The 60948-nt window shown below is 34.6% G+C and overlaps 2 protein-coding genes across 9 annotated transcripts; both read right to left on the minus strand.

The window, feature by feature from the left end:
- Nucleotides 1-16509: 16509 nt before the first annotated feature.
- On the minus strand, nucleotides 16510-26552 carry LOC106078790 (forkhead box protein O-like). Its single transcript, XM_013239801.2, has 2 exons — nucleotides 25334-26552; nucleotides 16510-21938 (listed from the first exon to the last, which is right to left on the minus strand). Exons 1-2 carry the CDS (start codon nucleotides 25700-25702, stop codon nucleotides 20472-20474), a joined length of 1836 nt encoding a protein of 611 aa, XP_013095255.2. The 5' UTR covers nucleotides 25703-26552; the 3' UTR covers nucleotides 16510-20471.
- Nucleotides 26553-30807: 4255 nt separating this feature from the next.
- LOC106078792 (protein-methionine sulfoxide oxidase mical3b-like) lies at nucleotides 30808-59104 on the minus strand. Of its 8 annotated transcripts, XM_056032892.1 has the most exons (28): nucleotides 58500-58641; nucleotides 57079-57251; nucleotides 55447-55727; nucleotides 53927-54134; nucleotides 53344-53457; nucleotides 52932-53027; nucleotides 52591-52847; nucleotides 51943-52200; nucleotides 51587-51789; nucleotides 51128-51261; nucleotides 49756-49912; nucleotides 49580-49628; nucleotides 49288-49435; nucleotides 48578-48702; nucleotides 48427-48495; nucleotides 48090-48305; nucleotides 47667-47856; nucleotides 46836-46915; nucleotides 44544-44622; nucleotides 43422-43620; nucleotides 41520-41719; nucleotides 39296-41434; nucleotides 37727-37791; nucleotides 36931-37123; nucleotides 36498-36600; nucleotides 36265-36338; nucleotides 34701-34809; nucleotides 30808-34546 (listed from the first exon to the last, which is right to left on the minus strand). In XM_056032892.1, exons 3-28 carry the CDS (start codon nucleotides 55714-55716, stop codon nucleotides 34432-34434), a joined length of 5850 nt encoding a protein of 1949 aa, XP_055888867.1. In that variant the 5' UTR covers nucleotides 55717-55727; nucleotides 57079-57251; nucleotides 58500-58641; the 3' UTR covers nucleotides 30808-34431. The 8 variants fall into 8 exon arrangements, with proteins under 8 accessions (XP_055888867.1, XP_055888869.1, XP_055888868.1 ...); XM_056032894.1 differs by lacking the exons at nucleotides 57079-57251; nucleotides 58500-58641 and adding an exon at nucleotides 58729-59104; XM_056032893.1 differs by lacking the exons at nucleotides 57079-57251; nucleotides 58500-58641 and adding an exon at nucleotides 58707-59104.
- Nucleotides 59105-60948: the final 1844 nt, after the last annotated feature.

Below are 60948 nucleotides of genomic sequence, written 5' to 3' on the forward strand. Positions count from 1 at the left end.
GTCCATAAATTATAGTCGCTTTGAAAAATTGATCTCACACATGCCATGAACCTTGTCATAATAGTCGAATTTTAACTATAGATATACTTCTAGAATATATATATATATATAGGTTATAAATATAGTAGAAATAGAATCTAAGATAATCAGAATTTACTCTAGACTGTAACTCTAGGCAGTCTAGATCTAGAGTCTTAGACTTAGTCTTGATTTTAGACTAGATTTAAGTCTAGTACATTATATAAACCTATATATACGTTGCCTCCGTGGACCTCACCAAGGCTTTCGACACGGTCAATGGTTTATGGCCAGGCTCGGATGCCCAACTACGCTCCTATCCATTCTCAAGCAGTTTCATGTGGGACAGATTAGACACAATGGTGACCTGTCGATCATTTCCCCCCCCCCCCCCAAAAAAAAAAAGGCGTGTCTGTAGTACCTTTTTTTTTATCTTCTTTTCATTGGTTCGTCTTATATCTAATAATAGATTTCCTCGCCCCAACACGATATCAAAAGGAATGAATAGCTACATTATGCTGTCATGAATTTGACGTATGATAACATAATCCAACGTTTCTCAACCTTCTTAAACTTCACATGTAGGGCCTACCCAAGGATTAGGTTTTTATTTCCAAAACACCATTTTTACATCATCCTTTCAACATACCCCCTTTTTTTTTTTTTACAAATAGCATTATATCGTCATTCTCGACATTTCGATGAATTCCCAAAAATCGTGCGTTATGCCTACTTGTACCCCTAAAAGTACGTGCACTTCAGATTGAGAAACGCTTTGACCTACTTGTTGATAGCGATTTTTTTAAAAATGCATTTTAAGTTGAACATGTTAGACCTGGCTACATTTCTTTAGAAATCTGGTATGAATACAGATCTCTAATATTACTGCTATAGTTGGCCAGATTTCAATGCCTGTATGGTTCAACTTATTATAAGTGGGTTTATGAACGTATGCAAGCATTTCCTAAAGATAATGAAAGAGGGAGGAGCTGAATTGTAAAGATGATTTGCATATTTACGTCACGTAATGTTAACCGTATATATGTGAATTTTTTGTTTGCAGCAGTGTGTTAATAAATGTGTATGTAAGGGTGCGCATGTGAAATGGTTGATAAAAAAAAAAGGGAGGTGGCAGAAAAAAAGAGAGAATGTCTCAGTTATGACAAAGTGGCAGGTAACTTGTAGATTTAGTGTATGGAGTCAACTTGTTACCACTGTGCATAAAAGTACATGACCGACTTTTTTTTTTATATTCTTAACTGCTAGCTACAGATTAGATCATTTTTATATCAGAATTTTTTCAAAAGGTAGGGCCCAAAGACAGCTACGTGGTGACTTAATGTATGTCAGTATGATGTGACCACGCATATAATTAACATAGCAGTGGAGACGTCCATACACACAAACAGCGTTACATGTAGATGTAATACACATTTACACAAAGTAAACGCGCACACTCAAATGCATTATACACACATACAGAGCAGACATACAAAAACTCCCAAACGTAACAAAAACGTCTAACCCTATATGGTCAAATCACAAATATGTAAAACAAAACAAAATATGAGTTGAAAAAAAAAATATATATAGTTGCTGGCTTCATGGGCAAGTTGATCTCCGGTGACCCATGATAGCATAATTGTAAAAAAAAAAAAAAAAGACTAAAATAAAGATAAGCGTTAAGACCTAGCGATCTTTGGGGACAGTTGATAAAGGCTAATCTGTTTCTTTAACAGACTGTTAACGAAGATACCTATAGAGGCACATTTCTTATTCCATACGCTAGAACAAATTCTTACAAGTGCCCCTTCTTCTCTAGGGACATTAGAGAATGGAATCTTGCCTGAATCAGCCAGGAAAACCAACGACTTTAAGTCATTGATTAACAGTGATATATGAAATATGTAGGATGTAATTAGCTTCTTTTTTATTTTAAAGAGTAGCATAAATTGCTTGTTTGAAGATTAAAATCTCATCTCAAGTTCAGTCAAAATTACATTTTAGGTCAACTTACGGGTAGACAATTTAAAATAAAAACGTTCACTTGGTGTGTTTCCAGCCATAGCAGAAAACATTCGAATCAATAATCATTTGTAAGATTCCCACGTATAAATTATCTGGCATTTTTATTTCAATCATTTTAGAGTCATTTCACTTATACACGAATAAGTTAATGTTGGAATAGACAGTAATGGTGTCTGCAGGGCATCTTTAAATGGATATTCATTTTCAATATTTAATGTATTTAGTTATTTAGTCTGTATTTGGCAATAGAAGACAGTGGCTCAGACCATCTAAAGTTCTTCTTTCTTCTGCAACAAACAATGAAAACAAAATTTTGTCTCAAGTAAAACAAAATGTGTAACAAATATTTTGGTGAACACATAACACAAGTGATTACCATATTCTAAGTATTTTTTAATACATAAGTCTACAGTCATTTGTATGTTGTCACTTCACCTGTAAGGCTGTTCATTGTTGTGATTTACCCAGTTCTGCTGGTAAAGTACAGTATTTGTTTCACTTTCTGCAAATGGAAACTCCCTGCTCTCCCGTGGACAGTAAATATTATGCCTAAAAGAAAAGAAACCATTAATTAAAAAAAAACAAAAACAAAACAACGAGTGCAAACAAAACTTTTGACAACGATGACATCTTGAAGGTTTTTCACATGTAGGCTTGGACTAGATTTCTTGTTAGCCAACAAAGTTTTCAGGGGTTTTTTTTTTTAGTCGTTATTACTTGTAACTGTTTCTTTCCTTTCTTTTTCGTTTTGTTCAACTTGTTATTTCATGAGTTTGTTTCATGTTGTCACGTTCATACTTACAACTACATATAGTGACAGAAGTGGGATACTTACAACTACATATAGTGACAGAAGTGGGATACTTACAACTACATATAGTGACAGAAGTGGGATACTTACAACTACATATAGTGACAGAAGTGGGATACTTACAACTACATATAGTGACAGAAGTGGGATACTTACAACTACATATAGTGACAGAAGTGGGATACTTACAACTACATATAGTGACAGAAGTGGGATACTTACAACTACATATAGTGACAGAAGTGGGATACTTACAACTACATATAGTGACAGAAGTGGGATACTTACAACTACATATAGTGACAGAAGTGGGATACTTACAACTACATATAGTGACAGAAGTGGGATACTTACAACTACATATAGTGACAGAAGTGGGATACTTACAACTACATATAGTGACAGAAGTGGGATACTTACAACTACATATAGTGACAGAAGTGGGATACTTACAACTACATATAGTGACAGAAGTGGGATACTTACAACTACATATAGTGACAGAAGTGGGATACTTACAACTACATATAGTGACAGAAGTGGGATACTTACAACTACATATAGTGACAGAAGTGGGATACTTACAACTACATATAGTGACAGAAGTGGGATACTTACAACTACATATAGTGACAGAAGTGGGATACTTACAACTACATATAGTGACAGAAGTGGGATACTTACAACTACATATAGTGACAGAAGTGGGATACTTACAACTACATATAGTGACAGAAGTGGGATACTTACAACTACATATAGTGACAGAAGTGGGATACTTACAACTACATATAGTGACAGAAGTGGGATACTTACAACTACATATAGTGACAGAAGTGGGATACTTACAACTACATATAGTGACAGAAGTGGGATACTTACAACTACATATAGTGACAGAAGTGGGATACTTACAACTACATATAGTGACAGAAGTGGGATACTTACAACTACATATAGTGACAGAAGTGGGATACTTACAACTACATATAGTGACAGAAGTGGGATACTTACAACTACATATAGTGACAGAAGTGGGATACTTACAACTACATATAGTGACAGAAGTGGGATACTTACAACTACATATAGTGACAGAGTGACAGAAGTGGGATACTTACAACTACATATAGTGACAGAAGTGGGATATCAAATATTTTAAAAGTGAACAAATCTTACAACAGTGGGGAACGCACCACCATAATTCTCGAATCCGGCCCCACTGGTATCTTGCCACAGCTCTGGGGTTATGAGAAATCATTGCACATTGGTAGCATTACAAGTACAATGCAATGCTAGAAAACTGACGGATAGAGTGAAATGTATTGCCGGAGTCAAGTTGAGCAGAGGTCAATGAAACAGAGGTCTAAATGAAAACACATGAAAATGAAAACAGAGAAAATAAAACTGATGTAAATGAAAGAGAGGTAAATAAAACAGAGATAATTAATGAAGAATTCAGCTTACTATGAGAAATAATGAATGCGCTGTAAACGCCATAAGAAAAAATGAGTGAATCCCAGAAGAGAGGAATAAGCTTAGAGCTGAAGCACTTCCCTAACCCTTCTGAAGGAGCGCTTTTCCTTCCAGACTCCCTAGCTAGCTAACTAAACAAACAAAAGCTTTTTTAGTCGGAAGGGAGTCATTCAGGGGCGGACTAGGTATCAAAATCGGCCCGGGCATTACCTTATAAACCGGCCCACAAATGTCATATATTTTCGGTGTGTGTGTGTGTGTGTGGGGGGGGGTTTAAACCTCTCCGCAATTTTATATATATATATATATATATATATATATATATATATATATATATATATATATATATATATATATATATATATATATATATATATATATACATATTAGTGTGTGTCTATATGTAATTAATCTTCATTACATTCTTATCTTTCATTTTTTCAAACGTTTTTTCTACCCTAGAATACTCTCTTCCTATAATTAGTGAAAGGCAGTATACACCGCCAAGGGACAGTTAGGGAGTCTGGGGGAGCACTGCAACGTCTGCAAGCTCCCCCAGTGGTTCGCCCCGGACCCAAGCATTATTTTCGTTATTTTAAGCTTTAAAAATGCATATTTTGAGGTATCTACAGTGCAATTAGCCTGCTCCTCTTCCGCTAAAAAAATCAAAAACTATATCTTCTATTCAGTGGAGTCCAACGACTGGTAGAAAAAGGTAAAATGCTTTAGTTTTTGTATTGGAGGTGGGGGGGGGGGGAGGGTTAGGGATTCGCTCATGAAATTTGGTGACTGTAGTTTGCTTAAGTTGGCTGCACTGGGGAAGTAAGTAAAGTTTCCCTTTCAGACAATGAGATCTGAGGCCGGTGATGGTTTGAACTCCTCCCCTCTCGGCTACGCCCATGTGTTTTATCATAGGTGTAAGCCTAATTCTATTCAAAATATATAAAGTTTGATAACGCATCGAAAACAGGATGTATGCTTTCGTAGGCTTACATAATGTATTCTATTTATACATGTATGTAGTTTGAAAACTATAAACACTATAATAGCAGCCTTAATGAGTTTCAAACTTTTTTGGTATTACTTATAGATTACAGACGTTTCTTAAAAAAAAAAAATTAAAATAATTAGATCCTACGCATTTCACGTGTCAATCTAGTCATGCATGTTGATCTGTGACTTAAAATATGCTAAGTCATTGGTTTTCCTGACTGACTCAGGCAACCCATTCCTTTAAAGTGGTATCACCACAAATACAAAATTAGGGGTCTATCGAGCCGTCGTCCTCCCTACATTGCTCTATGACTCAGAAACATGGATAGTGTACAGTTAACATGCAAAGAAATTGAATCACTACCACGACATGTCTGAGAAAAATACTAAATGTCAAATGGCAAGACAAAATACCAGATACTGAAGTCCTTCAAAGAGCGGGTCTGCAAAGCATCCACACAATCCTGATGCAGTCCCAGCTGGGATTGGCAGGACACGTATGCAGAATGGAAGACCACCGCATCCCTAACCGACTCTTGTATGGCCAACTAAGCGAAGGAAAGCGCTCACAAGGTGGTCAAAGAAAGCGCTTCAGGGACACCCTTAAAGCTTATCTGAAGACGTTCAGCATAGATCCAGCCACCTGGGAGACAGAGGCACATGACAGAGCATCATGGCGTCGCGCTGTGAAAACTGGCGCACAGGTTGCTGTGGAAAAGAGAACAGTGCTGGCAGAAGAAAAACGCCAGAGAATAAAAGCAAGGCCAATGACACTAGCTCCAGCTGGAATAACCTGCCTAGTGTGCGGCCGAACATTCCGGGCTCACATAGGTATCACCAGCCACACGAGGAGACATAAAGCCCCAGTGCAAAGCCCTCAGCCCCTTGGATGACAAAGTGATCATAATCGAACTACGATGGACGAACTATATATATATATATATATATATATATATATATATATATATATTGTTATGACTTTGCCATGCGCACCGCCATCCAAGATAGTGCAGAAAGAAGGTTCGCACTATCAGTGACCAGACAAGTCGGATGTTGACATGAGAGACTAACGATTTCCGCCCAAGTAGAGAGCCAATATGGAGATGCTGTGCTCAAGGCAGATGTCCTTTGTGTTTGTCATGTCTCCGTGTAAATAAACGTCTATGTCCTCGTTGAGTTGCCTCACTTAAGTTATTACAATTGGTTGTCAGAAGTGGGATTATAGGCAACTCAACGAGAGGAGGTAGGATTTACAATGGCAGCTTTGAAACGATTAGACCAACTCTCAGTTAGAGAGCTTAGGAAGGAACTTCGTAACCGATATGAGATAATTGGTGGTACCAAGGAGGTGCTTACAGCTCGTCTCCGGCAAGCCTTGATAGATGAAGACGAAGATCCAGATACCTACTTATTTGAAATTGAACCGGAGATTTATGAGCTTATTGGCAAGATAAATGAAGCAATGTGTGAACAAATTAACAGTATGGGGAACAAGGTAGATAAAATGGTGTCTCGAATGAAAGAATGGGTAGACTCGTTGGTAAAGGAGCAGTTGCCTGTAGACTCGTTGGTCAAGAAGTTGCGTGGTCAAGACTGTGGTTGCACAAACAGTGGTGACGGAGACGCTGGGGATTTGAGCGCCGTCTGTGTCTGTGTTGTGGGCAAGTCTTGTGGTTGTGACTTTCAAGACGAGAAACGTGATGGCGATTGCTGTGATGATCTCAACGGGATGTACCGAGTCGAACGGAAGGAGACAAATAAAGAAACTGAAGTCTGTTATGTGCCTGAAGCGTTTGTTCCTGTTGTACCTGTTACCAGTACCTCAATGAGCCGGACAGATCAAGACAACGTTGGGTCTGCGTTCAAGCCTGTTGCTGTGGACTTTAAAGACCTCTGCCTATCTTCAGGTGCTCACGAGGGAAATTCGAAGCTTGACAACAGCATCCAGAAGTTTAGCATGAACTGTACGTGCGGCGCTTCACACATAGAATTTAGATGCCAAGAAAACCACCAACAGCGCATATGTACTTCTACCATCATCATCGACATTGGCATAGATGAATGTCAATCAAATCACTCTAAATCTGAGCTGTCAAGAGAAAGACATTTTTTACTTGAACCTGAAGAGACCTATCTTCTGGACGTAAGACTGTTGTCTGAGGATGACTTCGGTGCATTGGACTTTGCTTGCAACGTGGCTGCAAGCGAACCTGAAGCTCCCTTGAGAGGCGTCTGTCGGGAAGGTCTGCTGAGACAGCGTGTCCGATCAACGGCTGTGCTGAAGAAAACAGTGCTCGACCCTATCTCTTTGTGTGGCAAACGGCCACGTCATTATCGCAACAACAGCCTGGTCAACTGGAGAAAGAGAAAGCGGCACTGGAAGAAAACAATGCGGATGGCCTCGTGGGGAACACGCTCCCTGCCGCCTGTGGCTCCCACTGATCGACCTCCACCTGAACTGTCAAACCTCAGCTGCAGTGTTTCTTTTCGGGACGAAAAGTGCTAAGACGGGGGCAATGTTATGACTTTGCCATGCGCACCGCCATCCAAGATAGTGCAGAAAGAAGGTGCGCACTATCAGTGACCAGACAAGTCGGATGTTGACATGAGAGACTAACGATTTCCGCCCAAGTCTAGAGCCAATATGGAGATGCTGTGCTCAAGGCAGATGCCCTTTGTGTTTGTCATGTCTCCATGTAAATAAACGTCTATGTCCTCGTTGAGTTGCCTCACTTAAGTTATTACAATATATATATATATATATATATATATATATATATAATATATATATATATATATATATATATATATATATATATATATATATATATATATATATTCCTTTACCAGATAAGAGAAAGCAGAACGGTTAGAGAGTTACTTTTAAATGTGAAAAGCTTGCTTCGTCCTAGTACATTCTCAAAAACGCGATTTGTATATGAATATATTATTTAAAATATAAATGATTCTAAATCTCCTTTCATTAAATATCGGATGTGACAGCGCTATATAAATTATTGTAATTATTGTAATAATTTTCATTATTAATGACTTCATACTAAGCATTAGTTTGCAATTAATCATAACGGTACAAATATTGATTTCGTACTAGATTATGTTTTAATTAAATAATTTTTTATTTTTTTTTGTAAGCCTTAAGTGTAGTATTTTTAGATCTATGTTATTACAAATAAACAACAAGAAACTTACTTTTTTCTTTTCAACTCGCAGAAACTAGAACTTAATACGGTTATACCCATATTGGGCTATGAATAAGTTGGTTTGCAATATCGCGGCTGTGTGTATGTGTCTAAGTTAACTTCAATTAAGTTTTGTTAAAGAGCTAATTGTCTCCCCTTTTGCCGCGTTATATCAATGTTTTCTAACTTAACCTCTCCCATCCCTCTTTTTCGTTAACTTTCAATGGAACCATCAAAAGACGGGTGAGGGAAGGAGCTAAACAAAAATAGGAGTGCCATCAAAGGCCCATGCCGACCAGCAAAATGATCAGGCCAAACACAGTCTTGAAGACATCAAAGTAGTGTTGAAGGCCAAGCCGCTCATGCATAGCAGAAAGTACGGTCTAACGTTTTACAAATGATAACACGTACAGTGTATAGTGTAATTCTTAAATTTTGTTCTTGTTGAATTTCAAACAAAATTAATTGTAATAATAATGTAAAAAAAAAAAAAAAAAGAAGAAAACGTGTTCAGGCCTTTGTGTCTTGCTGCTGTCACCTTTTTTTTAAAGTCTGCATTTAATTTTTTTTTTCTTTGTTCGCAACCAGACCGGCCCATTTTTACCGGCCCACCGGGCATTTGCCCGTTTGCCCATATAGCCAGTCCGCCCATGGAGTCATTAGTAGTAAAATTTGAGAAATACTGTAAGAGAAAGATGGAAGAAATGTAAGTTTGGAAATATTGTCATAATAACGCACAGCTAATAGACGGTTTAAGAAATTGGAATGTACTACATTTTACACGTCTGCTGCTACGAAATTTCTGTTTGCAGCATTTTACACGTCTGCTACTATGAAATCACTGTATGCTAGATTTTACATGTCTGCTGCTATGAAATCACTGTACGCTACATTTTACATTATATATTTCTCTATTTAAATATTTAGGTCTTAGAATCTAAGCTTTTTCTTAAATATAAATCGAGCGGATAAATATATTTTCTTTTACAATAATACGATTATATAATTCTCAAAATCAGGGGACATCACTAGCAACGTAAAGGGGGGAAAAAAAGTAACATGTACGGTAGCGTACATCCCATGAGAATTTCCGAGAAAGCAAGAAAAAAAAATGGCCAGACTTAAATATTGATCCATTGCTGCAACTATCGGCTAGTTAGACAGGTCCCACGTGGGTAATTTTTTCAATATCTATGTGTCGGATTATGTGTGTGTGTATATGTGCGTATCATTTAATGTAGAAAGCAATCAGGTAGTTTGAATGACATCTATTGTACCTAGAGTTACGTGCTGATGCAATGGTAGCTGGTCCACATAAAACATGATGCAACGATTGCTAGTCAGTATAAAACTTGATAATGCAATGATGAAATCAACATTAAAAAATGCTAATTTATTTATGAAGTCAATATATAGCATGCTGATGCAATGATGGCTAGTCAATATATATAGCATGCTGATGCAATGATGGCTAGTCAATATATATAGCATGCTGATGCAATGATGGCTAGTCAATATAAACCAATTTAAATGTAAATAAACTGAATGAGACTTTGAGAGAAATATGAACTCAGAGAATGATTGAAGAAAGATGCTGGCAATGCTGGCCACTCCACTTATTATAGTTTGAGTGACAACTAATGAAATCATTATGTAGGGTATCACTTTAAAAAAGAATACTTGCATTACTTTAAAAAAAAAACAGCACTTTTAGAAATACAGAGTTTTAAAATTCATTAAGTAAAAACCTAGATTTAGGATTTATTTCAATTTTGCTACCACTTTACCGAATGATTTACATTGAGGCTCGGTTCAATTGTAATTTTCCACCAAGTTAGATCTATATTTCAGGTAACCACTAAGCTGTACCAGTTAAGGACTGCCATGTAATCCCATGCAAAAATCTCATCTTGGATTCAAGCTTTTTCAGCCTCCAAAAATCTCGCCAATATGTCACCCTCCCCTCAACATAAAACCATCAATAAACTGATACAAAGGTAACAAGATTTGTATATGTTTGTATATTCCCTAATCCTTGTCACCTAGGTCATCCAATTATCTAAGGCCGGCCTATAAACTAAGCCCCCCCCCTCTTTTTTAAATCCTAACATGAAAGAAGAATGCTGTAAATCTTTCTCCTCAGTACAGCATTGTTTTGTTCTTCAGTCGTTTTGTTGGTTTTACACGCTTTCAAAAAAAAAAAAAGGCTAGAAAGTATAGGCCTAATATTTCTCTTATTTTCCTCACTAAGAGCTAAACACGTAGGCCTAATATTTCTCTTATTTTCCTCACTAAGAGCTAAACACGTAGGCCTAATATTTCTCTTATTTTCCTCCCTAAGAGCTAAACATGTAGGCCTAATATTTCTCTTATTTTCCTACCTAAGAGCTAAACATGTAGGCCTAATATTTCTCTTATTTTCCTCCCTAAGAGCTAAACACGTAGGCCTAATATTTCTCTTATTTTCCTCCCTAAGAGCTAAACACGTAGGCCTAATTATTCTCTTATTTTCCTCCCTAAGAGCTAAACACGTAGGCCTAATATTTCTCTTATTTTTCTCCCTAAGAGCTAAACAGGTAGGCCAAATATTTCTCTTATTTTCCTTCCTAAGAGCTAAACACGCAGGCCTAATATTTCTCTTATTTTCCTCACTAAGAGCTAAACACGTAGGCCTAATATTTCTCTTATTTTCCTCCCTAAGAGCTAAACACGTAGGCCTAATATTTCTCTTATTTTCCTCCCTAAGAGCTAAACACGCAGGCCTAATATTTCTCTTATTTTCCTCCCTAAGAGCTAAACACGTAGGTCTAATGTTCCAAACCTGAGTGAAAATAGTTTGTACATCATTAGTGAATCAAACTTGAAACACAAAAACAAATAAGTTTGAAGAGAAAGAGGTCACGATGTAGACACTATGCAGACCCCCCCCCCCCGGGCCCCATCCCCAGGGGTAATTTGGACAACAATTTTAAAAATAGTTGATTTTCTAAATATTAGCATGATCAAAACAATGTCATAACTTTAGTAATAAGTAACAATGAAACAGAAGTTCTGAAAAAAAGGGGGGGGGGGGCTGTTTACACACAAAACAAACTAGCATGCTTGTGAGCGTCAGTTTTACATCTGCTCATTATTTCAAGAGACCAAACAGCCCTAAGCTTTGGACATGCTTTGCACCCTTCAGACTGGTCGTCAAAGATGAAATTGTTGACATGTCTTGCAGATGATTTATCTCCACAGCTCCTGGTACATCACGTTGATACAAACAGTCTTGTTATTCCGTGGTATCAGCAGATTAGTTTCTAGTTAGGTGCAGGAAAGTTAGCCTGGGAGAAGCTGTGGAGTCAAGTTATATCTCATCATTAGTATCATCTCATCATATTTTGAATATAATATTTTCTAAGCATCCAAAATTCTGATATTTAATTTAATAAGTTGATTTCAACACCTTAGAATTCTGTAATCATTATAATAATAATAAGGCTTGTCTTCGAGTCCTAAAATTAAAGAGGAGTGCACTCAGTGCAGTTTTTTTTTTGTGTCCCAGCTGTGACCTACATATTTTGCCACATCCAGGCTCAAGCACACCATACGTGTTGTCTACAGGTGGTCGGTTTAGGTTCTCTTTCCGCCGTCTATGTCTGTCCTCGACTGTAGATTTCCTTTTGGTCTCAAATGTGTATCCCTCGGCCTTTGCAAAAAATCACCAGCTGTCTCTTTCGGAAGCAGCCTCTGCTACCAGGTGCTCTCTTCTTTGCCAGTTAAAGCAAGCTTGTGCCTAAACTGGTCTTCAAAACTTTTTCCTTCCGGGGAGGGGGGCATCTATGTTGCGCCGATCACCTTTCAGCTCACAAAAAAAAAAGCCCTGCCTTTGGCATACGGTCGTCTCCATACGGGCTATGTGCCATACCCAGAGTGCCTTTATACCATTCATACCGGCATTCGCAAGTACACCGTCATTTGTGGTGCGGTCTTGCCAACGCATACCCAGCACAGACATCTTTGGTGAAAGCATTCAAGAATTCACATTTGCTCTCTGTATAGAACAAATGTCTCGGCTCCATAAAGGAGGGCTGAGAGAACCACTGCTTGACAGACACTTATATAAGTAGACAAACGGAGCTATATTTAGTCCGTCACACTCTTGTTTGTAAGCGTCCAAATGCTCTACTTGCCTAAGCAAGACGGTTATCATTGGATTCCGTGCTTCCAAGATATATTAAGGGGTGTCCATTCACGGTGATCTTTGGGGCTGAGTAGATTTTATTGGGTGACTTCTGACTTCTATTTTACCGAGGTTTATTGTCAAGCCAAAGTAAGCGGCAGCGTACACGCACATTCATTAAAGACAAGCTGGAGCTCATGTTCAGGGAGCAAGTCAAGCGCAATCATCGGCATAAAGAAGCTCTGAGGACCATCTCTGTTGTTTTGGTGTGGGACAGTAGGCGCCAAAGGTTGAAACACATTGCCGAGCGGAACCTGACGTAGATACCATTCGTGAAGCCGTTGCCTTATTTGACTCCGTATTGCCACAGAAGATATCAGAGTCGGAGCAAGGACACAACCCTGCTTTATGTCATTATCTATGGGGAAGTGATCAGATGAATATAATAAGTTGATTTCCAGTATCTTTGAAATCTGTTGTCATTATCCTACGTTTAGTTCAACACCTTAGAATAATGTGTTCTTGGGGATAGAAACCTCAGACACACTACAGTTTCTTCTTTCTCTTTCTTTTCTTTTTTAAATATTAAGAATATTAAAATATAAAACATGAATTTTGACCTCAAATAGTTATATAATTAGTAATAATTAATACGCAACGTAAAAAGGCGTATATTCAGGGTTATATACATTCACTTTGTGTAGGACCATATAGTTTGAGCCGTATTATTATTACTATTATATCAGAGAATGGAGTGGTATGCCTGAATCAATAACTCTTTACATAAATATTTTTAAATTTTCTGATAACCTTTATTGTTTGTAAATTTCCATTTACCGTAATTTGGCTTTGTATTAATACGCTATGATATATAGTTCTGTCCAATTTTGCCAAACGTCCTCGTAAGTCTTGACTTGGACATGGAGATTAAGCATTTCATTTTTATTTTAACTCTATAAATTTATATTGATAAGATATTTGCATGACATAATTCACGATTGACCTAATCGTGCCATTACTTTGATTACCGAACTCATAAGTTGCTACTTCGTATCGATATTTCCCCGTCCATTCACAGAAGCATCCAAATGTTGAATCGATCCAGAGAAAATGTCAAGGGACACAACTGGGAAACAGCTCGGCTAAAAGTACATGGCACAGAAGTACATTGGCAGGGTTAGCTGACCCTAGCCTTGCTCTGTACTTGTGTGGTGTGAGAACACGCCAGTGGTGTCAAGATAGAATAATGTCTCCATAGCTCTTTCGAAAGAGACCCGTACTATTTAAGAAGACCACACGTAGTAGTGAACCGGGGGGGGGGGGGGGAAGTAAGTAGCTCTCTCATTCGAGAGTACAGTAGCCTACAATGCCAAGGTCGTATCAATCGACATTTGCCATCGCATTGCGTCAGTCCGAATTTTTCTTTTCTGCCCACTGTCCCTGTATACTGAATCTCGGATGAACTAATTTTAGTTATCAGAAATAAAGTTGTAAGCATGTCTGCTGGCGTCTAGACTAGTTGTTTAAATGAACGTAGAGGGCCTTAGTCTTGTCACTCATCACATACATTTGCATACTTTTGGGGAAAGGGGGCTGAAATTGTGCACACACAGATTTGTGTTTTAATGGAACTAATTAATGCAATATTGCAATATGTCTTAGACCTAACGAGAAAAGTACGTGGCATTAGGTGAAGCCTAAGTATTCTTTATTTTGTCAGCTTTTTTGCAGCAGAGAATTTTTATTTTATTTTTGGTTCTTTAGCAGTCTGGATATTTAAAACAACTTGCTATTTCTAGCGGCCCCTTAAAGGAGAACAGCCGCTCTTAGCTTTGTGTGGTCTGTCTATCCGTCCTGTTGAGATCGCAAAAACCAGTTAAGATATTAAAAATCCGATATCATGATATTTTAGTTCTTTTAAAGTTCTGGTGCAACGGCTACTTTTCTGAAAGTGAAAAGATAATTTTTTTTAAAATTAACTATGCAAACAGTTTTTTTTTCATAAAAATACACCATTTTACAACTATTTATAGAGTATTATACTACACACTATAGATAAGTGATACTGATATTCACACTATAGCAACATTTATAAATTTCCCTATTTGTGGAATCACTTCATCGGTCGGTCTAACAATACAAAAGTATTGGGAACACTTTCACAACTAGGTTACAGTACGTTCCTTCATTTGGAATGGGCCAAGATCAGAGTTGGGGTTGGTGATAGTTGACAGTTCAGAGCTTCTGATATTCAGGATGGGACTAGTGAAACCTGACTTTTTGCCTGGCTGAGTGGGTCACACAAACTCTCTCTGTTATCTTGTTTTTTCCTCTGGACTGCCTAAACAAGTTGATTAGCTTAAGATCTAGAGTTCTAGACTTAAAAAAAAAAAGTTGTGTTATAACGTTTAAAAACAAACAAAATATAGGCCTATGTCACGGATGAACGCGCTTATGTAGGACCGGAAGTGTATTTGTTGTCAAATGGGAAGTCCAGCGTGTGATATATGCCGAAAAGACCATTAAAGTTTCTGTGTTTGGATCTAGTGGTTTTATTTCGATAAATATTTTTGAAACTGGACGTTGCGTTACTAAAAGAGGAAGATAAAATGACGCGCCTCTGGTAAGGAAGAGGACCGCGCCTGGCGACACCTCAGGGGATGACACCCAGAGGAAATAATACGTTTTTTTGTTGTTTTTTTGCTTTGTTAAAATCTGCATGGGAGTGATTATATTAACTAACAGCAACATGTGACGTCTCTGGATAGCCTAGATCTTAGATCTACATATTTTCTTCGACTTAATTTTTTTTTTACTACAAATGCCTTGATGTCGTGAAACGGCTATGATATCATCCCTTCCCTATTGACGGTCTCAAACTGGATAAAACAAGTTATTGCGTCACCATTATTTACTATATCTTGTAGTAGTGTTTTTTTTTTCACTATGCTTTGAAGCTTGGCAGAAGTTTAGATGTTCATTCCGAAATGAAGATAGTATGTAAGCCCAAACCTCCAGCGAGACGGCAGAGCGTATGGAACTCGAAATCTTCATCAGGACAGTCCGAAACCCCACATGGACATTAACAGCTACCGTAATACTAATGTGTAGAGCCAACGTTGTACAAGTGACCGCACCAGCATTTCCTTTCACTCTGATGACTTTCTTTCCTTGCTAAAAATTATCTCCAAGCCAATGTGTTTGTACGGGTATAGCAAAATGGTGAACTTACTTCTTTGTCTATAGCTACTATGATTTACTAAGAACAAAAATGATAGTTTCTTTTCTTGTCGTGGGGCAAACAACATTTGAGGGGTTGCTTTTTTTTTAAAAGGTAAAAATCTATAAATCCCATCAATCCCGACATAAGATCGGTATGACATTGTCTTCTGAATTAATTATTCTTAAAAGACTCCAATTCAAGATTAAAACAAAACAGAATTCTTTGTAAGTTTTCAAAACATTTTCTTGATTTTTTTTTCAGCTAATTTTATTGCTAGATCACATGGTAATTCTAAACAACACTTTTCCAATTAGTTTATTGATCTATTGTCTAGGGACATACACAATTACTTGTTTGCAAAATCCATATTTTGGAGGCGCACTGAGTGGTAAAGCGCTTGGCTTCGTAACCTGGTATCCTTAGGGTGTTTTTGAGTCCACCCAGCTCTAGTCTAATATGTACCTGACATTAGTTAGGGAAAAGTAAAGGCGGCTGGTAGTTACGCTATTGGAAGTTATAATTTGACTTACATTTATGTTTGTAAACTACACAACAAATGTGTGTGAATAAATGCAATGAACATCAAACAGACAAATGTATGTACAAGAATGTACTTTTATTGTTCTAAAACAAGTTTTTCATTCTATCAAGAATCACCTTGTGTATTATGGACAAAACAGTATGATATGCTTTACAGGTGTGGTCATTCCTATATATCACATAGCCATCCAAGAGAAAGAGCCAGCAGGGTTAAGACAAGAACAGAGAATCACTGAAAAATGAATATGGTCAGAAATACAGCCAAATTTGGTTAATTTTTGTTTCCTTAGTACAAAATGACAAGGTCAACAAAACAACATTGAACTTCCATTTGTTTTGTGACTTTAAAATGGCACATAAAAGATGATTACATAGCAAGAATCAAAATCTATTTACAAGCACAAGTTATAACAAATAGAATATTTAGCACTTAAAGTTTCTCACAGATATGAACCATCACCTGAGAACAACAGAAGTATCCAACACAACAAGTCTTTACTCATTTTAGATTTTTTTTTTTTGACACAAATAATTGACAAGGAATCCTCTTAAGTATTTCATAGTTTTCATTTGTGTTTCTATTCTCAAATAAAGTACAAACCAAACTCTACAAAACAATCTTATGTAACATGTAGTTTCACCTTTTACAATTTCTTTTTATTTTCATAATTGGTAATGGTCTTAGATGTTACAAAATAGAGAGATGATATAATTGTATACAATTAAAATCACACTGTATTAAACACAGGTGATAGGGGAGAAATGTAAACAAAGCCATGGATAAACATAGTAATATAAGAGTCCAAATTAAGCTAAAAACATCTATACCGGTACTGCAAAATGACTCTGATAAAAATCAAACAATGTTGCCCTCATTTTTATGCACTTCAACAAAGGTAAACAGGCATGTGATTTTGAATCATTTCCTGCAACAGCAACATGAAATGGCCATCAGTCCAAATGTTGCTCTACTGAAACTAATAGGATTATACGTATATCCATGTATGTTGCCCAACTTAGTGATGAATCAAAGTGGAACTAGGTTTCTATTTGTGTCCCCATTAGGTTTATTCCGTTAAATAATAGACATCTAAATTCAGTGTATTAAGTTTCATCATGTTAGCTTTAGAAATGTATGCCTAGTAGAAAGCATCTAGTTGAACACAATGGAAACAAAAGGCACAATCAGAATGACTAATAAAAGGGAGTCAAGATAAGTCTTGAGTCTGGGTGAGTGCCATAGTTTTCTGCCCATATGCACACAACTTAGCAGTCAATTGAATGAAAATGTAACATTTAAAAACAAAAAATCACACAACTTGGTCTGCTTTATAGAATGCAGCAGAAGATCAAATGTCCCAAACACTCCTGCACACACAGTAATGCTTATGATTGAATGGGAGAGAGATTAGCACTACAAAGAGCATGACTTGGCTTGGTGTTACACCCATCAACAAATAGATAAATAGTGGGGTTATTAAATACAATCACAATTAAGTATGAGCTTCATTTCCTTCACATTATGCTATGTACAGTAAGGGAGGGGGGGATGGAGGGGAAGCAAGTGTGAATGGCATGTACAAACACATATAATGTAACTGCATGGATGGAAGTGTATTGTGTTTTATGTATGTGGAGAATTGGAGAATGATTTGTCTGACCTTACAAAATAACATTCAAGTGGCAATCAAGAAATAAATATAACATGAAGACCTGGATATAATTTTACAAAAATCACTATCTGAAGAATTTAGCTTTTTAATCTTATTTGTATGATTGACATGATTTTGTTCCAGTGAAAAATTTTGATCCTATGCAAAGCTGAAGTAATTTAGAATCAGGAACTTTAGAATGGTTAATAATGCATGTTTTTCTAGATAATTCTTGGTAACATTTAATATATTATTAAACCAATTTTTAAAAACTAAATAAAAAAAAAAAGTTTCCAATGAATTGGATTCAGAAACAGTTTAAGAAATGCACTTCTAGAGTTGTAAACATCTTTTATACTTTCAATGACATGTTCCTCAGTAGGTACTCTATCCCCAAAGACAGTTGTAGCATGTCCTATAATAATACATGTAGATTAAAAATGCAGCTGGTTTTAAGGGTTTTGGTTGTGAACGCTACAATTAATTAAAATAGGAATATTACTCTATTGAAGGTTTGTTAATTTTAAGAGAAAATCTGCAAAATGAAAGAATTAGGGAGCATCCCAACAATGTTTTCTAACAAACTCCTCCTATAAAGATCAAATTGATCATGTGTCTCATGGACTACCACTGAAATATACCACTAAGGCTATGAAACAAAGTTATGCTTCAAGACCAAGATACATAAATTAGGGAGACTAAAAATTTACTAGCATTATAGTATCTTTGGCTCAACCGAAATTAATTCATCCCAATGTTAAGTACAGGAGGACATATTTCAGTCACATTTCTAGAAGTCACTCGATTTCTTACTTGATGAAATATATCAAATACATTTATGCTTCAATGTGCTCAAAAGAGATGGAATTTAAAGTTATTAGGTACACACATCCCACTACAATGCACATCAATTTCATGTACATGTCATCTAGTAGTAAGTCTGATAATTGAACAGACAGTGAGGGTGCTATTTCATGTTTAGTTTGTTACATTGTGTGCACATGTTTTCTAGAATAATTTAAGCCATTTAGTTATACATGTATATTTTAATGTCTTTCTATATTTAAAAAAATTATAATATAATTATTAATCATAAAAAAAAAATCTTAATGACTTCCCTAAAGATTTCTTTAATTTTTTAATGAAAAAGAAGATAAAAATACCTTTTTAGGATTTTGGTGCATACAAGATTTTTTTTCGTCAGTATTTAGAGGGCAACATTAATTCTGTTCAATTATAGATTATTAGAATTCATATAGGTAAAATATAGTCTATGAAATATGTTTTTAATTAAAAAATAATTTTTGAATAGAAATCACAATGATGGCAGCATTATATTTTTGCCTATTCCAGTTAAATTAATTTTTTGGTATTTATGATTCCATAAATGAAAGAGAGAGATACAAATGTAAGAAATATACAATAAGAATAGTTTTAAAATTCCACAATTATTGTCACTATAGAAGCATTTCTGTATATTATGAAAACATCAAAATATTTATAGTTCTATTACCACAGCCATAAAGGAAGTAGATGTGTGAGTCAGGTGAAAGAAGAAAATATATCACAATACCTGTCAACATTCTGTTCATGTCCAGAATAGTTTAATGGAGAGAAATGGTCTCACTTTCTAGTTTATTATTTTCAACAATTCATCTACAGATTTAAGATATTTGGTAGAATGTTATATTTGGTATAAAAATGTATACTTCAGTTGATATCGTAGAATTATTTTTTTAAAATTAGTTTAGTTTTTTAATATTAGTTCAACACCAATAGAAACACAATATTTTAGGTCTTTTCAATCAGATTAATAAAAGGAAAACTGTCTATAGACTTTAAGTTTTAAACTCTTTAGTATAAAGTACTTTAGCAATTAAACAAAGCCCATTAATCACGACATGTATGAGCAAATTCACTTATAATTCAGGCTTTAGATATTAATCACTAGAACCAAGCCTGAAGTCAAACTGAGTCACTGAACATTAAAAGCTAACCTGCACTTTTTTTAGGAATCATGTATGATGATGTGACTGAAGCCAGTCATTGCTTTAATTTGTCCAGCAGCCATAGTGTTTACAATGAAAACATATCCTATATCTAAAACATTTACGCAGTATAACCATAGAGCAATAATCATATTTATCACTTATAGAATATCAAATCCATGATAAGTCCTTTTAACATAATCATATTTAAAATTAATAGAATAACAAATCCAAGATAAGTCCAACTGTACACAAATATATGTACACATACTTTATACACCAGTATCACATCTCAAAAACTTCTCCATAGATCTGACAGCTTCTATCAATTTAGCCACTTTCAAAAACTATGTCAATGAATATAATATGTGTACAGTTTAATGCACAACATTTTGTCCTGCATCAAAGTTGAAATCTAAATTTCCTTCAAGTGTTAACTCCTGTTTTATGACTTGGTCCATGTCATAGTCTAACCCACCAAGCAGATCAACATCAATATCAATAGGCATGCTCAAAGTATTGGTTGTAGTGCCAACTCCATTAGTGTTGACATAGTTATCTGGTAGATATTCATTGATGACACGCAAGTGACCATTGGTCAGAGGAGTGTGGTGTGGGCTCACATCAGAATTATGAGGCATATTTAGCAAACTATTGTTTATATTGCTGTTATGCCCATTGCCAATTGCAGACTGGTTGCTGTAGTGATTATAGGCATTGGAGGAGCTATTGGTTGGTTGATGAGTTTTGTAAACTGGTCCTCTGGTCAGTGCTTCACGAAGTATGGAAGCCTGATTTTGCTGCAAAGTTGACATATTTAACTGTTGACTAATATGCCTATTTGGCTGAGGAGAAACCTGACAATTGATCATGGACATTTGTCCATTAACCATTGAAGCTTGTGACTGTGGGCTGAGGTGTGGGTTGAAACCTCCTGTGTTAGGACTGGCCTGCTGAGATCTGTCTGGTGAATTGAGTGTGTTTACAGACAATGCACAAGGAGATGCCATGTGGCCTGGTTGCTCATTTGTAATATTGGCACTTTCACCGTAATGTGCTGGAGACAGTGGTTCATGTTTGACAATCACATCACGTTTCATAGGCTCACTGTAGTCACCATTATAGAGGTCATTTTGAACAAAGTTAGGTGCTCCATTAGCAGTTGGGCTCGGTCGACACTGCATGTGCAGAGTGGTGTACTCTGTCCGGTTGAAGTCAGGTTTATTAACTGGCTTTTTCTGCTGTTGCTGTGGGTAGGGTGGAGGAGCTGGTAAATGAGTATACTGGTTGTCTAGCCCAGGTGATACATGATCCATGTACTGGCCATTGAATTCTCTTGAGCTGTTAGATAGAAAATTATCTCTTAAGCCAAGTTCAATTTTTAAGTTATCTTGATTGGTTAATTTCATACCATCTATTAAAGAGTCAACAAGATCTGAATATTCTCCTGAATACAGAGGAGATGTATTTCCTGTTCCTTCAGTCCCCCAAACATTAGGATTATCATGGTTATCATGGAGGTCATTGATTGGAGACAAACGACTGCAACTGCTAGCATTAGAACTAGTTCTAGCCCTGAAGTCTCCAAAATTTTCCAAAAAATCATCAGTTCCACTAGGTGGCAGCTCTCCATTTTCTAGAGCTGCTCTGAGAGCCTCCACCTTCTTACGAACTCTACCCCTCTTTTTTTCATAGCTTTTAGTCTCCATGCTTCCAGCCCTTCTTCTTGGTGTTTTTCCAGGCTTCGCATCAGGGTTGAGAACCCACCAAGAGCTTTTGCCAGTCCCTTCATTCTGAATGCGCATAAATCGATTATGCAGAGAAAGATTATGGCGAATAGAATTCTGAAAAAAAAAAAAAAATTACTTAAGTTTACAGGATTAAAATACAACAATGATTTAGGTAAAAAATATAGGATCTAATATAAAGGTCATTATAAATGGTATGAGAGGGGGCTTGGCTCATAAATATTGGTGATTTCTTTTCAAATATATCATCAGTAAAGAAGCTGAAATACAGGATGAGTTTGAAAAGATATTTCATAATAAAAAAATTGATCTGAATATGAAATAGTTCAAAATTAAAAGCATGATGCATCAATTAACTAGCCTATTACATTAATACTCGTGTGGAGTTTTTGATCTCCCATCGAGCGCCTCCCCAGGTGGCGGATAGGGGAATGCCCTCCAGATATGGTGGGTACAGGGAAATAAAATACCCGGGGTGGACCAAAATCAAACCTGCTGCCTTGCAGGAAGTGGAGGGATCCACAAAGGCTAGGGCACTTTACCCAAAAATAAAGGCAGCTATCCAGAGAGCTGAAAGGGGCAGCCCCCCAGATGGTTATGCACAGGGCTAACAACTCTGTCATATAAAAAATACTGTTACGAAAGCTAATACACACAAGAAAACCCGGACAGATCTCAACGGAAAACGACCAAGGCCTGGAAAAGGACATGATTTTTGTTTTGCGACATGGATACAGGCAAAAACCAAAAGGCAGGCGACCCAAAGGCAGACCCCGAATGCGATGGATAGATGACGTGGAAGCAGATCTGAAGCAGCTTGGGGTTAGGGCGTGGAGACGAAAGGCCCAGGAGCGATCTGAATGGAAGGATGTGTTAAAGCAGGCCAGAGCCCTCCATGGGCTGTAGCGCCACTGGGATGGATGGATTACATTAATGCATCAATTAAGTAACTATTACACTAGTGAATCAATTAACTAGCCTATTACATTAATGTATCAATTAACTAGCTTATTACACTAGTGCAGCATTTCCCAACCTGTGTTTTGCGGAACCCTGGTGTTTCGCGAGGCCTGAATAAGTTTTCCAAGAACTACTGGAATGATTAACTAGTAGGTCACCACATGAATAAACCTCAAAAAAAAAAAAAAAAATAAGCACAGTGTAAGCTACATACTCAGAATGTGGGTAGTGTTCCATTAAGAAAAAGGTTTTGGAAACTAATGCATCAATTAAATAACCTATTACACTAGTGCATCAATTAACTAGCCTATTTCACTAATGCATCACTTAAGTAGCCATTACACTAGAGCAACAATTAATTAACCTATTACATTAATACATCAATAAACTAGCCTATTTCAGTAAGCATCAATTAACTAGCCTATTTCACTAGTGCAGATTTCCATGTTAGTTTTGTTTTACAAACAAAGCTAACTTATTGTTGTGCTAATTTCATAAATGTACCAAATTTAGTCAATTTTGTTTATTCCATATATTATTTTAAAATGATTATTTTAACTAATGTTAACATTGTATCAAATATGTACATTTTGGTCTTGTTTAGTATTATTGTAACACAAAATTGAATTGAATATTAATACAGATATTATGATATAATAGAACAATGTTTTGTAAATTATTAAAAACTGAATAGCAAATATAAAAAAAATAATTAATTCATGTCCATATGTTTCTTTAACCAACACACTTTTTGTTATTTATTATGAAGAGTAACATCTGTTCAGGTCAAGCTATGGCTCATAAATGAGAAAATTTAAAAAAACATATTATTTGATTTCTCTTTGCAAGTAACAAAAGAAATATGAATGAGCTTGTAGCTTACTTGTTTATTTTATTCTTTTTCTCTGTAAAATCAATAACACTTCACTAAAATATAAATATATATAATAAAATGGAGTAATTTTTTCTATTCTCAACTTGTCTGATTGTGGACTCAGAGGCGCGGTGGCTGAGCGGTAAAGCGCTTGGCTTCTGAACTGGGGGTCCCGGGTTCGAATGCTGGTGAAGACTGGGATTTTTATTTCGGGATCCTTGGGCGCCTCTGAGTCCACCCAAACCAAACACCATACCATCTGAAAAATTCAACTAATTTTAACTTCCCACCACCCATATACACACCTACAGAAAATATTTTAAAAAGGATTTAAAATTAAAAGTAGAAAAAACTTAACATTCAAACAAGACTATTTAGTAAATGATGAAATGAGTTCATAACACAACAATTATTTCTTAATGGCTAAAGAGAAGTTTAAAGTTACATGTTCAACTTAAGTCAAAATTGTGGAGGTTAATTAATATTGTGTGTGTTTGGGGTGGGTGGGAGGGTAACTGATAAAAAGTTATTGATTTTAAGCTAATTTTACTTTTACCGAGTCTGGACACCCATATATTTACACAGTTAAATTTAGTCTGACTTGCTACAAAGTCCATTAGGCTTTAAAAATATTTTTTTTTTACTTTATTACCCTTGCCCTTGTTTTTATCCTTAATAAATGTACATATACATAAGCAACCCAACCCAATAATGTTGGCAACATTATCCAACACAGCTAAGAAACCAACAAAATAACAGCTAAATATGTCTTCTATTTTTACGCTCATGTCCTTCTTGTCAAAGTCCTTAGTCCCAGACAAAATAGTTTAAACATATTATAATAATAATAATATAATTTGATGACTGAAAATACTCTCTTAAATACATTGTATCTCTATAGAGAAATAAAAAGAATATAATTTGTTTGAGAGATTAATTTCTATAACTATGTAATCAAAAAAATAAAAAGTAATACTTTTTGTTAATATAGAACTAGAAACTTTAAACCAGCTAAATGATTTAAGAGTAATATTTTTCTTGGTTAGAAATTGAAAAAGTATAATCATAATAATGGTACACAATTTTCATACCAATGTTACTAAATATATATATATTACTATATATATATATTTATAGCATTCAATATTTTATTTTTAAAATTTCTGTCTATACTTTTTCAAGATATTATTAAAGTTTCTAACTATTCATGATTTAATATTAAAAGGTATCTTAATTCATAGTTAAAAAGTATTAAAATTGCAATGCTATTAGCAAAATTAAAATCTCAACATACAAGCCCATATTATATTTTTAAAGGTGTAATAAGTAGATCTACATAGCTCTAGGTCTGTGTCAAAAACTAGGTCAAGGAAATAAGGGTCACACCACAACACACCATAAGAGGATCTAATTAATTGATATTTTCAAATGTGAAAGTGAGCAGAACATTGTAAAACTGTAGATGTTAATGCCTCTTAGAGTTAGAGCTATTTCTTGTTCTATAGAATATATCTATAATTTAGATTATCATTATGTGTCTGTACGTAGCCCCAAAAAATGGTGAATAGACTATTAATAGACTATATCTAGATCTAGTGACTTCTAGTCTAGAGCTTTTTTTAACTCTACAGTTTTACTATACTTGTACCGTACTTACTTTCCATCCAGCAGAACTAGTGTTATCGCCTTTATCTTTGAAATAAGGAACATTCTGAACCATCCAGTCATATATTTGAGACAGTGTTAATCTTTTCTCCGGTGAACTTTGAATAGCTTTCGTAATAAGGTCAGCGTAAGACAGATTTCCCCAAGCATTTCTACGAGAACCACTTTTCTTGGCAGTTAATCCAAGAGGATCTTTAGAATTTCCATGAGGATCTACTCCTGAGGTAGCCTCATCTACAGACACGGGACTGCTATGAGTTTCTAATTCTCTCTGTGGCCTAAGAGGCCACGTATTCGAACGTGCTCTTGTTTGCGGTTCGAAATTAGAGTCCAGATCAAGATCTATGTCAGCCGCGTCCATCTTTACTTTAAGCCCTCACTTTCCTAGTCTCAGCCTAGGATGTCAGTTATGTGGATAAAATCGGTTATTAGATCAAGTTAATCTGTAATCTCACCAACAAACCACAATAATGTCAGAATAAATAGAATATAATGTTTCACATAGCGGTGTATCCAATATAGTTTTGCAGAGTATGTAGATCTATTTCCGATTCCTGCATTAGAGAAATTTTGGCTAATATCTTTTAACTACTGTAAATGCAATGATAGCACCTTCTAGTATGACATTTGTTGTCACGGGTGATTTGCATAGACATGTGCTAGAGGCGCACGCAGATGCGCAAAAGATTACGGCGCAGCTGGAATGAAAACTTCCGTTGAGACTTCAGAGGCTCTGTCTAGGACTACTCAATATTTTTTTTTTATGTGAGAAGTTAAACGGTTTCTGGGCTAAACAAGTGGTAGTCATATAAGCTAATTTAAAAGAAATAATTAAGAGGTGATTTTTTAAATATTTTTGCTAATCATAAATAATAAAATGGTAGCCGTAACCGAAAAAGCTATACCGGTAACAAGAAATAATTTATAGAAACCCAAAGTAGACCTCTATCTTCATCACTGACACAGTGCAATGTTTACTTTTCCCTGTCCCTACACATTTACTGATTCACAACTGTACTGAATAACTATTTTAAAACTAGGCGTAGCAGTACACAAGATGTCCTTTGTATGTGTCCTGGCTTTATGGAGAAGATCTGAATTCTAAAAAAAACGAAATGTGGACAATTTAGAAACCGACTTTAAAATGATATCCAATCCGGAAAGCGCGAGCGCCGTGGCGTAAAGTCGAAGAGAGGGTGCACACTACTGCAAATTCACCAAGGACAGCCAACTAAATCATAGATCTAGGATAGGGAGGGAGAGGTGCAGATTTTAGAAATGGGTCTCTGTTCCGCAAGTCACCATCCTGATCACTGACGACTTGACGAGAAAACGACGAGAGAATGGAGGACGAGCGACATAACGTCATTAATTTAAATAGATATATAGACTACCATTTTTACATAGATTTTTTTATATAGAATTAGGTGCATGCCATTGGTAATGAACGTCATTAGGATTTAAGAGAGGGTTGCGACTCGCTACGTCGTGCCACAAAATGTGAAGGTTTCTATAAGAAATGCTTTCGATTGAGAGCCGATCGAGACACTAGGGAGTGGATATATAGGCCTATCTCAGACAAACTTAATGGAGAACTGATTTGGAAACCATTGCTCAATTCAGATCAGATAGTATATATATTCTATTTATTTGATCTGTACAGTATTGAAAAAAAGAATGAAGAGAGCACATTTTTTAGAGACCGCCCTTTTTTTTTTTTAAATAACTTCCAACGGTTGGCCAGTTCATATTGTCTCATAGTGCCCCTTCTTCCCTAGCGCCATATAGAGCATGGAATGGATTGCATGAATCAGCCAGAAAGGACAGCGAATTGACAGAGATTACGTCACTGATTAACATGCATGACTAGATTGACACATGGATAGCCGTAATCTATAGGACAAGAATATAAAAAGGCGATTAAATGTATAATAGGCCGCTGCAGCTTATGCCCAATCCGTGGGAAACATGCTATCCATCCCCTCGAACAGTTGACGCACAATGCAAACATGTATGTTTAAATTTTTTAAAAGGTGATCAGTTTTTTTTTCCTCTACGTTGGGGGGGGGGGGGGGGGGTTCTCATTCTGCTTTGGTAGATATTGGAAATGTACATAACATGGCGGATAAACTAGAATTATAGCTATTTGGACTGTCCGATATATACAATAAAGTGTCGATAAGCTGTATTTTTAAAAGGTATATAAAGCAATGACTTTTGTGCACTTTTAGCACTTCAGAATAAAAACTTGTAGGCCCTTCTATTTTATTTATTTCAAAACAAAGGAACTAACTAGCGGTAATAAAGAAGATATAAATCAAAGATCAATTGCCAGTTTTTAGTTGGCAATCGTGAAGTTCTATTTTGCGTCCTTGACATAGTTTAGTTTATCGTGAATAGCTCCAGTAACATCAATCTGTTATTCATATATCTACTGTATTTATTCATTGATGTGTTGTAAGGAAACATTACGTTGACATTTCCGGAAGATTCGACTGTGAGTTAGCTATTTTTAGTTTTTGGAAATTTCCTTTACTTTGGTGTGCCGTGTCCTTGACATGTGAGTGTTGCAAGCATAGACTGTGACCTCAACATCTTATGCATTCATGTATTATATAAGATAAGACTTCTTTAGGTAGCAGCCCGAGTTGTACAGTACGTGCTATTCAACATTTATACGTTGATGAAATGGGACAGCAGAGGAAACTAAGGTTGACTCGTTGAATGTAGGCCTAGGACAAGTTCTTTTGTTTTTCTTGTGCAACATGAGTCAAAAGTTTGATTGGAACAAAAAAATGTGATTCCGTTTGTATCATCCATGTAATTAAATTAGAACCGTAATAGGTCTAGAGTCTAGACCAACAATAAATCTGTGCGATTAATACTATTTTTACCAATTGTTTTTGTTCTGCCCTATTTATGCTTTTAGCTTTCTCAATACGATACTTTTTTTTTCTGAACCAATTGGGAAAAAAGGGGGGAAGGGGGAAAGATATCTGGATGGATTTTACAGTATAAAAAAAAGGGGGGGGGGGACGACTTGAATTTGAACTCATGACTCACGCACGCCCCCTCGGGCCAACATGCTAACCACTCTGTTAGTATGGTACTTACGACAATAAAAGATTTATAGTTTAATATTGTTTGTTTTAATTTAGAGTGGCGACCTATAAATGGGACTAATTCAGCGTATACCACTACTTCTGTCAAGTACAATTTCTTTCCATTGTTCGAGATATCAATCTAACTAATTAATTACCAATAGTTAATTTATGAATTATTTTTTTTTTAAATAGATTCGTGTTGTCAGGTTAAAGAAATACTTGTGCACGTAGCAGCTTGATCCGAGATTGGGTGACGGAGAAATAACGTGTAGAAACTTTGGATCAGGCGGACACAGCCAACGTGAGGTCACGGCCGGACACAGCCAACGTGAGGTCACGGGCAGACACAGCCAACGTGAGGTCACGGGCAGACACAGCCAACGTGAGGTCACGGCCGGACACAGCCAACGTGAGGTCACGGACAGACACTGCGTTGATCAAAAAAATTTGCTTGGTATTAAGGAACATTTATATACATATTATATAGTTAATTTATGAATTGGTTATTTTGTGAGGTCAACGTGAGGTCACGGCCGGACATAGCCAACGTGTCGTGAGGTCACGGGCAGACACTGCGTTATCAAAAAAATTTGCTTGGTATTAAGGAACATTTATACGGCACAAAACAAGTAATAGGCGTTCTTGGTTCGGGACGCGAAGAAAATGTTTCGCAGTGAAGTGAAGCTATTATTTTATGTTTCAACAACAAATTATTAAAAAAAAAAAACTTGCTACGAGGGCAATGTGTGCTGAAAAGAAAAATGGAGCCTTCAGCCATTTTCGCCTAAAGCGATGGGAATATATATATAAGGAGGAATCTCAAAGCAGCACACCTCTGGAGACGAGTCCACCGACTGTGACCGACGTATCTGACACCGCTCAACAAACAGCGATTTACAGTTTAGAGGCCATGTATAGGACTATCACTGGAATAAACCTGTTCATTTTTAGCCGTCACAGAGGGTTTTGCTCTTTAAGGGAAACAAATGACGGTGACTGTTGGTGCCAGAAGTATGATTGGATGCTATTAACGGTTTAGTAGAAAGTGATTGGTAAAGCCTCCTCTCCTACATTGCATGACTGACTGACAAATATTGAGTTCTGTAAACGTGAAACTACTTCTATGGTATGAGACATGGAACTAGTTAATGCCAAATAACACAACTACAATTTTTCATTGAGATTTTATTTAGCAATATGCCTTTTATAGTTTGTTTACAAGCAGATAAGTTGTTACAAGGCCAGTTGTCTTCCTTTATTAACAAGTCCAGGCATTTAGTCTGGGTTCAAGAAACTCTCTAAACTTTAGAGAAGACCAAAAAGAGTCAAGAATTCTATTGGGCTGGTTGTTGAAATAAGCTTCTAGGGTATCCACATTCAGTTTGGTTTAATGCTGGAGATTTCTACCAGTGCTACTCTAGTTCAGTTGTTGTCAGGGGCATGCTAGATTGTCATTTATGAGTGTTGTGATGTCTTGTATGTTCTTATTCATGACAATCTTCTTATATGTTCTTATTCATGACAATCTTCTTATATGTTCTTATTCATGACAATCTTCTTTTATGTTCTTATTCATGACAATCTTCTTGTATGTTCTTATTCATGACAATCTTCTTATATGTTCTTATTCATGACAATCTTCTTATATGTTCTTATTCATGACAATCTTCTTATATGTTCTTATTCATGACAATCTTCTTATATGTTCTTATTCATGACAATCTTCTTGTATGTTCTTATTCATGACAATCTTCCCAATCTTGTTATCACCTTGTTTCTATTTCTTGTACTTAAAAATACATTCATTCATCTCAGATTATTTAAAATTCATAAAACATCTATTAACTTTGAACTGAACAAAATGGGCTTATTTCTTTTTGATTCTCAATGTCAGCATCTATGAAATAAACACTTTTCTAATAAAATAATCACTAGGGCTAGTGACTTCAATCATTTAGAAACAATGACAACCAGCCACTTGGTCAATAAAACCACCATGAAAATAGAAGCTGGAAATGTATAAATCGAGAAGTACATAGAAGTCAAATTCATAAAGCGCTGGTTGTGAATGTGTATGTGTTTCATTTGTGAATGTTGTTCCAATTTTTCATCTATACTGTTATTGTACAGTAGTTACGCTGATATTGTCAATTGTAGTCAAACTGAATTTCCATTTGATTGGATCAATAAAATTATCTTATCTTATGTAAATGCCCAGAATTTTTTATGATCGCTAATAGTTACAAAAAAGTAGTGTAAAGGAGCAAATGAGGTTTTGAAAAAAAAAAGCTGGAAATGTGATGCAGTAACTGACCATCCATTGGTGCACCAGTATTTACTTAATACCACTCAACTAGAAATGTAGGACATAGTCACTACTGGACCTTTATTCACTTAATACCACACTACTCAACTAGAAATGTAGGACATTGTCAACTCCTAAAATAAATTAAAAAATAACATGACTGATTTTTGTAGTCCAAAAATGAACAACTTATAAATAAAGTTAATAAACCTGTATAGATGAACAACCTTAATGTGTTAAATAATTCACAATGCAAACAAGTGTATGAATCAGACTTTCTGACATGAAACATTTCTTTCAAGTCCTAGAACTTTCTAGTTCTCATAACCACATATTTATTCTTGACCTCTGTAAGGTGAAGGCTAGATTGGAAGTAGATTACACTTATATTTGAGATTCATTCCTACAAATGTTCATGTCATCTTTTACAATCAATATGGTGCGATGTCAAGTTCATAAATGCCTTGAAAAAAAAACACTAAAATTCTTTTAAAATGTTTACATTTCTGTTCACTTAACTGAGGCTAGGTGATGAATAAGTGGTGAACCTGGTAACTCATAGTTAATATAAAGAATACAGGTAACTCATAGTTAATATAATATAAAGAATACATCCAATGGAAATATTTGTTTCTTGTGCTAAACATGAAATAGATATAATTATAATTTTACATCTCTAAAAGCACATTCAAAATGTACAAGGTAATTGTATTATGTAACCATTGAAAACATTTGACAAAAGATAAAAAACATGAGAGTCAAGGGATGTGAAGATGACAATGAAAACTTGCCTAGTTTTAGGTGGCGTACTTTAAGGGAGATAATACATAAGCATCATTGTGAGGTGCCTAAACTGGAGCAAAGGTTCACACAGTACAGATACAAAGGCTCATGGTTAAATGTCATACAAAAAAAATAATAATGTAAAACTTGTTTTATGCAGGGTATTCACTAGGGTAATGGATAATACAATACAAAAGAATAGAGATTTGTTTGAAACTGGTTCTGAATGGGACTGTCTGGTTAGAGTGCTACTGAAATGATGACTTTCTGAAAGAACAAAACCTAAGGAATGGCACTGAACATCCACATCCAGGATAGGAATGGCACAGTGCCACACCACTGACACTTTGAATGGGTGCTATGACATTCTACAGCATCAAGACATGATAGTGCTACAACATTATTAATGATATGAAATAGAAGCAATCTAAGTTACAGAATCAACTTTGGAGACTAATGGACTATGGACATACCAGTGAGAGCAGGCACACACACACACATACATAACAAGACTATCTTGTAATCAATCATCACACACACATAACAAGACTATCTTGTACTCAATCATCACACACACATAACAAGACTATCTTGTACTCAATCATCAGCACACACATAAGACTATCTTGTACTCAATCATCACACACACATAACAAGACTATCTTGTACTCAATCATCACACATACATAACAAGACTATCTTGTAATCAATCATCACACACACATAACAAGACTATCTTGTACTCAATCATCACACACATAACAAGACTATCTTGTGCTCAATCATCACACACACATAACAAGACTATCTTGTACTCAATCATCACACACATAATAAGACTATCTTGTACTCAATCATCACACACACATAACAAGACTATCTTGTACTCAATCATCACACACATAACAAGACTAACTTGTACTCAATCATCACACACACATAACAAGACTATCTTGTACTCAATCATCACACACACATAACAAGACTATCTTGTACTCAATCATCACACATACATAACAAGACTATCTTGTACTCAATCATCACACACACATAACAAGACTATCTTGTACTCAATCATCACATACATAACAAGACTAACTTGTACTCAATCATCACACACACATAACAAGACTATCTTGTACTCAATCATCACACACACATAACAAGACTATCTTGTACTCAATCATGGGTGTAGTAAGAAAAAGAAATGCAATTTAAATTTGTAAATGGCAATAATGATAACCTTTAACAGAATTGCATATATAAGAAAAAAACATGAGTGCTACTAAACCCTAGCTACTCAAGTCATGTCTACTGTACATTTTGTCCCCCTTCCAAAATAAATTTTTGTTACAATTTTCTTAGTGAAACATTGACTACAACAGTAATAGTTTCACTGAAGACTGTACAACATGAATATTGCTATGGCAGTATTCTTGATCAACATGAGGTCTTAGTTTTGCACTGAAGAAATAGATCTAAAACTTGGATTAGCTTCTGATTGTTTAAAACACCAGTACAAATTTACAAAATAATCACATGTCCCATCATTGAAAGTAGTGATGCTATTTTAGAACTAAACATATTCATTGAACAAAAAAATAGTCTTTAGAATCAAAAACATTTCAGGAATTTAAAAAAAAAAAAAGCAATTTGAACAAACGAATAAATCCACGGGTCAGTTGTGCTGTGTGATATCAAAGGACAAAATGGAAAGTGAAAGCCCACTAGTTCAACAAAAATTGGATCACATGATGTCAAGTCTCCACCAGAATGGAACATCAACTAGAAAATGTGTTGCTCTAGATGTCAGCATTGTTACCACCAGCTCTAGGCTTTTATAAACATTTGAAACATGACTCTGTTATAAATCATTCATAGAAAATTATTGTACACAAAGTAATACAAAATCTAGAGAACAATTCTGAAATACTGCATAAGAAAAGAAAAAAAAATATTGTTGAGAATGTAGGAATAACTGAAGCATACTGTAGGTCTGTGATTGTATAACATCTCAACTTCAAAAGTTCTTTGTTTAAAAACACAACTTCTTAATAAATTGTTACATATTTGAGAGTAATTATGCAATCTTTATTGTATATATTTTTAATAAAAGTCTAAAAAAAATCTCTCATCTTGACATTTTAATGATTTCCCATTTTTACTTATAAATTACAGATGTTTTGTTCAACAGATAACTATGTCCTAGTCATATCCATGTGCATGTTAGAGACTTACACTCTGCTAAGTCAATGGTTTTCCTGGCTGATTCCGGCACGCTTACAATGCTCTAATGGCACTTTAGAAGAATTTGTCTTAGCATATGGAATGAGAAATAAGCCTTTATCATAAATGTGCCTAAATCTTCCTTCAAATCAACTACTCTGATCATGCAAAATGTGTTCTTTCTCTTCTTTTAAACGAGAAATCTAATACAATTTTCTAGAATTATTAGTTTGGAATTACACAATTATATTTTAACTTAACACACAAAAAATGGAACGTGTCCAGTATGTCATCATTAGTAATAAATACTTTAGGCTTATGCAGAATCAAGACGAAGTGATCTCTAACACATTAATATGTGCTTAACAATCAAGCAACAGCATGTAAAGTAGAGATATTTACAGAAAAAATTCTTTCAGCAAAAAAACAAACCAAAAAAAAACAAAACAACAACCTTTTAATTAGTAAGAAATTAAAATGTAAAAAAAAACAAAAAACAATTAGTAGTTATCACATGAAGGGAAATGTACAAGAATAAAGACGTCTCCAATAATGAATACGGCCGTAAAGCTGGTATAAAACATTTAAGAATATCATGATGAATGACTAGATGTGACCAGATAATGGGGAAATATATATAAATATATATATGAACAACTTTCTAGCAACTAATTATATATGGAGGATTTCTTTTTCATGGTCTCTTCTGACATCACAGCTCAGGGGAGATAATAGATAACCTTTCTGAGCCATAATTTTCTTCAGATCATAGTCTTCTTTCTGCTCTCTAGAGGAAGAGATACACAGAGTTGAGTGTCAGTAAATATATCAATAAGACACAATTTAAGATCAAACTGTAGATCTAAATGTCCCACAATGTAAGATCAAACTGTAGATCTAAATGTCCCACAATGTAAGATCAAACTATAGATCTAATTTACCTGAGTCTGTCTTCTTCTAGCATTGCCACTAATGTGTTTCTCTGCTCAACTACTTCAACCAATTCATTCAAAAGCTCACCCTCAGCAGCAATGTCACTTTCTGTTTTCTCTGTCAAACATAAAAACAACTAAAATGACAACACATAATAACCAAGTCAGAGGCTTATCATCATCTGTATTCAGTTCTTCTCAAATTTTGTTTATAAACCATTTACTTTGTTTTATATGATCACACCCAAGAATAAAAACAAAAAATGTAGAGGTTTAAGAGTTTGAAAGATCACAGATTCAATGTCCATTATGGAAAATGTAGAAGGCTCCAAAAAGTGATCAGGCAATTGTAAAAGTTGGTCTTAGTACTTTATTTGAGAAGTTCTGAGTCATTTACAAATAAGTTGGCTGCTCTAAATACACCAGATTTAGATCTAAGTCACTAAAATTCGCGGACTTTTCATGGCTGTGTGCGAATTATCTTCACTGAATCTACCATAAATCTAGACTCTAGATCTAAGTCACAAAAATTCACGGACTTTTCATGGCTGTGTGCGAATTATCTTCACTGAATCTACCGTAAATCTAGACTCTAGATCTAAGTCACTAAAATTTGCAGGCTTTTCATGGCTGCGTGCGAATTATCTTCACTAGATTCTATTGATTTAGCATAAATCTATAATCTAGCTTATTTCTAGAGTAATCTAGACATTATCTAGATGTATCGAGACCATTAAATTGATTAAAATTCACTGAGTTTTCAGGTTAGGTGCGAGTTATCTTCACTAGATCTAACTTAGATTTAGATCTAGATCAATATCTAAATCTAGATAGCCTACTATTTCTAGCTAGATGATTTACGGACTTTCCACGCAAAGTCACTCTTACTGTTACAAAAAGATTTTAGGTGAGGGAGGGATCGAAGGGGTGTAGCCTACACATTAGACTGGTAATTGCTCTAATAATAGACAATAGTCACTACAGATTAGATCTAGCGCATGTTCAGTCATAACAACCATTTCTACGCTGCCTGGTGAAATGCCATCTTCAATCACGAGGTCGCGCTTCACAAGTGGGGTGAAAGGCGGTGTAGATGCATCACTGGTCAGCTCATTATCACAGCCAGCCCGATCAGAATGCCCATAGTTATGCTGTTTAGCAAGAAGTAAGCAAAATTATATTTAAAAATTAATATTGGGTAAAAATTTTAGGAGACTTCTGGCAATTTTTAGGAGAATTTTAGGATTTCAGGAGACATTTCATTTTTTGGGAGATTTTAGGAGCGCTACGAACCCTGATTATATATAATGTGATATTTTGGGGAATACTGAAAATAAAATACAAAGGCTTAAAAGAAAGGTTATGGTTTTTCAAAACCCTTTCTTAGCAAGCACTTAAGAGGTAAAAGGAACCCGTGTACAAAATTTCATGCGAATCTGTACAGTGGTTGCTGAGATCTCTTGATACATAAATAAATCAGTCAGTGGTATTTTACGCTTATAATAAAGATTTGAACTTAATAAAATTCTATGACCACAGAATAAAACATTTAGTAAAAGTAATATTTACTGACCAGATTTCTTAGACCGTTCTCTGTAATCAGATTCTAGTCTTGCTTGTCTATCCTCAAGTTCAAGTTCTTTGGCTCTGAGGACATATTAAATAATTTTTCACTCTTTTTTCAACTTAGAGAAAATTAAATCAACACATACAAAATACTGCATAAAAAAATTGCAATAATTATAATAGGTGTCATAGCTTGAGTCACTAAAGATTTAAAACACTAGAACTTTCTTAAGGACTTACCTGACATTCAATTCAGATTCATATCTTAGTAAGGCATTTTTTTCATGAACTAGGCTGAACCATTCACTCATGAGTTGGGCATCATCCATGTCTTCATCATCATCTGCAAAAATACAATTATTTTTTTTTTAAACTTGTTCAAAATGTAAGCTGATTACACATAAACACTTTTAAAACTATGCTGATTACAAATGAAAACTTTTAAAACTGTATGCTGATTATAAACAAACACTTTTAAAACTGAATGCTGATAACACATGAAAACTTTTAAAACTGTGCTGATTACACAATAAAAATGTTCAAAAATGTATGCTGATTAGATAAAAAACAAATTCAAAATACATATGAAAACTTTGTCTAAAACCTGTTTTATTTGTTTCTAATTACATGTGATCAAAATGACTTTCAACTAGTACATGCAGACTAGACTTACCAGATCCATCTCCACGTAACATCTTTTCAACAGCAATACCTCGTTCTTCCAGTTCTCTTTGTCTCACTTCCACCTCTTCCAACTGTCTCTGTATTTCCTGGGCCATACGCAATCGCCTTTGTTCAGCTCGTTTGTGTTGCTTAGCATGCATTTTGCTAAGTCTTCTGGCTACACGAGCATCCAGGTCCTCAGTCTGAAATGTTTGGTTCAAATAAAAAATAAAACACCTAATTATAAAATAATGTACCAGTATAAGAATAATAATAATCTTTTTATTCATAAGGAAACTAGTCTTACAATGTATGCATTACACCAAACAAAACATAACTTTAAAAGACAAAATATACTTTACATGTGAAATATCATATAGTGGAATTGTATTTAATGATTTGATTGCCAGGTAAACAAAAGAGTTTTTGTGTTTATTTGTATTTGTAATCAATGTCTTTGATCTCCTGTGATGGAGAAATATCAAAATCCTGACCCAGAGGGTGTTTATTTTATTTTAAAATCTTTTTAGCTTTCTTATGAATATTTCTCTCAAATAGTTGTTCAAATGGGGTTTATTTGTTACCAATGACCTTATTAGCAGCATTTAGGATTTTATGAAGTATATTTTTATTTTTAATGTTCAGATTGCCATACCAGGCAGTCAACTTTATAACACAAATTGCATGTCGCCCCACTATACAGACATGAATAAAAAAATTAATAAAAAATTAAAACAACAGAATTAGCATCTCTGCTAGGAAGGTAATTTAATCTCTGCTTAATGGTCTAGTTGTAGACAACTCACCTTTTTTTGCATGGGCTTAAATGAAACGTGACTTTCATCTGAGAGTTCATCAGAAAGTTCATCACCTGTTCATTCAAGAAAACATACAAGTCTTTAACAAAGAATATATTAGTTGAACACACAAAAGTGGTATTAGATGAATTAGATATAGTTGTAGTCCACCATTTTCTTATCCATGTGTTCATCTATTCTTGAATGTCTAAGATTTTAACTATAAACTGACAGATTTAAACTCTTCTACTGACATATCTAAGTGGTTACCTAATTCAGCTACCTTTTCTATAATTCAATATCTTTTGGAAAAAAGGAATTATTGTAATGTGATGATCATAAAATATAGAATAAGAAATGTGTCATTATCTGAATATGAGGTTGTTTTTTTTAATGTTTTGTATTTTATGGTTATTTTACTCTTCTGAATCTTATCTGCAACTTTGAACCTAGTGATTTTTTTTTACTCATAAGCATTTCTTTGTTTTATTTTGCTCATTTTAGATTAGATTTTCTAGATCTAGGGTATCTCTAACAGAGGATGCATATTCTAGTAATAGCCTAGTTAGGGTGATGTGGCTTTTTTAGTTTTTACAAAAAAAAATCTAATCCATTTAATAAACAGTATATCTTGTATTGAATTTTTAAATCATTTCAAAACCAAATCAATGTAAGTTGTTACTTTGGTAAGCTGTTTTCATAAAAAATTTGTGGTGACTGTATACAATTTAAAAAATCACATTATTACATTTTAGATACCAGTAGTTAATACTTGGGTTCCCAGTCTTAAATCCCCTGCCATTGTATCACCAGACACTTTAAATTAATCCCAGCCACTAAATTAAAAAAAAAGACAATTGAACTATACATTTCTGAAAATTTTTTAATCAACTATTAATCTGAGCTAAAAAAAATTGAAATCTTAAATGGTTGTGAGATAATTGTTGATAAATATAACAACTAGCTAATGTAAGTACAGAATACAGTATATTGACCTATTTAGTTGTATCATTATAATGATTTTCTTATATTAATTTTCCTTTGAACAATAGTTCTCTACTAGCACATGAATGAACATGTATTTGCAGCATTTGATCAGTCTTGAAGTAATCAGAGTGCAGGTGGAATCACTTCACATGAATATTGGAAATGGTATACAGAAAACAACTTTGAGAGTACCGTACCGGTAATTATAATGTGAAAAAAACAAAACAAGCCTTTCTAACAATAGTCTTGTCAACAAACACTAGTATATGATTTGTTATCATGGGGCAGAAATCCTTGAACATGAAATTAGCACCTTTGCCCCAACATTGCCTCCTCAGTCTACATTCTTCCCTGGAGTGAAAGGAGTAATTGTGTACAACCTTAAAAAAAACAACAGTTGGACCAGATTCCTAGATAAAAAGAGTTGTTTTTTTTTTCTTGTTCAGCAGAAATGGAGGGGGAAAAATGTGTTTAATAAATTCTCTCTTGTTCAGGGATTAACTGTATAGGGATAAGTGTCTAAGATTAAGCTCTATGATTAAATGCTTGGCCACCATTACAAATAATATGCATTAAAAGGAAACTACTTACAATTGGCTTTATATGTAACAGGTAATGGTCTTCTAGGATGTGATGAACCTGGTTCTTTTCGTCTTGAAGCCTCAGAGTGGAACAATGAGCATATTGCTAACTCTTTCTTAGTTTCTTTTTTGGGAGCATCAATGACAGCAGCATGTGTCAACTTGTTCTCAATGGCTGGCTTGCCTTTAGTCTTAGCATGTGCAGTTTTTTCACTACAACCAGCCAAAGGTGAATGGGATGGAAAGACTCTATTCTGGTGAGTATTTTTTGAAGATACATTTTGATGGTGAGTATCATTAAAAGAACTATCTACAGGAACTTTAGTTTTCTGTCTATCTGCAACATCAGAGGCTGGAGCTGAAAATGAAACCTTGTTCAATGGTTGGGGTGTGTAAAACTGTTCCTCAGATTCACTGTCATCATCAGCAAAAGGAATGTCATCAGCTGTGGTCTTGATGAAAATGCCATCCGCCGATATTTTTCTTTTGTTTCCATGTTCCAAGTCAGACTCTGCTAGGTCAGAGGAAGAACCTAGATGCAGTCTACTTTTGTCTACAGTTACCTTTGTCTTGCCAGGGCTGTTAGCATTTTGTAGGGGCGGTAATGATTTTTTGATTAGAGATGGATCAGAAACAGTGTCATGATTAGCTTTATTTGCATGTGATTTGTCACTTTTTGGAGTTACTTGTACAGCCGTCAGCTCAGGAGCTTTACTCTTGGACTTTATACCCAGAAAACCTTCTGAGCTTATACTTTGGGATACAGATGAATGGGAATCAGTTTTCTGATCTGAAACATCTGAATCAGTTTTATTATGTGAATCGCTATCCAAAGGTGAAGAATATGAATGAGATTTAGAATTTTTATCTGAATGTTCTGTTTCAGTTTTGGGATAAGAAGAAGATGAATCAGATTTTTGCATTGATTTCTGGTCAGAACAATCCATTTTCTTTGTATCTGTTGCTACAGAAGGTGTAAAAGGTGATTCATCGAAAGTTGTAACTGGGGAAAAGAAAATGTCACTGAATGATGAATCATTGTGATTGTCCAAGAGAGGTTTCAGTGTGGAAGTATTTTCTTTGGGAGACGGTGGATTACATTCCGACACCCCCCCAGTTTTGTCAATAGGTGAAGTGTCAGAGTCTGAAAATGACTCCACAAGAGCTAAAACAGATGATTTTGTCACATCAGCAAACTTCATCTTGTCCAGTTCTATCTTGGATTCTGTTATCTGAGAGGTAGGAGTCAGGGACTCTTCCTTGTTTTTTAATGGATTCACATTTTTACTTTTCTTTTTAACTATTTTCTTTTTGGTTCTAGGCTGCAAATTGGCCTTTGTTTTTTTCTGTCTGGATGTCACAAACCTGTCATCAATGTTTGTTATGATTAGATCATCAATGTCTGAAGTGTCTGACAGTTTGGGGACCATGTCAAGAGTTATGTCTCCTGTATTGTCTGTCTGCTTCTCATCCACGTTGTGAGTTTGCTCTAGGGCTACATCAGGAGATGATGAATCAGAGGTTTCATTTCTACCATGTTCGCTGTCAGTGGATGCAGAGTATATAAGTTTCTTGGGTTGCTTAGTTTGACGTTTCATGCGAAACTTTTTGGCCTTCCTGGCACTGGGGCTAAGCCTGCCTTCAACAAACTGTAAATCCTCAGCAGAATCTGAGCCCGCCAACTGTTCATGGGCTAAATGTTTAGACACTTTGTTTTGGTTTTTGTCATCTGTAACATTTTCATCATCTCCATCATTTTCTGATTCTGACTGCCAGGCTTTACCCTGACCTAGAGTGTCACTGTGACTTTCAACAGCTTCTTCTGGCATGTTATCCAAATAGACATCTCCATTAAGTTCATCTAAAGAATCTGCATCACTCAAACTCTCCTGTATGTCAGGGGCTGGTACAGACTCTGAACCCTTGGTCTTCTCCTCTTCCTCCTTATGTGCAGGCTCCTTAGTCACCATACCAAACATACTCCATGGGTCCAGGCTAACAACAGTTGGAGGCTCTGAGAAGAAGTTGGCTTTACTCAGGGATATTTTAGAAACAGGACTTAGTAATGTTTTTTGAGAGACTTCCTCCTTGGAGGAGTCATAAGTGTCTTCTTGTTTTTTATCTTCACTGCTTTCCTCAGAGTCAGAGTCTATAGAGAAACAGAAAATAATTAAATAGTACTTTCTATAAGTATGATTTACTGCATAAAGAAAACAATAGAAAAAAACAATTACCTTGCTCCACTTCAGTAGATGACTCATTGTTTTCCTTATCATTGTCATTTGTGAAACTTACAAACTCCAGAGACTGGTTCTCAGTATGTAATATACTTTCTGATTGATAAGCTTCCCAGCTTCTTTGCAGGTCAGAGCTTAATGTTGGAGATTTAAGGGAATCAAGTGCACTCTCCCAAAGTTCATCATCACTGTCCAAGCTGTAAAAAAAATGACATTAGTTTTCAAATGAAATGACTAGTTTTGTGAGTGCCATCATTTCAAGCAGTAAACATTGGTGCTCATATTTAACAGGTGGCAGAATTTTATTATTTATTTTTGAGGTTATTGTTAAGAGATATTTACCCAAATTATAAATTTAGTTTCATGTCAAAACAAAATGTAACTTACTATTGAAGATTTAACATGTAATGTTTAAGCGAAGGTTTCACCTTAAAACCAAATTTTGTCTTAGAATACTACCACAGCCATGAAAGTTTCCAAATAATTTGATAAACACATAAAATGAGTAATAAATAAGTCAAATGTCAAGTTTGACATTTGGTATGATGTCACAGCTGTGTATTGTTTTTTTGTAATGCACAATTGTAAAACAAATTTCCTCACAGATAATAGAGATTATTATTGCTAACGAGTCAGTTTTGTTGGTGGTTATGCTAATGTGATCACTTTCTGAGTAGATGTTATTTTACTATTATAAAAGTGTTTATTTGGAAAATATGTAGCTAAGGTTCTAGAGATTAGTGTTTGATTGATTTATGTAACTGTTTATTTGTTTTAAGTCTTGTATTAACTTTCTGTCGACTCACAATCTCAGGGGTGCTTAGTATACTTATTAGTTTCTGTGCAATTAGTTCAAGAGGTCACATGTCCAGCACAACAAAACATTTACTTTACCTAGACAAATTCATATCACCATTAGAGCTAGATACACTTAGTACAATAATTAAAGAAGGTAATATGTAAAAAAAAACAACAATCAATTACTTTAACCAGCTGTGGCAAGGCACCATTATATATAGCTCCTTTTTGTCTCAGAAAGCAATGAATGCACCCATATAAGTCACTGGTTTTGGTTTTGTCTTGAGACTAATCAAGCCAATTCTAGAGAGGCAGACTTTGCTACAATCCGTGCATGTGTATGCGTCTGATTCAGGGCTAGCTGACAGGGCAGCTTTCTTTTTTTTTCTCTTTTTAAGGCCGCTTCGTTTCTCTCGCTCTCAGCGAGGAATGTCCAAGCACACACAGTCTGTCTCCATGCATTCTGGTCTTTGGATATTTCTTTCCCCATACTATCGTTGATGTCTGTGGCTCTCATGTCTCACTTGCAGATATCTCTATAGGTAAGTCTTGGGCAGCCCTTGTGTCTGACTCCCTCCACAAGCTCAGCATACAAGATAACTTTGGGGATTCTACCATCTGGCATGCGGGTGACATGTCCAAGCCTTCTTTGTGTCAGGAGAGCATACATGCTGTTCATATTGGCCTATCTCAAAACTTCCTGATTGGAGACATGGTCCTTCCAAGAGATGCTCATATGTTGTCATGGCCAGGGGTGTCAATGGGGATAAGCTTCTTTTGTCTATAAAATACTCCCAATGGCATGCGTCTCAAATAGCCTCTGATAAAGCACCCTCGTCTAAGATTGTTGTAAGTAACAATTCCAGCCATCAAATTTTCTTTAGAAACAAAGATAATCTTAATTACTTACAGTGGACGACACACAAAAAAAAGTTCTACTTCTATATGGGGTTGTGAAAATAATTAATTTCAATCAACACAGTTCTAATAAAATAAAAGATTAACACAAAAATCAGAATGTGAAAGTGCATTCTAATAACTTTAACTTCAAATAGTTCTCCAATACTAAACCTAATGATATTCTACCAATGTATTTCTTACTCTGAATATGAATCTGAGTCCGAGTCATCATCTCCATCAGATAGTGGGTTAGATAAGGAAGCTCTTAAATTGTGTTCAAACTGTTCCTCTTCTGACTCTTCTTCACAACCATCAAATGAAATCTCAAACTCTACTCTCTCTTGCATATTTTTATTTTCTGTCACATCTTTAGCAAGGAGATGTGGTGACAACTCAGAGGCTGAAGGAGAAAATCCCAATAAGGTACAACAGGCAGTGCACAAAGTACAGTCATGTACATAAACAAAATAGTCATTGGCTTGATATTATTTATAGATGCTCAGTGCACTCTAGTCCAAAATGTATTGTGTGGACATGGTGAGGAGGGGAGGGAAGCATCTGGGAGGTTTCCATGCTGCCATTAGGAGGCCCAGAAAAACACAACTCAGCTTGAGTCAAATCCCAATTAAAAATTCCTAGTCAACATCTGGATTGAAACTTAGCCAAATATCCCACATCCTTTAGTTGATAACATCAAACATTTTGTATAATTTCCAATATTAGACATGAAAAACATGTTTTCATGTAACACAGAATCTATTCATGAAATATTGACAATAGAAGCAGGTAACACTAGGAAGAACCAAGTGTTGGGTACAATATCTAGTTCCAAAACTATATTTCACTGCAGATTTGCACAATCAAAGTGAGTGTTTATTGTCAAGAATTACTGGGTGGCTCAGTGAGTAACACATTAGTAAAAATTGAAGAAACTCTGAAAGATATTTCTTCCTACCATGAACCATCCAAAACATCCCCAAAATGTTGGATATGACAGGTAGCTTTTTGGATCTTCAGGGCATTAAACCCCATTTTGGAAATTCACCCAAAAATCCTAATAAAACTAAGTGCAATTAAAAAACAAAATGAAAATAGCAAGAGTCAAATTAAAGATGATATTGGAAAATATGGAGTCACATAGCCATGAATGAACTACTGGTGAAAGACAAACCCAGCACCTTTTGTAAAGATGACTAAATAAATAGGATCAGGTTATTATGGCTTGCATTAAAGTAGTTTGGAGTTATGGAAATTTTGAAGGTTCATATTATGAAGACAATAAATTAAAGCATTACAAAACACTATTATAATTAATGAACTTACAATCTGTAATGTTGTCATTGAAGGCATTTAGAATGTCCACACTTAATGCTGAAGATGTGATTAACTCGGGTAACTTCTTCTAAAGAGAATTAAACAAGGAAATCTCAAACACACAAACAACTATATTATCAAAGGAAAAACAAAATTTTGTTGGCCAATATAGTATTGTTCAATTAGTATCAGGGTTCCCCCACCATTCTGAGATTAGAATTTCAGGAGATTTCCAGGAGTTTTCCAGGAGAAAATATTCGATTTCAGGAGCGGAAAAATGCGAACTATATCTATATTTAGTAATAAATATAAGAATTACCATATACAAGTATAAAAATTTATTTTTTTTCCTTTTCAAATTAGCAAATTCAAAAGTAACTGATTAAAGAGTAAAAAAGTACTTGTAAACCAATAAGCCTATTTGCACTACTCTCTCTATATATATTGCTTGTATTAGTCAACATTAGGAATTAATTAAAATCTCTAAAAACAAATTGCAATGTATAACACATTATCAATATCAGTTAACTATTTCAGTGGAAATCTCTTGCATTGATTGTTTTTATTAACAATAGCTGTCTTTAAATCTATAAAATCTAGCTCTGAATCATAAAGCTAGAAGTGAATTTGAAAGTAAAACCATGAATAGTTTAATTTTATATAGCAGCTTAGACTATATAGACCATATTACACTATACTCTAAGCCCCATCTACTTCACAATCTAGATTTATAAAACTAAAACTAAGAGAGAGATTCCAGAATCTAAGTAGATCTCTATTAGATCTAGAATTCTAGAAATATAATCTATACCATATATCATATACACTCTAAGGCCTCCACCCTAAACTAAAGACAGTAAAGTAGAATAGTAGGCCCTATATTCAGTATATACTATATTGGCTATATCACTATCTATATCTGTCTCTATCTAGAATCTAGATCTATCTATTTTTTTCTATACTATCTCTATCAAGTCAATCTAGATCTGACTAGACATCTACTTACTAGTCTAGTACTACTACTACTAGATCTAGATTGACTAGATCTAGATCATACTGATCATAGTAGATCTAGTAGACTAGATATAGATCTAGTCTATATCATATTATAATATACGGACTTAACGGATGTATTAGACTTAGTAGTACTACTAATAGATAGATCTAGTAGTTCTAGTCTAGGCCAGGCTATCTACTTTTCTAGATTTACTATTTACGGTCTAGTCTTGATTTTAATATCAAGTCTTTCTAGATTTAGATCTAGATAAAATAGATCTAGCATTTTCATTCTAATTCTAGATCTATCAAATCTATGTAGATCTTTTTTTTTTTTTTAAAATCACTTTTGATTTTTTTAAAGAGATCGAGATAGACTTAGAATACTGGTACTTAGATCTATGTATATATATGCTAGTGACTATTAAAGTAAATAAAGTATTAGAACTTCCATTTTAGGTTTTAATTCGCCATATTATTACGTTTTTATTAAAAGAAAGCCGACAATGCCGTTTTTTTTTCTTAATCGCCCATAGGATTGGCGATTTTCATATTGAATGACACCCAAAAAATCAATTTTGTATATTTTTCAGGAGATTCTTATGACTTTTCAGGAGATTTTTAATAATTTCAGGAGATTTCCAGGCATTTTTCATATCTTTTGCAATTTCAGGAGATTTCCAGGAGCTCCTGAAAAATCAGGAGGCCACGGGAACCCTGTAGTATGTAATTCAATGAAAAATGATTGACTAATTTTATTTATTGGCTTTATTATAATAAAATGTTAACTACTTAATATATATTAAATAAGAATATATGTAATTATCCTTGGCAAAATGTTTTACAGCAAAACATTATAACAACAGCAAACAAAATGCACATTGATACCAGAGTTTCCCTCTAGCATTACATGTAAAGCTTACATCAGAAAGTTGGCTTTTATTCAACAATTGAATTGCCCAAAAAATTGTTTCCTACATCAAAAGAGTTCTTGTGACTTTTGTTTTTGCTAATGGTGACTTGTATTTTTTTCATGATAGTCAAAGGTTAAAATTGTCTGCTAAAGGGTGTTTTTTTTTTTTGTTTTCATATTTGCAATCTTTAGCTTTCTAAGTAATGTTTTTTTCAAATAGATGTCTAAGTTTGTTGTTTTTTTCTTTTTTGTTGCCAATGATCTTACTTGCAGCATTTACGATTTTATTAAGTTTCTATAAGTTGTTTTGTTTAATGTTCAGATTGTCAAACTAGGTATACACACTTATATTTTGAAGTCAAGATTACAAAGTAATAAAAATGTAAACATACTGAAGTTTTTTCTTCTAGACTTTTTCTTTGTGACTTGATTCTTAACTCAGGTAGAGTATGTCTAAAACAATAGAATTTAACTGTGGACACAAAATATAAAATAGAAATAGTCACAGCCTACAAAACATATTTTTTAACACTGCAGTCAACATTTTGGTAACAGTGACAAAATATAAATTTTGGTAACATATCAGTGACAAAATATAAAAGTTAAGAAATAAAGAAATAGAGTTTAGTAGCTCTTATCATGGCAAGGCAGGCACTTGATTGAAATCTGCTAGGAAAGAGGAAAGTGGGCCGGCCCAAGCAAACCTGGAAGAGGTCAGTCATCAGCGAGATTGGGGATACTGGAATGCCTTGGGAACAGATGAAGAAAGCAGTTGCTCAGAAATGAGTTTGGTGGAAAGGTGTGGTTGCAGCCCTAGGCTCGCCTTGGAGTTCACAGGATTGACTCACTCAGCTCTATCAAGATAGCTATGATTCAATCTTAAGCAAAATCCCTCTTTAAAGACCCAATTTATTTATTCTACCATGACTGTAACAATTTAGTCTAAAACTGAAATATATTCAGATATGAGAGAAATGACTTATTTACTCCATATATAATAATGTAGAAAATCTGATTTAGTTAGTATCCCTATTACAAGATAAGTATCTCTATCAAGAATAACATTAAAAATACCTTGAGTATAATATTAAAATTTAAAATGCCTGGTTTAGTATCTGTATCAAAAGAGTAATGATATATAAAATACCTGATTTAGTATATATATATATATATCACAAAAGTAATGACATATAAAATAGCTAGAGTAATGATATTTAAACTACCTGGTTTACTATCTCTATCACAAGAGTAATGATTCAATCTCAAACTAACTCCACAGTGATCACACTTGAAACAGTTGCGATGAAAGAATTCTCCCTCAGCACTCATTCGTTCCATCAGGTAGACTCTTTTGTGACAAAAAGAACAAAATTCACTTTCAGGCTTCGCTGCTAGCAGGGTAGGTTGACCTTTCTAAAACAAATGGTAATATAGTGTAGAGTCATTACAATACACCCTAAGCATAATTAAACTTCAATTTGATGTTAATCTGACTTTTTTTAATTGAGCATAAGATTATACATGTGAATATAAGTTGCATCCCTACATGGACTTAAAGAACATAAAGTATTTCCTTTTCACTTTGTTTAATTCTTTTACATAATAAAATAGCCCAACAAATAATAGAAACATATTAAAGCACATACCAATTTTCTGATTAACTCTGGTGGTTGATTTCCTTCAATACTCTTGAACTTTGACACTAACAAGTCTGCCATTGCTGTTACACTGACAGCACCTGACCTTTCTTCATTTTTGTTAACCTTCAACCTGACATCGTCAGCTTTACGGTTCAGTTGAAGCCGGTTGGCTATCTCACTCATTGGTAATTTGTTATATTGAGTCAATTCTACATCAATTTTCTGAAATGATATATCCATATTGTTTTGTATAAAAAAAAAAAAAGTGCTGGAAGAAAAACATCTTGGCAACATAAGTGCAGTGTTAGCAAAGTGCTAGAAATTTGATGACTAGAAAACGTACCTCTTGTCTGTCCTTCTTTTTCTTGGACCCAAAAGTCAATTCATCACTAGTTTCTTCTTGCTCTTTTCGCTAGAAGAAATGTAAACTGGTTTTTATAGGCCAAGATGATAAAGGGAATGCTAAACAAAACTTTATTTCTTATTTCGCTTACCTTTTTTGACCTTGATTTTAATTTCTGTAAGATTGAAAGATGTCTCTTTGGAGACTGGGAAGGTTTAGGCACCAATGTCTCCATGGGTAAACTTTTCCTTTTTGCTTTGGCTGGAAGGGGGATAGCTAAAGAAAAAATATGATTAATTTTGTCACTATTTCAAATAAGATAGTAAGTTTATTTAAAGAAAGGCCCATTTCTAAAAACATAACATATTTCAAATTTACAAATCTGTACATATCTCTTAGTTTAAGGTTATTTCATGGAGCTTACTTTTTTCATTAAAAAAAAACAAACTATCAAAGACTAGTATCTTAGTAATTATTTACTTTCTGTTTCACTATTATAATCTTACATTTGAATGACTTAACTCATATACTAGTAAACATTTATGTTTAAAGATGAAATGGTAATTTATCTGAATAAATAAAATAATTTGTAAGTTTAAATGTTTGGCTTTTATATTTAAAAAACAAACAAACAAAAAAACTAAAAGGTTCCTTCAAAAGTAGAACAAAACAAAAAAAAATTGTTTTTATTAATTTTAAGAAAGTGTTGATGTTGACTTGAGTATAATTTTAGTCCAAGTATTTTTGTTCTTGCTCTGTGACATTGAAGACGTGATACCAGCCATTAGTTTGTTGACACCTTTGGTTTTTCTTCATTATCACTAATAAATAAAAATAAATTTAAAAAAGTGTTGTACTCACTGGAAGGCAATGGCTCATTTTTAAACAACTCATAAAACTGAGATAAATAAGAAATCATTGTAAGTTTATCAGGGGCTTCATGTTTGGCCATATCTTCACCAGTCATGACAGGAGTAATACCCAATTCTTTTTCAGCAGTAGTGAAAGCCTGTAAAAGTCAACACCAACTTTGTCATACCATTGATTCTTAAAGTCTGAAAGTCATTAATACTGTTTGTATCAATATCTTTACATTGGTAAAAAGCTTCATATGAAGAGTATTTAAAAAAACTAACAAAACTATTCAACACACCAAATGGTTATTAGCAGCAACTTCACATTCCATAAGTAATGTGTTTTGACTGAAACAGAAAATTATAAACAGATTAAAACTAGAATTAAACTGTATGGGCAACTCATTAAATCACATACTATAACTGTTTTCAACGTTTTCCTAACAGAGTTTACAAAACTAATGTGTCCACTTACATCAGTTTAGGTCGAAAGGAATGAATAAGAGCACACAGTGCCAGACCACTTCTCCAGGAACTTGTGAAATCCACAATATGTACATCCCTGTACTTGCCAGTGTTGAGAACTCTCTGACACCAACGCAACAAAGTGTAACTGTCAATTGTCAGATCTGCTGGAACCGAAAAAAAATAGTAGACAAAGTAAGGACTTGTGATGTAATGTTAAAAGTAGACAAAATAAGGTCTTGTGGTGTAATGTTAAAAGTAGACAAAATAAGGTCTTGTAATGTTAAAAGTAGACAAAATAAGGTCTTGTGGTGTAATGTTAAAAGTAGACAAAATAAGGTCTTGTAAAGTTAAAAGTAAATAAAGTAAGGTCTTGTGGTGTAATGTTATGAAATGTGATGAAATGTTAAAAAGTAGACAAAGTAAGGTCTTGTGGTATAATTTTTAAAAGTAGACAAAGTAAGGTCTTGAAGTCTTGTGATATAATGTTAAAAAGTAGACAAAGTAAGGACTTGTGATGTAATTTTTAAAAGTAGACAAAGTAAGGTCTTGAAGTCTTGTGATGTAATTTTTAAAAGTAGACAAAGTAAGGTCTTGAAGTCTTGTGATATAATGTTAAAAAGTAGACAAAGTAAGGTCTTGAAGTCTTGTGATGTAATTTTTAAAAGTAGACAAAGTAAGGTCTTGAAGTCTTGTGATGTAATTTTTAAAAGTAGACAAAGTAAGGTCTTGAAGTCTTGTGATGTAATTTTTAAAAGTAGACAAAGTAAGGTCTTGAAGTCTTGTGATGTAATTTTTAAAAGTAGACAAAGTAAGGTCTTGTGATGTCACATTAAAAAAGACAATGTAAGATCTTGTTTAAAAAATAGACAAAGTATGGTCTAGTGAAATGCAGCTATTAAAAGCTAGAAGATTTAAAGACTTGACTTTCTAAAAACATCTCTGAAATCAATAATTTTAAACTGTTCATCTTCAGAATCTAGGATACAACTAATCAATGAGGTCCTTTTAAAAAATACATTGAAGTTTTGGCTCTGGCCTGTTCTTCAAACTTAAAGTTACCAGATGTGTCCTTGAAGTTATCAGATGTATCTTAATTCCACAGTTACCAAATATATGTTTGGACAGCGTAAAGAAAGATCATAGTACCAGTCTAACATTGCTATTAGCAGTAAATTGTTTAACTTCACAATGTGACCAATATTTTAGTTCCCATGAAAACAAGAAAGCATAAATAAAGCATGAATGATTTAAGATAATACTAACTGTTTAGGGTTATAATACTAGTTTAGAGATACCTGGTATTGATGTGTAATTCTCAATATATCATTTACAGAAATTAAAACTAATTAAGGTGACCAAAGCACTGTCATTCCTATTACCATTAGGTACTTTGTTTGCTGCAGCCACTGCTGAGATATCTTCTTCCTCCAATTCTTTCTCATCAAACACACCACCTTCATATAGATGCTTCACCTGGTTTGGTTTGATGGCTCTCACATTCAAGTTTGGGTACCTTAAAAAATATTGTTGAATCTATTTGTAAGGTGTAGGAGAAAATCCATTTCTAAATCAAAAAATTATATCAAAAGTTACCATCAAATAGCAATAACAGATTATTAAAGTCAAAGGCTCCAAGATTTGTAATGTAAGTACGCCTTCTCTGAATTTGTGTCAACATATTTAGAACAAACACTAGAAACCTTGACAGTGCTCCCTTTGAGAAATGCACAGCAACATCCCTTTAGAGCAATTCATCCAAATGGCACAAACTATACATGAATACTTGTTGAACACTAACAAATGACATATAAAAAAACAGGGGAAGCTATTTCAAGTACCTTGTGTTGGGATCTATGCTATAGGCATTGTGATTCTTGTGTAAGTAACTGGGTGTAGTCTGAGACAGAACTGTGAAAATACTTTCTCGCTCTGCTAAAACCTTTAAAGGACTGCAGCCTAAGGCCCAGCTTCTTATCATCCATGCAGCATCAAAGGCACCAAGAAATCCTCTAGCACAACCAGAGCCAGTGGGCCAAAATGGCTAGAAAATAAATTGAATTTGAAAATCTAAAAAAAAAAAAGTTTATCATGCTGGTAACAAAATCAACCAGTAAACATAAGTCTAATAAAAGAAGACCATGTAAATTGAAATCAAGTCTACTCTTCTTAAGTATTCGGAAGCCAAGGTTTTTACCTCCAACAATGTGTCACCAACAAGTCCCATCAATAAATGATGCCCATTTTTATAGACAAATCTGGAGGCATTCTCAGCAGCAAACATGGACGTGAAATCAAACATAGCCACATCAGCCTGGCCATAATGATTGACAGCATATTCTAAACTTGGCAGTTGGTAGTTAGTGGAGAAGTCAGCTGCTTCACGTGCGAATGCCATAAGTGCATCTTGATTAACATTGGACCGATCAAGTAAAGCAACAGTATCAGCAAAATCCTTTCAAACAAATAAAAACAGAAATATTTATAAAATTTATACAATTGCATTATAATTGAATTGCATAATTTAATGAAATTCTTAGGATAAAATGTGTACATTTGGCAGAAATAACAAAATGTGATATCTAGGCAGTGTGTTGTGTACTAAATGAAACAAGTACTGGAATATTCTGCATTGGTAACAGAGATCCAATATTTGTAGAAACTTTAAAGTAAATTTAAAACAAAGTATTTCATGTAACAAAAAATAAAAATTTTGTTTCTGAATGTTTGTCCTGAACAACTAGTTAGAAATTCAAAGAAGCAGAAGCAAGAATATTTTGTAAATTTTAGTTTTATCTTAGCCAACAATATAAAATGTTCAAGGCTTCTCAGGTTCAATTCTTACCTCTTTCAGTACACCCTTCTCTAACAGACTGGCTTTTTTAGCAGTCATAACAAAATAATGAGTATCATCCTTGTAATAAACAATATTTTCAAGATCAATTCTGGTCTTCTCTTTCAAATCAAGAAAAAATTTCTGGTTGAATATAAAAGCCACGCCACTAATCTCTTCCACCCTAGCTTCTGCTTGTGTATTTCTGTTGATGAAATTGGCAGTGACTGCAATAGCCAGTTTGCCACGAAATTCTTTACGCCTGAAGCCTATGAGATAAAAATAGTAGACATGATCAGAAACTACTTGATGTTATGTAAGAAAAACAAAAATGTATGAAGTAAACTTCTCACCTGGTAAAGTATTTCTCTTGCCATCAGCAGCAATGAGAACATTGAACTCATACTCTGAGACTGGGTGATTATCTGGTAACACCTGACAGTGCCAACCTGCAAGTCAAGTAGTAAAGCATTGTAATATATTACAACAGATCTTTTTGATTGTAGAATATTTCAAATCTGACATAGATCTCTAGGTTAAGCTATAAAAGTACACTTTCTTGCTTTAAATATATATTTTTTAAAATGTTAAATTTCAACAAGATATTCAATTCCATTGTTTGGTATGCTTTTTTTCTTTTCATTTAGTCTGCAAGTAAAACGAAATTGAATTCATACTGTATATACTAATGTTATTATTGATTAGTAATATAAAATAAACCTTAAAAAAAAAAAATACATCCCAGGAAATGCAATTTTAACAAACCTGTACTCTGATCTATAGGAGGTTCCACCAAATGTTGAAATGTCACATTAACATGAACTTCGACACCAAGCAATAAGGCCACCTTCAACAGTATACACTGCAACTGTCTTATACCTAAAATAAAGAATAGTTAATTGCAGAAATAAATATGGTTCAGATAATGCTATTTAATAAAAATCCACAAGAATTTCAGATTATATTATAATATATATGTTTTTCTCATAGAACAGGTTGTATAGTTCTTTTTAGTGGATTTTAAGAACTTTATACTAAGAATATATTCATTCATATTTCTTTTTAAGTGATTTAATTCAGAAGATTTTCTTTCTAATAATTAAAGACATTATCTCAAATTTGTACATATTTTGACAATAAGATTTTAGATATTTTAGGTGGTATGTTTTTTGAACAAAGTCTAATCATTCTAGAGTGTCTAATTATGAAAAAACACTTTTTATAATTTATAAATTCTATATTTATAATATAATTTATTACAATTATCACATTAATGACACATACTTTAATGGCAATGTTTAAAAAAAAAAAAAAAATTATGTCTCTACATAATTTAATATGAACTTACTAATGTGATCTATGGCTCCAGCACAAAATTTTCCAAAAAACTTCTTGGCCCCTAGGTTTCTAAGATCAGTAATTAGAAAAGGCCATAGATGAAGAACATTGTTCCTAGAAAATCTGTCTCTTTTTTCCACCAAAACTGTTTTAGCACCAAGTAGAGCACATTCTATAGCAGTCCTTAAACCACAAGGACCTGATCCTATAACAAGCACCTGCTCAACAAAGACAGAACTTCTAAATGTTAGATTTAAAGAAAGTTAATCTTCCAGCAAAGAGGTGATAAAGGGAGTTGATTGTGTCCATTAGTATACAAGATTTTGTTCCACAACTAAATATTTTCACTGTACATAAAAATAAAATGGACTAAAAATGAAAATGTGACAGAAAAAAGAATACAGAAAGCTGTCAGGGTATGAACCTTTAATTTTTTGCAACATAGCTAGAAAGACAGCAGGTTAATCTACTTGATTAGAGACATCCACTGGAACAACTGATTGGTAGAATTATATGGCCTAACATCCACCACTCTGGTGTCAAATATTGCCAACACTACCGGAAACTAAATCCTATGTCTGCTATTTTTGAACACACAACAAAGACTTTTAGATTTATTATTCTCTACAATGAAATGTTAAACACAGATTTACTTTATAAATAGTCATTTTAGCAAGGTTGCAGTCAAACTGAATATTATAGCGCCAAGGTCCAAGATGTCAACGTTTTTTATACAGCAGCGGTGTATCCCTTTCTAGGAGAATGTGGCATGTTGACAAAGGGGGACAAAAAGGTGGCCTTTTGCTTTTCAAGCAAAAATAAAACAGTTTAATTTGCACTGTTGTTATAAATTCATATTTCAGAATTAACCTTTTCAAGCCACCAGCCCAATGTATTGGTCTGCACGTAAATAACCCTGCCAGCCTGATATATTGGTCTGACGCACCTTACCCGAGACTGACAGTCTGTAGGAGTTCAGGGGACGTAAATGAGGGTCCAAGGGTCAATGACTTTAAGAGACATTTGAAAAAATAATTAAATTAACATCGTTTCATCTCCAGTAACAAGACAAACTCAAAATATTCTTTTCAAGAAGACATTTCAATATGTCTTTGTCTTAACCAAAAATATAACCTGTCTTTCTAACACCAGAATGCTCTAATTTATCCAAAGTGACATGTATTCTGTTCAAGGGTGAGGATGATCTTATGAGGATCAAGACCCATTACAAATGGACATGCTCTTCTGAATTGAATGTCTCTCACATTGGTATTGGTTCTAAAGCTAAGCGAGACTTTAGTTTGTGAGAGAGGTGCCTTTAGTATAAGTTTGAATATCACTGCTCTTTATGTTCTGCACATATTCTTAACAAACTATGTTCATTTAATGGTGCTAATTCATCTCTACTCAATTACTGCTACTTTGGCTTCAACAAGTTTTTTTTGTAAGATATGATACACGATATTATTTTAAAATTTCAGAAAGCTTTGTTTGTTTAAATCATATAAAATGGTAAATAAATTAACTTACTTTCATATTGGCGCATGCTTGCTGCTTTTTGTAATCTCTATGAGATGCACGTTTATCCAATTTGGCCCACAAATTCTGTGCTTTCCATGAGCCCTTCAATTTTGTCTTTAAAGTAGCATAGAAGTGTCTATGGTCTGCATGTCTCAATTCAGTTACATCCAGCAACTGATTAAAAGATGTCAAAATTGACTTACAAGTGACTGCTGAGATAAATTGATCAAAAATCTGCTCACATGAAGTACCCAACTCTTCATTAGCAGTGCCAGTCATGATTCGATGATCTAAATAAAAAAAAAAGAAAACATTAAACCTGAGTGACTCTTTATGGTCATAACAAGGTGTATATTATGCTGAATAAAAAATAAAATACTATATATATATATATAATGTAACTTATCTAATATAAAGTAGAATGTGAGGCGTATAGAAATCAAAACCACTTGACCCATCTTAATAAAACTTGGCAGAAATGTTCCTTGGGTACTAACTTAGACTGTATTTTATGGATGTAGGCCATGTTTACATGCTGTGTCTAAATGATGAAACAAGACCGAGAGGTCACGCATGCGCAGCAGAGATGAACATCCCTATATCTAAATTAGCTCTCATTCAAGAAAACTTTATTTTGTTATTTTACACATGAACATACAAATATGTGTCTATTCATTTCATTATTTGATGCACATTAACCTTCAAATTTGAGTTTACAAAACATTTTTTACATAAAATCATTCGCTCTAAATGTTAATAGCTTTAAACGTCTTGACACACTTTTCCATAACTTGCGGCACCATTGCTTACATTACGAATGAAATTAACGTCAGAGGTCATAATATCGAGCATTATAATGGTATATTATTAAACTAATAAACTACTTACATAATGCAATTTACTTTCCAATGTGTTTTTTTAAAGCATTTAAGCCTACAGTTACCAATTCGGTTTAATTTTAAGTCTTTATTTTCAATTTACTTTTTTCTTTAAGATTTACTTATGCGCATTTACACCTCTTAGCAATTTAGCTACGAAATGATGAATGAAACACGGCTAATGTATCTAAGTCAACACATTACACCTACTTTTAGGTCGACACAAGCTCACATCACAGTGTTTATAGTCTTTTACTATTTTCACTATTTATTGACTAGACCACTAAGGCATTCAAATTGTTTAGATTCTAAATCTAGAGCTACATAAAATTAAACTAACAATGTTGTATAAACAACTACATTAATGCGTTTTTAGGTCTAAATATATTAACATAAAATAATTAATAAGCTTATTGAACCTTAAATTCATTCTTAAAATGATAGATCAAGAATGTTTATTGAAAGTAGATTATTGTACTTAATTTAAACAAATGAATCTAAGTTTAATCTAGGTCAAACAGTATAATATATTAGACTCTAAATCTAGATCTCAATATATATGCAAGCAAATCTTTTTGTAACAAAAATAGAATTTGGTCGATTGGCTATTTCAATAGCACTATTCAAACCATTTTAACATTCACGCATTCGCTTTACTTATTATTTTGTTTAATTGTTTCTAATTATTATTATAGCTTTTATATAGCGCTACTTTCATGCGTATAGAATGCTTAGAGCGATATGTAATATATGGTCCATTCACTTTTGTTTCCGTGCTGCCTTTAGGTACTCAGTAAACACAGCTCAACTCGAATCAAGTGTTGAGCCTCCTTCATAGGTAGCCAAACCAAGCCAAGTTCAAGCGTACTCAGCCTCTTGACCACGATTCCCACAAACTATTCTAATGTACTATATCAGTGACACACAAATTGAGACCTGCGGGCAACATATGGCTAGTTATTACTATAATATAATCTATATATTACTAGAGTGTAACTAGATCTAAAATATCTAAATTAGAATCTAGATGATGTAGAATGTAGATCTTTAAGTACTTTGTATAGCCTATAGAATCTAGTCATCTATCTAGTATCTATATAGTCTAAGTCTAGATCTATAGGCTTATATTATTTACTAGTATAATTAAAGTATAATATATATATATATACTTAATATACTATATATATTTGACCACAGCGACCAAAATCTTAGTCTACAACGCCAGTATTGTGAGCACTCTCCTTTATGGCAGTGAAAGCTGGTCAACATACATGTACCAAGAGCACAGATTGAATAGTTTCCACTTGCGCTGCCTGAGACGCATAATGGGCATCTCTTGGAGGGACCATGTCTCCAATCAGGAAGTTTTGAGATTGGCCAATATGAACAGCATGTATGCTCTCCTGACACAAAGAAGATTACGCTGGCTCGGACATGTCACCCGCATGCCAGATGGTAGAATCCCGAAAGATATCTTATATGCTGAGCTTGTGAAAGTAGTCCGACCCAAGGGCTGCCCAAGACTAACATATATAGAGATGTCTGCAAGTGAGACATGAGAGCCACAGGCATCAGCGAAAGTATGTGGGAAAACATAGCCAAAGACCGGAGACAGACTGTGTGTGCTGGGACAACCTTTGCTGAGAACAAAAGAATTGAAGCGGCCTTAATCAAGAGGAAAAAAAAAAGAAAGCTGCCCTGTCCGCTAGCCCTGAATCAGAGGCATACACGTGTATGAATTGTGATTATTGTGGCAAAGTCTGCCGTTCTAGAATTGGCTTGATTAGCCACACCAGATTCTGCCCCGTCTCAAGATTAAGCCAAAACCAGTGACTCATTTGGGCGCATCCATTGCCTTTCGAGACAAAAGGAACCATATATACTCTCACTCCTTAGCCTAGGTAGTCTAAGACTGGACTCTCTAGCCAGAATTAATATATTATATATTGAATATTGTATAGTATAGATCTAATATTAATCTCTAATCTAGATATATATAATATTATATTTATAGTCTAATCTAGACACCAAAAGGGTCCTTCGATGTATTGTTTTACCATCTAGACTTAGTTCTAAAGAGTTTCTTAGAGATAATCTAGAATTGTAGAGTATCTAACTGCATTTAACTGCAATCTTGAATCTAGATCTAACTATTCTAACTAATCTAAGTATTCTTAGTCTTACCCACAGGCCCACACTGGCCACAGCCCACAGCCACAGTTACATAAGTTTGACTCTTGAGCTTAAACTAAAAGTCAATTAAGTCTAAGTGATAATCATAATCATTATTTAATGATTTATGACTATGTATGATCATAGTTGATCATAGCTAACAACACAATAACTTGAATAACAAAATAAATTTTTTTTTTAAATCAAATTAAATGTTACTGTAGACTGTAGTGTAGATTACTCTTTTACAGTAGAGTAGACTGTAGTCGTAGTGTAGAGATTAGTGTAGATTTGTAGATCTAGAAACTGTCTAGTCTAGAATCTAGATTTTCTAGTTAGACAATTACTAGTACGTTTAGTCTAGAGTCTAGTTTAGATCTAGAATCTAGTATGACTCTGTATGACGAATACATTTGAACGGCGCCTGGTGCAAAAAAAAATGTTTAAATTTAAATTAGAGTTAATTAGACCAAGATCTAGACTAGATATGATCTGATAGATCTAGATCTAGGTCGTAGGCGTAGGACTACAACACAGTTTGTTTTGTTTTCCCATTCATGAATGCATTTTTCTAGATATAAATCTATTATTAGCCGCCATATTTTAGATTTTGTTTAGGCATACATTTGTTGCCAGATTTTTATTTCAAGTTTCCGTCAATCCCTAACCTTCTCTTCTTATTCGTGAGTCATAGACTAGATACTAAACAGAATAACCCACAAACTGCGACGCCCACGTTGGAGCTCGACAAAAGCCACTTTGTATCCAACCTTGTATTACTTGTAATATAGCAATATATGAATATAATAATAATAGCATGACGCGTAGGACGTAATCATCTTCTTTTTTAAAGTAATTTCTGTATTATATAAATACAAGAACTATCTTCATTAGAAAGGATCCATTGAATTATCTGGTATACAGGCCGGCCCGGGTACGCTGTTCTGCCTCAACGTGGCACCCGGGTGGTAACGGTTACTTGAGGGTTTAACTAGGCTAAATGAATGGCGAAACAATACTCCCGTGGGGATGCCCACGGGTAAACGAGCACGGGCGGAGTTGCAAAAGAGTCCCAATAAACCTGTCACACATCCATGCGCTGTTCCTCAAGGGACCGTTACATCGAGTCCCCCACGGTATAACGAAGGAAAATGGCGGAGGCTCCCGGTGTCCTCGGCCTTCGGCCATGTTCAGCCAAGCATGCGTCCGGGGCCAAAGGTATTGGAAACAGCAATGCTTTACATAGGCAATGACTCGGTTCTCTCTCAAACAGAACAGTGTGTTCACGCAGTTTTTTTTTTTTTTTTTACTGTTTGGCGTCCAAACAGTTTTTTTTTTCAAACTTTGAGCTCGAAGAGCCTTCGGCTCAACTCTTAAGATGATCAAACGGTATACAGGCCGGTGAAAGGGATCTCTTGTTCGCTTTTGCTGGCCTTAGGGTTCCAAGTGCGATGCACAACTTTACACAATTTCAAATGGTGACTTATTGAGTTTGAACGTCCTAAGAAGAACGCGGTCAGAAAGATTTTAAAAAAAAAAAAAACTTTCTTTAGAAAAATTTTTAGCTGCGTGTAAATTTTAAAGTTGATAGCTGATGATGTAAAGGTCATCTGATTATATGGGCCACGGTTAACGACTGTATCATATGACAAACATAATAACCAAACGCCTTTACTTTCCCCAACTAATGTCAGGTCAGAGGCGCCATAAAGATCCCAAAATTAAAAATCCGTCTTTACTTCACCAGGATTCCAATTCCGATTCCGGACTCTCCGATTCGGAATCAAAGGGCTCTACCAATCATGCAGCTACCGCGCCTTTAATGTTTTCAAATAGTGTGATCTAATGTTTCTAACTTTTTAAAAAATCGTATCTTATAAGGTCTAAATTACAAACGTTTCTTCATAAGAGAAGATAGAATATGCCTAATTATGCCCTACGTGTATCCACTTGTTAATCTAGTCGTGCATATTAATTAGGCCTACACACTTAAAACTCATTGGTTTTCCTGGCTGATTCAAGCAACCCATTCCATGCTCTGGTGCACTAGGGAAGAAAGAAACATTATTACATTACAGCAGCACCACAGTAAAACTGTCCTCTCTGGAGCTCGTTTCTGGGCCTTAGATTAAGGGATCATGGGTGGCCCATATGCCATGGTCCGTCGCTCGACCTTGTTGACGTAAGACCGCAACGCATAAGCATTGCATTTAACACCAACTGATTTGGTATAGCCTAAATCACTAAACTTGAAGACATTCAGGACAGAAATAAAACAACTTAAAAGCAATAACAGATAAAACACGAAACACTAAATATAAATCATAGCATACCAATACAGAAACTAAACAGTTTAAATTTTAAAGCCCAGATTTTAAATCATCAAGGCACATTCATTATTATATAGCGATCTGAATCTGATATATGCATATGCTAGGCAGACAAAGGTATTGGCAGCTGC

The sequence above is a fragment of the Biomphalaria glabrata genome, chromosome 6 (assembly GCF_947242115.1).
Source record: "Biomphalaria glabrata chromosome 6, xgBioGlab47.1, whole genome shotgun sequence".
Lineage (NCBI taxonomy): Eukaryota > Metazoa > Mollusca > Gastropoda > Planorbidae > Biomphalaria > Biomphalaria glabrata.

What these genes read in the sequence shown, in the direction of transcription:
- LOC106078790 (XM_013239801.2), bottom strand. Translation starts at nt 25,702, where the DNA reads ATGGACGCGGCTGACATAGATCTTGATCTGGACTCTAATTTCGAACCG. An exon ending in CTAGTTCTGCTGGATGGAAA is followed by an intron (nt 21,939 to 25,333) that starts GTAAGTACGGTA and finishes TTTTTTTTTCAG; the next exon opens with AATTCTATTCGCCATAATCT.
- LOC106078792 (XM_056032894.1), bottom strand. Translation starts at nt 55,716, where the DNA reads ATGACTGGCACTGCTAATGAAGAGTTGGGTACTTCATGTGAGCAGATT. An exon ending in TTGGTGACACATTGTTGGAG is followed by an intron (nt 51,790 to 51,942) that starts GTAAAAACCTTG and finishes TTTATTTTCTAG; the next exon opens with CCATTTTGGCCCACTGGCTC. An exon ending in GTCTAGAAGAAAAAACTTCA is followed by an intron (nt 44,623 to 46,835) that starts GTATGTTTACAT and finishes AATTCTCTTTAG; the next exon opens with AAGAAGTTACCCGAGTTAAT.